The sequence below is a fragment of the Panthera uncia genome (genome assembly GCF_023721935.1).
Source record: "Panthera uncia isolate 11264 chromosome B2 unlocalized genomic scaffold, Puncia_PCG_1.0 HiC_scaffold_24, whole genome shotgun sequence".
Lineage (NCBI taxonomy): Eukaryota > Metazoa > Chordata > Mammalia > Carnivora > Felidae > Panthera > Panthera uncia.
The window spans coordinates 69700083-69771378 of record NW_026057580.1 but is presented as its reverse complement, the minus strand read 5'-3'; the positions used below and the strand labels follow the sequence as shown (position 1 = coordinate 69771378).

Sequence of the window (71296 nt, the reverse complement as noted above, 5' to 3'; positions counted from 1 at the left end):
TCTGTGGCAAACTTGATCAAATTCACAGCCTGTTAAACAGAACTCTGTAGATTTCAGAGAGCTGGGGACACTGGGGCAGCTTAGATTAGATCTCACTTCCCATCACTATGAGGAACATCTCCAAAGAATCGCCCCAAGGACTGGCCTTGGAATATGACCTTGCTCAGACAGAACCCACTCTGCACTGTGACAGGACCTTGTAAAGTACCATCATCCTCAATAAGGACACCGTGGGTATCAGAACCTTGATTCTGAGACAGACAGGGTCACCCTGTCCAGAGATGCAACTCGGGTTTCTTGAATCAGACTTTAAGCTACAAAAGATTCATTGACAGTGACTGAACCCACACTCTGCAGGAATGAGGTGTGGTTTTATTATTCTTGAGTTACACTTTTACATAACAAACTCTGAGAGATTGGCTATTGTTTTAGTTCTGAGGCAAGTCCTGGCTGGCTCAGGGCCTGGGGATACCAGCCTGTGTGACTGAGGGATTAACCTCTGGCCTTCTGGGACCTGGTCCCTCTTCTGCACATTCTGCCTGTCCTCATCCTGCATCATCTGGACAGTCACACCTGTCTCGGGACCCCCAGCACTAGGTCTCAGTCTTTGCCAATGTAACAGAAAAGAAAACCGAATGATACAAAACAAAACATAAATCACTGTATGTGTGTGTTTGAATTCTAGAGGTGTAGGATGGGCGGGGCGGAGCAGAAAGAAAACGGCCTCATTGTTTAGGAAAATGTGGGTTGGTTATAAAAGGTGAGGCTCCAAGCATAGTCTGGAAGGAGAGCTGAAGTGACCCAGGTAACGAAATGGCAGGAATTGGGGGATTTTCCCTAAGCACCAAGGGAGACTGTTGCCCCATCACCCAGAATATGTTGAAAGGGGGCAGAACAGGCCCCCAAAATGGCTAAGTTTAAGGCTTATGGAGGAAGGTAACTCCAAGTGAGAAATTCTCCAGGGCAGGCAAAGCTACGCATCCTGGGAGTAGCAGCACCAGGCCTGGGCCCTCCGCTTTAGAGCCTTGCTTTACAAATTGTGACCCACAAATAGCAGCATCGGCAGCGCCCTAAGAGCTTGTTAGAAATGCAGAATCCCAGGCCTCGCCATAGACTTACTGAACCAGAATCTGCCACTTGAAAGATTCCCAGGCAATTTACCTGTACACTAAATTTTGATAAGAGATGTTTTAGAGCATTGGTCTGCAACTTTGGCTGTACGTTGAAATTACCTAGAGAGCTTTTTTTTTTTTTTTATGTTTATTCATTTTCGAGGGAGAGAGAGCAGGGGTGGGCAGAAAGAGAGAGGGACAGAGGATCCGAAGCGGGCTCTGTGCTGACAGCAGCAGCGAGCCCGATGTGGGGCTTGAACTCACGAACCGCGAGATCATGACCTGAGCTGAAGTCTGATGCTCAACCGACTGAACCACCCAGGCGCCTCTCCGGGAAGACTTTTTAAAGTTTTGACAGCCTACCATGAGAGCTTGCAGGTGATTCTGACATGTAGCAAAATCCGAGAACCACTGCTGTAGAGGGTTCTGCTCTGGCCTTTTTCTGGCTGTTGCCCTGTGCTTGCACGAGGTATCCATGAACCATTGGTATACTGACAGACAGACTTTCCAGGAGAAAAGAAAAAACTGAGTTGTAGGGTTTGAAAGTTGACAGTTTGCCACTTTTTATTGTCTACGTATTCCTACCACACCACAGCCGATTTTTGAGGCTACTGGTGTGATAGCACTGAGGACAGAGTTAAGAAGAGATGAGTCAACTCTCAAGCACCTACCCCAACCAGCACACCTGCTTGGGGCCGACGGGTGTGTCCACACCAAGCCTCAACCCTACTTTGGGACCGTGGAACTCCCTGATCCCATGAGTCCTGTTCTCCAAGGGGGTGGTACAGAGTTTCAATATGCACCACGGTGGCCACACATGAGGCCCCTCGGAGGAGCCGGCATTAGGAAGAACATGGGAGAGGGGTAAGAGCAGGGCTCTTGCCCCATCCCTGGAGGTACAGGAGTGAGCCTGCAAACAGTCATGCCCCGTTATGAATTTGCAGCTCTTTCCTCAGCTCTGCTGTGGTATGGTGATCCTCTGTTACCACCAAACATCCCCAGTCCTTAAGGGCGGGTTTAACACACCGGTTTTGGCTTGGGTGTGCTTTGGGGAATCAGGGAGAGAGACAGCACTCTTGCACTGAGTGAAGGACAGGGAGAGAAGCCAGCGGCTGCTGGCAAGGACTGGAAGGGATCAGGAATTTAAGTGGCAATGAGCAGGAGAATATAACTCAACCCTGACTGCCCAGGAAGCCTTGGAAATGTTGGGGAGGCGTGGGACTTCCCACGGGATGTGGGAGATGGACTTACTTTTATTTGTTAAAGGAAGGATGAGCTCTCAAGTCTGGAGGACTTATGGCAAAGAGCCCAGAGCCTGGAGTTGGACCGCATGGATTAAAATCCCAGCCCCACCACCCACTAGCCTTGTGGATTTGGGCAAGTGGCCTCAGCTTCCTTCCGTTTCCTACTCCCTATTTGCCTCATGAACCGGGGGCTCCCTGGAGGGCAGAGAGTTGGCCAGATTTGGGGCAGGAACGGCTCAAGGAGGGCAAAGGGTCTGGTGGCAATAATACTGGGAGGCTAGAAGATGTGTGACACAATGGTCAGCAGCCCTCTCTGTGCAAGGAGTGTCTTGGGACGATGGCATTTTGAAAGGAGGGCACCCGGAACCCATGAAGGGAATCGATTAGTGAAAAGAGGTTGCAGACAAACATCACCTCTTTCCCAGGTGTTAGTAGCAACAGCCTTCTGCCTCTCACCCAAATTCTTCAGGTAATACTTCTTTTATTATTTATTTTTTAAAGATCGTGTTTTTAAGTAATTTCCACACCCAATGTGGGGCTCAGACTTCCAAACCCGAGATCAAGAGTTGCATGCTTTACCAGCTGAGCCAGCCAGGTGCCTCAGTAATACTTCTTTTAAAAGATTCAAAGTGTGAAGGCTTGAGAGCCACCAGTCGCTGGAAATTAAGCTTCTTCAAAGGGCCTAAGAGCTCTCCAGAATTGCTGACATTTCCACCACGTGTATGTGCATGTGTGTGTGTGTGTGTGTGTGTGTAACACACACAGAGAGAGTAAGAGAGCGAGAGAGAGCGAAAGGTGATCTTATGGATTGTCAGGGTCTCGTGGTTCTAGCTACCTTGTCAGTCTCAGGTGCCAGTTAGAGGCAAGATCCCCTTTGCTTGTCTGTTTCCAACTTAGAACTAGCCCCTATTCAGGGAGTCTCAGTGGGCAACTTCCTCCCATAGATTAGCTTACCTCCCCACAGAAGACATGCTCTCCATCCAGGGTCCTAGCCCTATTCAAGAGGCCCCAAGAGAGGAAGAGCTGATTCTGGTCCAAGGCCAATCTCAGTCCTCAAATCCTTTCTACGGTTGAACTCTTCTTGAGATTACTAATAATGGAAATGGCCACAGTTCTCAAAGAAACTCTGTCCCCCCACCTGAGGCTGTTGAGGGGGCTGGGAGTTGAGATACAATTTTAGTGGGAAAATCCCAATAAGGCAAATCAAAGTCAAAATCATAATATTTCATACCTAGAATATAGGTTCTGGTGTTATCAGGGACCCAGACTACTTCCATCTTGTTGCTCTACCATTCTTGGAGTGTTACTGTCAACCACACAGTCCCCAACAGCTTGCCCCCCCCCCCCCCACTAAATCCATGGTCTAGCCAATGATAAGGGGAAAGAAGAGGAAAGAAGTGTCACTCAAAGGGCATGACACTTCTCATACCTCATTGATCAGAACTTAGTCCACATGGCCATACCTACCTGCAGGGAAGGCTAGTAATGTAGGTTTTTTTCTGGGTAGCCATTTGCCCAACTAAAGATTCAACTAGAATCTGCGGCAGAAGAAGGGACTGGATATTGGGATTCACTCTCAGCCACTGCTACGAACATCAACAACCCAGTTGGGTTGGACCGAAATTGGGTCCATTTTCTTAAGAGAGTCTCCGAGAGAAGGGGGAGAACAAGTCAGCTTGCCCTTCCAGGAAAGCCAAGGTGAGCGTTAAAAGGGGACTTGCTTGTCAGGCATTGTCATCATCTTCAGGTAAGAGCGAGGTGCTCAGTGAGGAAAGACTCTTTCCACAGAGAACAGGAAAGTCCAACATGGGCCTGAGGCCCCGCCCCCCTACTATGAAGACACGGGGTTTCCTCTACCTCTAGACCCTATCTTGAAGAGAAAGAGGGAGAAATGCCAAAAGACTGAATACTTGCCGAAGAGAGACAGAACGGAGATTGAATTACTCTGACTGGAAGTATAAAGTTTTTCCCTGACTCTTTAGTGGAATGGGAGCTCATGAGAGCAGGCTAAATCACAGGACAAAAAGGTTGTAGGGTTTGGGTTTCTTTTGTGTTTTGGCTTAATCTAAAAATGAAATCAACCTCCCTCTCTCTCCCTCTCTGTCTCTCTCTGTCTCTCTCTCTCTCACACACACACACACACACACACACACAAAATTTCGTGACTTTATTATCTTGAAGATGCAGTTCTAAAAACATCTTTCTTATAGATGGTATCCCTACTCCTGTTTACGCTTACTTCCATATGCATCCTGCCAAGTAGGCAAAGCTGAAAGGGAAGACCTTTTAAATGAAAAGAATCCTTAGTTTTCTTCTCTGCCAGGAAGGCCTGAGCATCAAGGCAGCAAGCTTGGAGAGTGAAGATAATTCTGCTTTCAGGCGGCCTGAGAGGTGACATAGTCTGTCCCCAGAACAGAGCGGGGCAGACAAAACCCCTCACCAGGTATGTGGTTCGGCCTTTGGTTTTTCTTCAACTGGATCCTCACATGTGGTTGCATTCTCTGATCTGTAGTCAATTCTCTGACAGACAATACGCTCTTATTCAATTGTTAGCATAAAAGTACCTCTTACCACTACATGTGACTATTTATATTATGTGCTATGTTGTTTTTCCCCTTACGGTATTGACTGATAACTGATCCTAATGGAGTTATGCATTTATTTAATAGCTAATATTTATTATCACAATAGCAGCTGATATTTATTGAGCACAGTGCCAGACCCTCTACACAGATCATTTAATCTAATCTTCATGATAACCGCCCCCCCCCCCCCCACCCAGGGCTGCAGGGCAGCCTTGTGCCGTTTGTGCCTGGCTGGGGAGGCAGTGGGGCAAAAACCTACCCTGGTCCTCACTCACCAAGGTCTGTGCTGAGGGAGAGGTTTCATCCCCTTGGATGAGAAATGTGTTCTCCACACAAAGACAGCCACCAGAACTGCTATATTTGAAGCCTTGATCACCCATGAAAGAGTTGCCTTACTATTCCCATTACACAGATTAAGAAACCAAGGTACACAGAAGTCAAGAAACTTCCCTAAGGTCACACAACTGGCAGGCCATGGAGTGGGGACCCAGACCAGAAGCCTGAATCAGAGGCCAGGCTCTTAACCTGGATGCTATTGGTGTGAGGTCTTCTCCCTGGAAATTTCCAGTCAGGCCATGAGCACCCGGGAGACAGGCTTTTGCGTCCACATGATTTGTGTTAGGTTCGGTACAACACACTGTGTTCACGTGTGCATTGAGTGCATTCTGGACACAAAAGGAATGACTGCTCAGATTCTTCGGATGGAGATCTCCAGCTGCTTTACCTGGCTGCATTAGACCAGAATTTCACAATCTAACAAGAAGAGAAGAGGCATCGAGAACTGTCAGGGAAATGATGCCCCGAGAAAAATCAACCCTCTGTCTTCTCTTTTCAAGGCTGTGCACAATTCTGGTACCAAATAAGACTAGCGTCTGGAAGTCAGGCAAGCAAGTTTGCCCAAAGGGGAGGGTTTAACGTGAATCGTCTGCCTCCCTCCCTGGTATTCACGTCTCACATCTTTGTGGAGCCTTGAAAGATCAGTCTGTCCATAAGATATATCTCCCTTCTAACTTTGTGCCTAAAGTTTCCACCACTTAATGTGTTTCTTTGGGTTGTGGCTGCCCTGCCTGCCACCACCACACTCCAGATCCTCCCTGCTTGCTCCCTGATGCTTGAAATTCCTTTAATACGGAACAAAGGCTTTCATTTCATAGAGGGTGATGAGGCTTAAAATGCAAGCACCCCTCAGAGAGGTAGCACACTGATTTAAATTCACGCCATGTAACTTAGGTATAAGTGAGTGATCAGGTTTTTTCCCTGAGAGCACCTTTTGATGAGGGAAAGGCAGAAGAGAGAATAAGGACAGTTAGGCGGAGCCGAAAGGTAGTCCAGAGAAAGAAAAGGGCACAGAGGGGAGATGAGTCTGTACAGCGTCACCATTTGCCAGGAAGCTGCTTAATTTCTCTGCACCTTAATTTCCTCACCTGTAAAAGGAGGCTAATGAAACCCATTGCGCAGGACTGCTTGAGGGATTTTTACTTTATTTTATCTTATATTTTAGTGTGGTGAAATACGCAGAAGATAAAATTTGCCATTGTAGCCATTTTTAAGTGTGCAACGCAGTGACAGTTAGTACGTGCACATTTTTGTGTAGCCATCACCACCATCCGTCTCTAGAACTCTTTTCAGCTTGCAACACTGGAAGTCTGTACCCACTGAACGATGACTTCCCCATTCCCCCTCTGCCCGGCCCCTAACCACCACCTTTCTGATTTCTGTCCCTATGAATCCGACCGTTCTAGGTGGCTTATAGTAAGTGGAGTTGTATAGTATTTGTCCTTTTATGACTGGCTTATGTCAGTTAGCATAATGTCTTCCGGGTCCACCCATGTTGTAGCGCATGTCAGGATTTCTTTCCTTTTTAAGGTTGAATAGTAGTCCATTGTCTGGATATACCACACTTTGTTTATCCACTCGTCCACGGATGGACACTGTGTCGTTTCCACCTTTTGACTATTGTGACGAATGTTGTTAGGAACATGGATGCGCAAATATCTCTTCAGGACCCTGTTTTCAATTCTTTTGACACCCAGAAGAATGGCTAGATCACGTGGTAAGGGTATTTTTTAATTTTTTGAGGAACCACCCTACTGTTTTCCACAGTGGCTGCACCATTTTACATTCCCCCCAACCGTGCGTGAGGTTCCAATTTCTCCACATTCTCACCAACACTTCATTTCTTTCCTCTTCCTCCGGCCCCTCCCGCTCCTCCTCCTCCTCTTTCTTTTCCTTCTTCTTCTTGTAAACATCCTCATTATTACATGTAAACTTACACAAAGCTGCCCACGGACATGACCAACAGCCAGACAATTGAGTACATCAAGCTAGAGAATACTTGGAGAATAACATAGTTTATCATAGATGTTCTTGAAGGGGCACAGGGATCCCTCCCGCTCTTTCCCTGCCACACTGCTCCACAGAAACCCTCGCTGCCAAACTGCTGTGTCTTCACTTCCTCTCTTGGGCTCAAGCTACTTTCTCACCGTCCCTTTCCAAACATTCCTCTCTCATCTGACTTGCTCTGCTGCGTTCAGCCTCCATAGACAGCAGAATCTGGTCTCTATCTGCTTTTCTCTCTTTGAGAGCAGCTGTCTGGAATTCCGGTGAACACATTTCTCTGCTTCATTATACAGATAATGAAAATCACTTGGCACAATGTAGCTACTCAATAAATGGCAGCTAATCGGGACGCCTGGGTGGCTTAGCCGGTTAAACATCCGACTTCAGCTCAGGTCATGATCTCGAGGTTCGTGGGTTCGAGCCCCGCGTCGGGCTCTGTGCTGACAGCTCAAGAGCCTGGAGCCTGCTTCGGATTCTGGGTCTCCCTCGCTCTCTGCCCCTCCCCCGCTCACACTCTCTCTCTCTCTCTCAAACATGAAAAAAATTTAAAAATAAATAAATGGTAGCTAATCTTGTAGTACCTGCCTCATAGAAACATTGTGAATATGAAATGACTAGTTGCACCCCAAGTTCTTAGAACACTGCTCACACTTAATAAGCACTATTTGCAGTTACTATGGTGGTATTATTATCGCAGTGGTAGTAATGGGACCCCAGCGTGATAGGACTTAATCGTATTTTTAGCAAGAGAAGCTGCCAACAACCTTGGGTTCCAGTGGACCATGAGGAGAATCACCTCGGGGTAGAAAATCTTTGGCTTTGGAGTGCCTCCTTTTAAGGATACAACTGGAAGGTGAACAGGCACCCATCTTTCTGGGAAATGGTAGGACAGGACCTTTTGTAGCTTGACGAAGCTGCTGTCCCCAGTAGCCCCTGGTAGTGGAACGAGATGCTTAAATCTGCATCTTGGAAAGAAAGAAGCTTGAGAGCAAAACCCTTCCCTTGTGAGAGTCAGTGTGACCACGACCTCTTTGCCAGGTTCTGGATGGATCTGACAGAACACGAAACGGTTCCGGAGGGGAACTCAGCAAGAAGGAAGGAGCTCCGGACTGGTAGGGCAGTCTCAAGGAGCTCAGTTGGGGGGGGGGGGGTGGTGTGGAAGAGCTAGTGATGGATGGATTCTGGCATCTGCCTGGGTCTGGCAGTCCCTCTGGGCTAGAAGCAGCCCGCCAAAGCAGTGGAGAAGCAGCAGCCAGATGACTCTGCAGCTTTGTTTTGCTGGCCGGTTGGTTTGGAGCTGCCCTGTTTCTTCAGTTTTTGCTTCTGACAGGCACACGAGAACATGCTGAGAATCCTTCAGTTTGCATGCCTAGCACCTAGTGTGTGTCTGAATGAGGCAAGTGCTCACTAAAGGTTGGGGGAGCGGAATACGCAGGAGAACAGGACTAGACCCTGGGGGCCTGGGCGTTTCTGGGCGTTTCTGCTCCTGCTGCCATCGGTCTTAACAGCCATGCCACAGACTTGTCAGCCAGCAGAGTGTGAGTGCCAGGGACCCTCCGAACGAGGGCCGTTCTCAGGGAAATTCCTCGTGGCCGTCCTCAGGGAAATTCGCTCTGCCCTTCCAGCACTTGAAACCATACCATTTAAAAATGGAAAATCAAGGTTTGTCCAAGGAATGAATCTTTTCCTTTTCCCCTTCTTCTCGTGGATTAATACCGTAGAATCGAGGGGCGCCTGGGTGGCTCAGTCGGTTGAGCGTCCGACTTCAGCTCAGGTCACGATCTCGCGGTCCGTGAGTTCGAGCCCCACGTCGGGCTCTGGGCTGATGGCTCAGAGCCTGGAGCCTGCTTCCGATTCTGTGTCTCCCTCTCTCTCTGCCCCTCCCCCATTCATGCTCTGTCTCTCTCTGTCTCAAAAATAAATACACATTAAAAAAAAATTTTTTTTAAATACCGTAGAATGGAGAGTTTCTGAACATCAGATCCAAATGGCTTTGTTTTGTTTTGTTTACAGAGGAGGAGAGAGCCGGCCGACTTTCATCTAATTATGTGTGTTGCAAGAATACTGAGCAACGCTAGAAGCTGGCAAACACAAATCCTCCCCTCCTAGACATTTAACTGGAGGGTGAGAGCTGACCCGTATTTTGGCTCCTCTGCTTAGCACATATACAGCAGCCAGCGCCGTGGACACACGTGGCCTCACGTGACTGGCAATCTCAGCTCCACCCTTTTATTGTCTACACCCTTTTTCCTTCTTGAGTGCTGTCGAGAGTTGTGCGAAGGAAGCAAGTTACCTGTGTTCACCCAAGCATGTGGGAAGGACAGACCACAACACGGCAAGAAGGGGCAAGAAGCAGCATCCACCTGGAAGTGGGGGAGTTCCAGAATTCAACGTTTTTTATTTTTTATTTTTTATTTTTGGGACAGACAGAGACAGAGCATGAATGGGGGAGGGGCAGAGAGAGAGGGAGACACAGAATCGGAAACAGGCTCCAGGCTCCGAGCCATCAGCCCAGAGCCCGACGCGGGGCTCGAACTCACGGACCGCGAGATGGTGACCTGGCTGAAGTCGGACGCTTAACCGACTGCGCCACCCAGGCGCCCCGAGTTCCAGAATTCTTTGCCACAGACTAGCTGTGTGAACGTGGAGAAGTGACTCAGTGTCTCTGAGCCTCGGATTCCTCAAAGGTAAAGTGGGAATGACAGTCGATGCCTCTCTCAGGACTGTTGGAGGATTAAATGTGCTGATAGGCGGTGAATGGTGGGTTCTCAGTGAAGCGCCCCTCTCCTGTGATGGCAGCTAAAAGGGTGTCTGTGCTAGAGTGAGAACCCCAGTGGGGACTCCTGGGGGCCAGAAGTGCTCATTTTCCAGACTCCCTGACACCTCCCCTGCATCCACATTTCACTGTAACTGCCTCCAGCACATTTAGATGGGAGTTTCTCCCGTTCTAAACAGTTTACATTCCCATGCTTCTTTGCAGTAGGGGCCTCCGTGAAGGCTCCCGGGTAGGAACCATTAACCTATTCTGGCAAGTGGCTGACTTTCTGTTCAGGATAACTGGAGACGGGAGGAAGGCCCGGCTGACAGCAATTCAAAGCAGCACTACAGCACTTGGTTATCTTCCTACAGGGCCCTTAGGCCTCGTGGCTGGGGAAACAGTCGGTGCGAGCCATGGAAAAAAAGATTCTCCCTGTTCTTCCCGATGAGTTGTATTCCAAAGGTAGTACTTGACAGAAGCATCTTCCAGGCTTTTTCCCAATCCATGTAACGGACCTAAGAGAAATGAAAACTATTTTTCACCCCGCCCCCTTCTTTGCTCTCCTTCTTATTTCCTCCCCTTGGCATTCTTTTCTTCTCTGTCCTCCTCTCCTAACACAGATAGCTTTTTCAAAGTGTCCTGGTACCAGCTGCCGCACAGAGAATACTATTTTTCTCTAAACTAAAAAAAAAAAAAAAAAAAAAGATTATTATTATAGTAATTTTGAGGCAGAAAGTTCAAGGCTAAGGTAGCAAGTACAATTTTTTTTTTGAAAAATACATTTGTGGAAAAAAAGAATCAAACAGCCCATATATGTAAATAGTATATAAGTCCTCCGTTCTCACTCATTGCCCTCAATCTCATTCCCGGGGGGTGAAAACCACTCAACAGTTTGGATGCGTTCTTCCAGACATTTATGATTTATTCATCTGATGCATATAGAATGGTTGCTCACTATGTTCCAGGCAGGTGTCAGGGCCAACCAGCAGTGAACAAGCATGAATCTATATATGAATGCACACGTGTTTATCTGCCATATATATTGACAAAAATGAGATCATGTTAATAAATAATATAGTCACTTTTGCACGTTAGAATGTAGAAATATATACATACATATTTATTATTTTTCACAGCTGCATAGTATTCCATCACAAGGATATACCAAAATATATGCAACCTGTTATACGTTATTTTAAAAACAAGCCGTGTTTCCTTTGCTTGCAGAGTGTAGAGCAACCCACTTCGTGTGACCTACTTGAGCAGAACCTGGCAGTGTGGATGGGGATGCTCTGGGACCTGTCCCCTGCACAAGGGTGGAGAGATGGCTGGCAGCGGGTGCTGACCCTTGGGCCTCTTCAACGGGCAGGCAAGGCCAGCACCAGGAGCACAGTGTGCCTGCCCAGGCACCTGGCTGTGGTGCCCAGTCGGCCAGTGGAGGAACTGAGTTCACACCCACATCCCTCCGACTCCAGAGCTCTAGCGGCCACAGCTCCCATCATGTGCTTCCTTTGACAATAAATTCTCCAGTCTATGGATTAAACAAGGAGAAGGAAGGAGAGGAAATAAACTTGAGGTCATGAAAAACGCAGCCAAAGGAGGACAGTGCATGCATACTTGTGCTTGTGTGCATGCACGTGTGTGCACGCACGCACGCACGCACGCTCACATGGGGATGGGCAGTGAGTCCTGCCCTCACATGAGCAAGGGCAGCAAATGCTGACGTTTAAACAGAGATAGTAAGAAGCTCTTGACTCACACTCCACCCCGCTATCTGCCCCTAATCTCCTCTTTTGGAGCAGCTAATGAATAACCAATCTTAACACCCAAATCCAATCCCCTCTCCAGACACCTTGTCTAGGGCTAGGGCGCTGCAGTAGCCAGGGCTGTGCGGACATTCCTCCGCAGTTACTTAGCTGGGTGGTGGAAACAAAAATGCACCCCAATTGGTCAGCCAGTGGCCTTTTCTAGTGAATGAAGGAGGTTTCTGTTTTAAGAAATAAAGTGACTTCTCAGCTGTTGATTCACTGCCCACAGGGAGATTTTCTCGGCAGAGGCTTCCTAGCCTCCGTAGAAATTTGCATACAACTTCCACTTCCTGCTTCAGAGCTTGTTCGACCGCTTACCTGGGCCTGGAGAGGGAGGAGGGAGGCGGGAGCGACCCAAGGTGGAGTGTGAGAAGGAGAGAGCACGACCACCCCGTCGGCCGGTCTGTCTGTCCGTGGTGGTGCTAAGGTAAGTCGTTCAGAGCTGTCGCCTGCCTGGCCTTACTTTTTAGCTTCTGACCCATTTTCCAAAAGCAGTTTTCGCCTTCACTGAAATGTTCTGCCTTAATTTCCCCCCACCTTCCACTCCCCACCTTTCTAACCTGTTCGTGTAGAGACCGGCTGGGGCTGAGAAAATGACACGTAAGTATCTGGCTGCCAGAAAGTGCTGGTGGTTTAGTATTTCAGACAGGCGAGAGGAGATTAACTCTCTGAGGGGTGGAAAGCACACACACGGGTGTTTTCTCGGAGCTGTCTGGGAACCATTTGTTTGAGTACTTCGTGTCCCACAAGTTTCGGTTAAGAATCCAGCCTCACTTCTCCAAGGAGGGAGCCAGGGATGGCAAAAATTAAGTCATTGGCTTCCAGCCCCGGGACACGTCAGTGGCAAAGATGGAAGGAAAACTCCCAGTTTTCTCGATCCTTGTTTCATGCAGGGAAAAGATCAACCCCATATTCGTGGGCCAGGAAGTTCAGCTCAGCTCTGCGCTGGCTCCCGGCTGCCTTCCCAGCCCTCTCCCACAGCCCCCCGCCCCTCCGGAGCAACCCAGACGTTTGCTGGCACAGAAAACAAGGAGAGAAATGCTATTACTGATCTTAGAAGCTCATCAAGTTTCATGTGACTTTCAAGTTCAAGATGGTCTCTTAGAATAGGGCAATTTTAATGGGGGGCGGGGGGAGAGACCGAATAAATAATAAAAAAGGACAAGAAACTCCGTTTCAAGTCCTCACTCCATTCCTTGCTGGCTTTGTGGCTTAAGCAATCACTTTGGTTTCCCTAGGACTGGATTTCTTCATCAATAAAATGTGTGTGGGGGTGAACTAACATGATTTTGTCTAAATTCCCTTCTAACAAAATAAAGCTAGGAAAATGGGAGTCCCCAGAGGGCTAGCCGTAATGGGTGATCTTGGAAGACTTACTTTGTTTACTGACTATTCAAACATATGAATTTTACCTCCTGCTACTAGATGGTTAGTTCCTTGAGGAAAAGGACTTTGTTTCTTAATCCTTTTCTACCCCTTCGCACAAGTATACTATCAAACACCTCATAGGTGCTCAAGCTTTTATCACATAAGCTGCTTTGACTTGTTTCACTCACCTGTTCTGAAAGCACAAGGTAAAAGCCTCAGTCAGGGCCAAAGGCTGGGGGAAGCTGGGCAGCCACGTGGCTCTGCGGGAGGCTGCCGGGAATTTAGGCGTTTTTATTGGCTCTAGTTACATAAAACGGGGTTTCTTAAATTAGTTCATGTCCCATTTGGGTTGCTCAGGAAGAACTGTCCTATGCACTTGCCCACAGATTCATGGCAGGCCAGAGAACTGGCAGACCAGCCTGGCTCCAGAAGGTTGCATTACTGACTTAGCTGGAGCTGAAAACCACTCCTGGGCTAGACCAATAATCACTGCATGTGGGGCCTTTAATGGGAGGTGAAAGGAAGCTATGAAGTACATCCTAATAGCATGTAAGGGTGATGGCTATGATTGGACACATTAGATGGCAGACACAGGATCCTTAACCTTTTCCAAACCACTACTTTATTATTGTTGTTATTTCTTTGGGCAATTATTTTTTGTCACTACCGTTCCAACAGGCCCTGGCTGATGGGGATGGGCTGACTCAGTGCTTTCAGTATTGCTAAACTGTTTCTGTGGAAAGGCCCTGGTGTAGTCATTGTCACGTTCTTAGATGGCCCTCTCTATGCCCCCCGGGATGAGAGGGCAGGAATTTCAAGATGTTTCACCTGTGATGAATTACTGATTCTAATTTCGAAGGGTGAAGCACCATTATCTGAAATGAGGCTAACTGCTCTCAGCCGCCAGCCCTGCTTTTACCCAGAAAGACCACCTGTAGCCATTCTTAATCTGGTGTTACAGCTCCAAGTCATTTTATTTTTTAATTTTTTTTTTTAACGTTTATTTTTGAGACAGAGCATGAACAGGGGAGGGGCAGAGAGAGAGGGAGACACAGAATCGGAAGCAGGCTCCAGGCTCTGAGCCATCAGCCCAGAGCCCGACGTGGGGCTCGAACTCGCGGACCGCGAGATCGTGACCCGAGCTGAAGTCGGATGCTTAACCGACTGAGCCACCCAGGTGCCCCTCCAAGTCATTTTTTGATGGCAGTCATGAAACAGTGTGGTGCCTCTGCTCACTGTGTGTGGTGGGCTGACTAGGGAGTGCAGTCAGGGTACTGAACCAGCATGGATGCACCATCATCCTAACTCAGGGATACTGACTCTTGGAGGGTGCAAAGACAAAGTGTTGAAGCTTGTTTCTCTCAGGGTTAAGGAGTTAGTGACTTTCAAACGCTCTGAAAATACAAGGTAGTTTGATTTGCAGGCATTCTTTAACAGGCATTCAGAAAGATAGATTATGTGGGTAGTTTGTCTAAATGAAATCTGTTCTACCCTGCACAGAATCGAAATCTCAGAAATACCCTGAATCCAACCATTTTTCTGCAGCAGGAAGTTTTAGATTAGCCCATAAAAATATGTAACAATTGCAGGCAACTGTTTGGGGGGGGTGGGCAAGGGCACAGATGAGGCACATTAAACTTTATATTCCTTTCAGATCCAATGAAATGACCCCTGATGTTTGACCACATTTCCTTATCAAAACAATCCTGCCAGCCTTTCGTGAGAAAGCATCTGAGGATTGGAATCAAGAAGCTCTCCCCTTGGGCCTCTCCCGTTTCTTCTAAGTGCGTTGTCACCAAGATATTTTTAGTTCATGAAACCCCAGCTGTCCCTTCTCCCCCCGACATTCTTTGCGTCTCTTCACCAGCAGGCCTCTACTAGCCCACATGTACTTCGATGCCTGGCCGCTCGTGTTGCTCTGTGCGTGCGTGCATGCATGCATCTAGACCTTCCCGGAGGCCGCAAGTTGTATCCTGGCCGAGGAGGTGGGGGGGCCTTTCATGTACCGGCTGAACCGGAGAGTTGTGCCAGTTTGGGTTGGCTCCCTGACCAGGCAGCCGAGGTGGAGCGATTTGGGAGTGATGGAACTGACTGCCGCCCCCAGCCTGCGTGTCCCCATTCCTTCCACCCTGAACACCGAGGCTGGCTGGGATCTTGGCAGGTCCCTCAGCGATGAGGAAAACTTGGCTCTTTTCTGCCTCGTTGTTTTCCTGCCCTGGGGTCCCAGTGTTTTTCCTTCTTCCCCTCCCAGGGTCACTAGATCTCCCTGGCATCTCCGATCTGCCTTCCTCCTCTGTGCTGTCGTCCAGGCTCTTCCTGGCTCACCAGCTTACCTACAACACTCTCGCCTTTCACTGTATTCATTCCTTTTCTTCCCTTCCAACTGCCCTTTCTCAGATTCAGTAATACATAAAAATCACAAATAAGTCTCTCTCCTACACTAATAAAAGGCAAATTGTTTTAAATGTCCTTCAAGTTTTCCCCTCTTTCCTTGTGTCTCTCCTCTTCCATTCCCCTTTCTTATGTTCTATCCCTTCATCTTCCTCTCCTGATTTTTCCTTTCTGCCCCTTCGTCTTCACTCTAGGGCTTGGACTGAAATTAAGAATCACAGATATGTGCTGAGAGAAACCTTATCCGGAGCAAAACAAACAAAAACCTGGGCTGGTTTGAGGTTGCTCTCCAAATGTTTATCACCAACTAACAACATAGCCGGGTCAGTCCATTCCCACTAGTCCATGGTCTCCTTGCTCAGCGGCTCAGAACAGTTCCAGAGTGAACTTCAAATCAGGTCAGGTCATGCCGTGCTGCCTTGAGCCTGATGTGAGTTGTACCGTGCAGGGGATGAACAAGGGCCAGTAAATGTTCCCTTGTCTCCAGGGCTCACCACTGCTTCCAATCCTCTGGCAAACCAAATGGAAGAACTTCTCTGTCTGGGAAATTCTGCAAGTAAACTTGGAAGTATTTATTCACTGGAATTTGAACCGGAGCCAAACAGTTCACTCAAAACCGGCCTCCACTGAGCAAACTGACATTGTGAAAGTTTGCATGCATTTGGGCAGTAAACAAAGAGCATTAATGAGTTTAAAGATTTTTTTTTTAATAACATGGCTTTTAGACTTTTAATTTATAAAAAAAAAAAAAAATTACTCTCTGCAGAATGAAGTAAGACCTTGAGAATCTGTAATTGAAAGTATCGGATCCAAATTGGATCTGAGGATCTTTCTAGCTGTAAATGTATATATTTATTACGTCCACCTGAAATATTCATGGTGTGTGCCTCTAGGACTCTTCAAGACTATTGTTGACCCAAAGAATTCTTTAAAAAAAAAAAAAAAATCCACGTGGTTGGTGAACAGCAAGCCTTGATTATTTAGGAGCTGGTAATGTGGTTTATTAATTACTCAGGCTGCTCACTCCTGCCCTTCCTCTGTTTCTCGCTGTCTATTTGTCTTCTTCCAGGGACATAACACCTTCATTAAATCCCATCCGTCCTTGCCTCAGAGGCGTCCCCTGGAAGATATCCCCTCTCTAGATGCATCACCATTTATCATCACCCTTTGTTTGTGCTCTGTCAACCAGTTTTCAATTTATTTTGAATTCAGTTTATGATTAAAATTTAATGAGATCCAATCAAGTGCTTTTCTCAAATCAAGATGCCTCTGCAGTCCTCATCCATGTCCTCTATTGTACTGGAATGAAGGAAAGCCACCACAGGTTTCCCGCCCGGTAATCCTTTATAAAACACAGGTGGCCCGTATCCACGCCTCCTTAGCTTCAAGGTGAAGAGTCTGAAACATATTCATTCCAGAAGCTTCCAGGGGTTACTCAGCTGCTCCAATCCCCTCCCCCACCCTTCAAAGTCAGGGTTCTTAACCAAGAAACAGATTGTTAAGTGCACGGGTTCTGGTGCTGAACTGCTTGGATTTGAATCCTGTCTGTGCTGCTTGCTGGACATATGACCTTGGGAAAGTCACTTAACCTCCCTGTGTCTCAGTTTCCCCATCTGTAAAATGAGGTTGACAATCATACCTACCAAATAAGGTAGCTGTGAGGATGAAATAAGTTAATACATGTAAAGCACTTGGAACAATATTTGACACATAGTAAACATTCAACAAATATTAGCAGTTACTACTAATAAAAGGGAAGGTTTCTTTGTATTTTATCAGTGTAATCTGTATCAGCCATTGGTAAACTATAACCCTCAGGCCAAATGTGACCCATAGTCTGTTTTTGCTACAGCATACTGCTAAAAATGGCTTTTGTATTTTTAAAGTGTTGCTTAAAAACGAATTCTTTAAATAAGCAAGAGTATGAGACAGAGACCATCTGTGGTCCATAAAGCGTGAACTCTTTACTCTCTGGACTTTTACGGAAAAAGTTTGCTCCTGATCTATGTGGTTTAATGGAAAGATCTCGGAGATCTATAGGCTAGATTCAGCTGTGACTTTGGAAGAGCTACTTAATGTATCTCTATCCCTCTGTGAAATAGGAATGGGAAAGTTATAGGACATACCCTGTCTGGCCCAGCTCTTTTTAAGACAAGAGGCCATGCATATCGAATGTGCCATAAATATATATATATATATTGGTTAAGAAGATATGGTCTTCATTCATTAGGCTCATATAATAACGCTAGCATTCAGGTATAAAACCAGTGAACATAGTCTAGAAGAAAGTTCTAAAGCCAAATCAGTTGTAACAATAATAAAACAGGTTTTTTTGGGTTTTTTTAAAATGTTTATTTCTGAGACAGAAAGAGAGCATGAATCAGGGAGGGGCGGAGAGAAAGGGAGACACAGAATCAGAAGCAGGCTCCAGGCTCTGAGCTGTCAGCACAGAGCCCGACGCGGGGCTCGAACTCACAGACTGCGAGATCATGACCTGAGCTGAAGTCGGACGCTCAACTGCCTGAGCCACCCAGGCGCCCCAGGTGTTGTTTTTTGAGAGCTTAATATAGGCCGGGTTCTGCAGTCAGCATTTTATTTACATCTTCTTTTATCCTCACAACATCCCTGTAAGACAAATGTTCTTTCCCCCATTTTACATATTAGAAAAATGAGGCCCAGGGAAGTAAAGTAATTTTCTCAAGGTCTCACATCTAATCATGCAGCTGGCAAAGAAAGAATTAAAACGTGGGGAGTTTGAATGTAGAGCCTGTGCATTTAAATACTACATCCTAGAAATATGTGTTGGTTCAGAGTAAGTCCATCTGGAAAGCAGAAGCCACAGTTCACTGCGAACGTGGACATGAAGTCTCTTCACGTGTGCCCTGAGAGATTGTTTTGCACTCAGGCCAGGGCGGTATGTAATGGACATGCAGAAAGGAAGGTTGGGATGAGGGAAGGAAAAGAAGCTTTTTTATGAACTGTGAGATCAGAAAAATCGTGTTTTGAAGCCTTAATAGGCTCTGTTTCAAGAAACTAAGAATTTAAGGCAGGATGTGCTGGCGAAGAAAAAAGTTGCCGGGAACAGATACCAGCAAAGAGTTGGAGGCAGCTCCAGGGGATTGACTAAGAGCTGTGTGCAGGAAAAGGGAGGAGGGGGTGGGAAATTCTGTGAATGGGACACCAGGGAGCATTGTCACATGGGATGTTGGAACCGCTGCCATCTGGGTAAGAGCTTATCTGCAAAATCAGGCTACTCAAGGTAGAGTGGATATGCTAAGAGAAAGGTTTCAGGCCAGAGGAGGCAGAAAGGAAGCCAAAGACGAGACTTGGACAGAGAAAAACCGCCGGATTTGAAGAAAGTTGCGGTCAGAATCAAGGGCTAGAACCACGGCTCACTGTCCAAAGGGCAATGAGATCCAAGAGAAGGGAAGTTAGCGTCTTTTGGGTCAACTCAGTGAATCAGAACCAGACTCCCGTGCATGATTGCTTCAGCCTAGCTGTGTGTACTCCAGACTAGCCCTCTGTTCCTGGCTGGTGCCCACCCATTCCTGCCCCCGGGGGGGCAAATGTTTTCACCCTCAGCGGAATGGTCTTTTGTCTTTTCAGAGACACGCCTCCCCTTCCTTCACGTTGGTTCTTAATCTTTGTGAACAGCAGGACTACTCTGAAGCTCTCCCTTTTCTCCTATCTTTTAAGTAGATATATAAGGTATAAAATGCTCCGGAAAGCAAGCGTCCCTCCTGTTCCCGTTCCCCAGCCATCCAGTTCCCTTTCCAGAGGCGACCGTTGTTCCAAATTTCTGACGAGATGGCATGTGCCTACACAACCTCAGATCGTACAAAGGGTAGCATGCTCTGCACACTGTCCTCCTCTTTACTTTTCCTAACTTCACAAATAAATCTTGGACATCGTTCCACATCAGTCCCCAGAGCACTTCCTCTGTCTTTTTAAAAAAGACACAGAGCAGTCGTTGTTTGGCCGGACCACAGTTTTTAAAAATCAGAACCTTTCTGCACATGTGGGTTGTTTCTAGTCTTTGCTATTACAAACAAGGCTGCATCGCCTATCTTCAGAGCCTCTTCATTTCGCAGGGTACACCCGTATCGCTGTAGAGGAAATTCTTAGAAGTGAAATTACTAGGTCAAAGGGCATAAACGTTTAAAATTCTGATAGTTCCTGCCAAATGGCACAGATCACAGAGTACAAGTACAAGAGAATCTGCGTACCTGTGGGACTTAAACAAAGATACACGGGAGCCCTGACCTCACCTCAGAATCTCTAGGTGTGGGGCTTGAGCACCTGTGTTCTGAGCCTCAAAAAGAGATTCTGAGCCAGAAGACTCCCTTGAGTTGAGTTCTCTCACCCGCTAGCCTCTCCCTTTCCCCAGGAATTTGCCCCGAGGCCAGGTAGACTTGACCATTATCCTCCTGGCTGACCCGCTGACCGGTCCCAGCTTCCCCCAGGCTTGCTGAGTTGGACAGGATGTCCACGAGCATCTGTCCGGGGCATTGCCACTCAGGCCTGCAGGGTCCTGGCTGGCAGCTCTTCTGTCCCTCTGGGGAGTCAGAGCCTTCTCCTCTAGAACAGTGGTAGGACACAGAGGTTTTTCCATTTCACTCCAAGTGCCACCCCCTGTTGGGGACTGGAGCACAGGCCATGTAACCATGTGGATATCATGTGAGAAGCCCTGGAGTAAAACAGGGAAAGATGGAAATATTAGCCGTGGGAGATATTGAATGATTATTTTTAATGTGTAGCATGTTTACAATATTGACATTAAAGACCAAAAACGAAACTGCCATTTCCCACTAATCTGCCCATGACCCTCTGATGCGGCATTTGCGTGTAGTTGTTCTCAGTGACACCATTGTGTCTCAGGGTTTGTTTTGCCAGTTCTGGCAGGGATCTAGGGCTGGGAGGGACCCACGTGGTAGCTGGGAGGCGTGCCCACCCTCCACTGTTTCCGGGCAAAGCCTGATGATGCATGAACAGACCAGCTCCCTATCTGGAACAGAATACCAGATGTTCCCTTTACACTAGATGGTAGAAACACCTGTATTCTGCAAGCGAGGTTCACGGTCAACTCTGCCCACGGATGGGACCTCGTAGGCATGGCCCAGACTCACCTTGGGGCCTGACACTTAGTGAGCCCTTAATAAATATTTGAGAAGAAGCAAGGATGTAAGGGGAAGGGTCCCCAAGTGGGGTAACTTTAAGAACTGAGTACTTGGTCCACCCAATATTCCTTGCTACCCACCATGGTGCCTGATGTTCTCACTGTCAGTGATCCTTCCAGCCACACAGATCTGTACTCTTTCCAAAAACAGGCATCCATCACTTATTCAGTCCACAAATATTTATGTGCCAGGAACAGCTAGCTCTAGATGGTGAGAAGATAGCCATGAGCCCAACAGTCAAAAATCACATCCTCATGAAGTTTAAATTCTGGGGGAGGAGAGAAACAATAAACAAGGAATGTATTAGGTGTTTGCAGTTATAACACGCATTTTGTAGTATGTAAGATGTGATAACTACTGGAAAGGATGGTGAAGCAGGGAAGAGAGACAGGGAGTGAGAAGGGCAAGTAAACACTTGAGAAGGAGACCTGAAGGAGAAAGGAAGCAAGCCCTGCAGACATGTAGAGAAAGAGTGTTCAGAGAAGAAAGAACAGCAAGTGCAAAGGCCCTGAGATAGGGCTTTTGATTTCCTCTATTAGTTTTCTCTCTTGTTCTGGATCACAGGCAACATGAGGGCAGGAATAATGCTTTTTAAGGCTTTAGAAATACTTTTGATTACCATTCACTGTATACCCTTTTGTACTCTTGAACTTTGTATCACTTGTAAGTATTACTTGTTATTAAAAAAAGGGTTTCATTCAGCCCATGCCTCAGAAGGAGGTTATAGAGCACAGAGTTGGACACATAGTAGGTTCAGTAATCATTTGCTCTTTGAATATTTGATAGTGACACGTTTAAAACACCAAGGGTTGTTTTGCCTTTTATGGTTTACTAATCCCATAGCTTTCCCCAGAGGCCATTTATTGCCGGCTGATCCTTACTACCATCCAAGGGGTAGTTTTAGTTTAATTTCAGAGCAGTTTTATTTATTTATTTATTTTTTAAAATTTTTTTTTTCAACGTTTTTTATTTATTTTTGGGACAGAGAGAGACAGAGCATGAACGGGGGAGGGGCAGAGAGAGAGGGAGACACAGAATCGGAAACAGGCTCCAGGCTCCGAGCCATCAGCCCAGAGCCTGACGCGGGGCTCGAACTCACGGACCGCGAGATCGTGACCTGGCTGAAGTCGGACACTTAACCGACTGCGCCACCCAGGCGCCCCCAGAGCAGTTTTAATTGTAGAATTCCCACCATAAGATAGACCTCAGGTTTCCAGTTATGTGAGATGACCACGCTTGTCACTTTTTTTTATTAGCTTCTTCCAAGCCCCTGGAAGGTTTGGAATTTGCAATTTTTAGGGAAATACTTGTAAGGTAATCACATTTTTTTTTTTTTAATTTATTGTTTGGAGGAGTTGGGGAGGGACAGAGGGAAAGGTAAAGGCAGGAGAGAATCTCAAGCAGGCTCTATGCCCAGCGTGGAGCCAACACGGGGCTCGATCCCCCAACCCTGGAATCATGACCTGAGCTGAAATCAAGAATAGGATGCTTAACTGACTGAGCCATCTAGCCATACCCCCCCCTCCCCCCCGCCATTAAGGCATTCACATTTAAAAACCCAGGGAGAGGGGTGCCTGGGTGGCTCAGTCAGTTAAGTGTCTGACTTGGGCTCAGGTGATGATCTCGCAGTTCATGAGTTCGAACCCCACATCGGGCTCTATGCTGACAGCTCAGAGTCTGGAGCCTGCTTCAGATTCTGTGTTTCTCTCTCTGCCTTTCCCCCACTCATGATCTGTCTCTCTCTGTTTCCCTGTCTCTCACTCAAAAAATAAATAAACGTTAAAACAATTTTTTTCCAAACCCAGGGAGAATGTAAACTGTGGCACCGGAATCACGTAACAAGAAACCGTTGACAGAGTGCAGGCCTTTTGCTAGCTCCCTCACTCGGGGCACCTCCTTGCCCTTCCACTCAGCTGTGGGCCCACAGACGCTTGCAGGAGGTTACACAACACTCAGCCACCCCCTCAGAAAATACCTTTGTTTCCTGACCAGCCGAAGAGCATGTTGTATGGCATATCCAATTTCACAGCTGTAGAAAAAGCGTAAGAAAGAGAGAAAAACAATGGTGAGCACTCAAAAATAATAAATAGCTGAGATATTTGTGTTTGGGGTAGGTTCCTGTTCGTTTTTACAAGGTCTAATCGAGGTAGGTGATGAGGTCTCTTTTCTCCAGAGGCCAGAGGCCAGGGGCACGCACCGCCCAGCCGGCTGCCAGGAAGGGGGGTGGGGGGTCAGCCAGCTGGGAGAAGGGGAAATGAGGCAGGGAGGGAGAGAGGGCCGGCCAGGAATTAGACACTAAAAGAGTTTTCTTCCGGGCCAGAAAACAGCACAAAGGTTGTTTGCAGCACATGGGTACGTTCATTACCAAGTGAGGCTAAGGAGAAGTGTTGGAGTTCACCTGGCAGGGGGTGGGGAGGCAAATAGAAGTTTCTGTCTACAGGCACTGAAGATAAATTTGGTAGGAAATTGCCGGCCCCACCTCTGCTCAGAGGGGAGCACCTTAAAACGGGTGCTGTCAGGTTCCCATTGGGACGGATACAGGGCTCAAGAGAAGGGGAGTTCATATTCTTCAAAACTTGGCTTAGAGGGACAATTGACGTACATCACGATCTGGGGCACAGCACGCCCTCAGTAAATGTATATGGCTGAAATTCTACAGGAACCCCAAATAGGCATTTAAAAATCCACCAGCAGCAGCACCACCTGTATCCTCTGTATGATATTTGAGGTATACTGTGTACAAGGCCTTCACGGAACAGACCTCTGGGATGTTTTTTTTTTCGTGGTCTCCCTACCACTACACCTGCTCTGGAACTTTCTGCAGGCCGTCAGTCACTCCCGTACTCTTTCCCTGCCTGCCTCCTGCCTTCCGCTGGAGCTTGGGTGTCCTGGGACGTCATCTCAAGCAAACAAATGATAAGGGGAGGCTAATTTTCTCTTTTATTCTATCATGTTGATTACGGGTTCTATTTTTACAGGTAAAACCAATATTACTCGGACTGTAGGCTAAAGGCTAGTTTAGCAAGCCTTGCTAGTTCAGCCAGTTCATCACAAACCAGATGGCCATGGCTACCTTGACTGTAAGCATAGTGCCAGAGGGAATTAAGTCCAGAAAACAATCTATAGTTGTTAAGTGGGAAATGTCACTATGACCTTTTCTCCGTGCTTTTTAACTCACACTTTCTTTTTTTGTTGTTTTTTTTTAAATTTTTTTTTTTGATTAAAAATGAAGCAACATTTTTAAAGTTTATAAGGTGGACACTGTCTCCCCACTGCATCCTCAGAGGCATCCTCAAAGGCAGACCAATCAATGTCTTGTGTATCCTTCACACACACACACACACACACACACACACACACACACAGCAGCCCACATTATAATTTCCCTCCTCCATACTTAGCTGTTGATATTCATCTGTCTTCCCATTGTGCTGTCTACTGCATGACGGTCCCGTCACATTCTTTGAATCGCCTTCCATGTAAAAGTATCTTAATAAGCACTAGAGCCTTTGCCTAGAGGATGAGTGAACAACTTTATGTGACTGGGGCTTTGAAACACGTTGGTGTCACACTGCTATTAACTGAAACCACATCTCGAACGAGGTCTCTTAAGGCCATAAAGTAGGGGCTCCAAGAGATGATCTGTCTTCTAAGGCTGTGGCATGTTTTCTCTTGTTCCAGAAACTAGGATGAACCGAAGCATTCCTGTGGAGGTTGATGAATCAGAACCATACCCAAGTCACTTACTGAAACCAATCCCAGGCTGTTCCCGGGAAGAGGCATCCGAACCACCTGCTCCAAATCTAAGGAACATGGCACCCAATGGCTTGTCTGCACCCCAAACCCCTCACTGTTCCTCAGGAGACTTTTCTCAGGCTCATCCACCCCTGAAACTTTCCAATCACCTGCGGCCTGTGTCCCAGCATGTCACCTGCCTGCGCACTAAAATCCTGGAGGAGAGCGAAGACAGCTTCTGGAGGAGACACCCGGACCCAGGCAAAGATTTTCCCTCGGGTTCCTCTGCAGCCTGCCAGCACGAGCCTGAGTCTGTGGTTGGAGCCCTCCCCCTGGAGCATCAGTTTTCATTTATGGAAAAACGGAATCAATGGCTAGAATCTCAGCTTTCAGCAGCTTCTCCTGACACTGGCCATGACTCAGAGAAATCAGACCAAAGTTTACCTAATGCCTCAGCAGACTCCTCGGGCAGTAACCAAGAGACGGTGCAACAGCCCTGGCCCCACAGGAACCGAGCAGCTCCAGATCTGCCTACAATAGACACGGGGTATGATTCCCAGCCCCAGGATGTCCTGGGCATCAGGCAGCTGGAAAGGCCCCTGCCCCTCACCTCTGTGTGTTACCCCCAGGACCTCCCCAGACCTCTCAGGTCCAGGGAGTTCCCTCAGTTTGAACCTCGGAGGTACCCAGCGTGTGTACAGATGCTGCCTCCCAGCCCTCATGCTCAGTGGAACTGTCATTACCATTGTCCTGGAGGTCCCCATCACCAGGTGCCATGTAAGTGAACTTCACCTCCTGTGGACATTCCGGGCCGGGTAACTAAGTAAACAAGGCCTTGTGTCAATGCCTCACATCTCTAGACCAGCACAGATAGGTCAGAATGCAGGGAAGGCATTCTGCTTCCCAGAATAGGGGCTTTCCAGAAGAATGCTTCATCTTAGCCCAAAGCCTGTCCCACTTGGAACCTCCTTCTCTATAAAACTTTAAGGAGAAAATGGATCCTTCTGTCTCAGTTTAATTGAAACCTGCCTACAGGCAGGGAGATGACCCAAATGACTTCTAGAGTATATTTTTGTTGTCTTCATTCTTGGGCATCCGGGTTCTTCCCAGCTGCTTCTCCATCTTAGTTTTGGCAAAGAAAGAGGCCTTCAGTCAAAAATGCCGGAATGTTATTGAAACTCTGGATTCATGCCATCACATGAAGACTGAGTTGCTCTTATGATGCTGTTACTTAAACCCCATTGGAGACTTGAGCCACCCACCTCTACTCTAACCCTGGCCACCCCCAAGGACCGCAGTCCCCTGAAACCTGTCTAACTCCTTTATACCTCCAAGCATTTGCCCTTGCTCTTCTCTATCCAGGATGTTCGGCCCCTTCGTGCACATTTGACCCAGTTCTATACCTCTTTTTTCAAACAGCTTTACAGATCTAATCAACATACTGTAAAGTTCACCCTTTACCCACTTAGGTGTACAATTCAATGAATTGTAGTATATTCAGAGTTATACAACCATCACCTTGTAAGACTTAGCTCCAGGGTCCCTCTGGAAAACTCCCCAGATCAATCCTTTCTTCAGGCTCTCCGTTTCCTTGTGCTCTGCCTGTCAGAACACCTAATATCAGTATGCATCTACTCATGGACTCGTCTACCTCTCCCTCCAGCACAACAGCAAAGGTATATCTTTAATCCATAATTTTCCAGCGTTTAGCATAGTGGCCAGCATACGCTAGGCTCTGAGGAAATTATTTCTGAATGAGCGGATGAGTGAGTAATGTGTATCAGTGCAGTAAGTGTCTCTGGAAGTGATAAAGTCTTAGCCTGAGATAAAAGGTTCATTACAATTCTTGATGTTAAGTCTCCGTTAAGGCTACTGGGAAGTCACAGGGCTGTGAGATATATTTTTCCTAGCAAATAAACGTGGTACAAAAAGCAGTTCAAATGGTCAGACTCTTTGGTCTGATGCCTAGCTTTGAAATAAATTATAGAAATAATCAAAAATGCTGGGGCACCTGGGTAGCTCAGTTGGTTAAGTATCTGACTTCGGCTCAGGTCATGATCTTGTGGTGTGTGGGTTTGAGCCCCGTGTCAGGCTCTGCGCTGTGTGGAGCCCGCTTGAGATTCTCTCTCTCTGTCCCTCCCCCCACTCGTGCTCTCTCTCTCTCTCTCAAAATAAATAAACTTAAAAAAAAAAAATCAATCCTATAACCAATCACAACGTATGTATTTATACAAGCACACTTCGTATAAAGCCCCCTAAAGTGAATAGAGCAACACAGTAATTCATTAATTCATATTTTTTTTAAAAAAGGAGGGACAGAAACTGTTGCCCTGATGTACAAAAGCTTGCCTTCTGGAGGGGGAGTTAGGCAAGCCCATGAGTAGATGCCGTACTGACATTAGGTGTTCTGACAGGCAGAGCAGAAGCAAACAGCCTGACGAGGTGCTGATCTGGGGAGATTTCCAGAGGGACACTTGAGCTAAATCTTAAAGGAGCTTAGAAGACAGTTGGAAGAAAAAGTAGGAATAAATGTGAGGTTAAGAGTGATGCCAGGAGCTGTGGAAGCAGCAAGCTCGGGGAGAAAGAGGCTCTGAGGCCTAAAGCTGAGACCTTGAGTTTGGGAGGCTGGGAAGTCACTGACTGGGGTTGTAGACACCGAGGCCTGCTCTCTGGGCCCAGTAATAGGATGGGTGTGGTGGCCGAATTCCTTACATGTGAATCACTGAGGCCTGGACCTTGGCAGGGTCAGGGGTACATTTATTTCTCAATGATTTCCAGGATAAAAGGGAATAATTCTGGGAGGATAATACCATAAACTACTTTTTAACATTCTACTCTGTGCATTTAAAGATGATTTTTCTGATCAAAAAAAATCAGAATCAGAATTTTGCTCTCAAAATTGAAATATGCCTAAAAGTTCAATTCATACTTCTATCACCTAAATATAATTCCTTATTGGGGTTTTGACATATAAAATATATGTCAAATATATATCTCCTCCTCTCCCCCCCCCCCCCTTTTTCCCCCCCCCCCCCCCCCTCCCCCCCCCCCCCCCTCTTCCCCTCCCCCCCCTATCCACCTGTGTGGGTTTGGTGTGTGTGTGTGTGTGTGTGTGCTCTCTCTCTCTTTCTCAAAAAAAAAAAAAAATGCTGCATGTATTTTATCAGATGGATCTACCAAATTGTTTTTAAGCTATTCTCCATTGTTGGACATTGTTACTAGTTTCCAGTTTCTGATCCAATAAGCAACGGTAGGACAAACATCATGTATAGGAGTTTTTTTCTGCATTTCTGATGAATCCCTAAGATTAATGTGTAGAAGTGTGAATATTTAGTAAGGGCTTTGTGATACTAAGTCCCAGGCAGTTGCCTTTCCCCGCTAACAGGAGAAAGCCTGGTTATGACAGACAAAGAAAGCATTAACTCCTTATGATTCGAGGATCCCAGAAAGATCTTCCCACATGGAAATATTTTTTGCGCTGAAGTCTGAAATGACCCCACCATCAATCCAGTCTTTGGAGGTGAGTGCAAATTGCCCCCTCTGGGCAGACTCTTTTAAAATGCAAACATCTCTGACTGGGGAATCTTTTTGTCTCTAATACCTTCTGATGAGATTTCTCTCATCAACTGCCTTGCCCTGGCTCTGTATACCATTTCCTTCCACCGAAGCGGTGAGAAGGGGACCACTGGGGGTCCTGGGGGGAGGAGAGGTGATGAAAGGCAGAGGGGAGAACTTAGACAAGAGAAGGGAACAATTCAGAGAAGACATACAGTCAGTAAGCTTATGTAACGTTACTAAATTTAAGAAAAATGTATATATGCAAAATTTTTTAAGATACCATTTTCCTAATTAGATGTGCAAAAAGATAAAAACGTCAGACAACATCCAGTGTTAGTGGGGTTATGGGGCAATGAACACCCCCGTCTACTCTTGGCAGGAGTATAAATTGGTACAATCTTCTGGAAGGCAATCTCCCTATTTATCAAAATTTTAAATGTGCTTCCTTGGCCCCGCAGATGCACTTACAGGATCTATCCCAGGGAAACGCTAAACAAGCATATGAAAACACATGAACAGGGATGCTTAGTAAAGCACTGTTGTATTACAGTGAAAAGGAAAACAACTCAAATGCCGCTCAGTAAGGGGACAGATAAGTAATTTGAGATTTATTTATACAACGGACTACTAGACCTCTGTTACACAGAATAAAATACACATTCTGACTTTATATAAAAAAAAGATCAAGCAGAAAAGCAAGATGCAGTGTTTATCCCATATGTGTTATTTTTAAAAGCTATATATGTTTAAACACCGTACATTGAAAAGTCTGGAACAATTGCCCCACCTGTTATCAGTGATCATGGCTTGGGGTAGTCAGGGTGGGGCGGGGGAGTGCAGACAGGGAATTAAGAAGAGACAGACTGTCCTAACTTTATATACTTTTCTTAAATTTGTTATAGCAAGCAGGTATTATGTTTATAATTGAAAAATAAGTAAAAGTGAAAAAGAAGAAAGAAAACCCCCCAGGAAATGAAAGTATATAGCACACTAATTTACCATGCCTTTCTTTGCCCTGGCCCCGGCTCCCAAAAGCATCTAATCACAAGGAATAGGGTCAGGATTGGGCTGGCTTTGTCAGGGAAGACTTGTGCTTATGTTTTTCTTCAGAGCACTGCAAGCCCAGAATATTTATGAGGCCCCCGGCACCAATGGCTCCCATGAAGGTCGCTCTGAAGATTAAATGAGATAATATACTGAAGGCACTAGGAAAGTAAGCCCTCAACAACTAGCAGCTCTTCGTTATCATTGTTATTACTCACATGGATCCAGCAGCCCAGTCCTGGAGAGCGCCCCTCCCTTTCCACACTCCTCTCACCGGCACAGATTTTAAGTATTCAGAGCAGGTGTACAAATGCTTAGTTTCATGTCAGGACTATAACGGCACTTAATTGCCAACAAAACCACTTCAAAAGAGCTGTTCACCTAAGGGATGCTCGTGCAGTTGGAAACGTGGTTCTACTTGGCTTTAGAAGAGCATTACTTCCTCATCCCTTAATGAAAACATAAATAAATAATGATCACCATGCAAATGGCATACCCCAGCCTTTGCAAGTTAAAGCAGAAATGGTTACCGGTCACCCCTTTCATGTAAAAAAACCAAACAAACAAAAAACAAGTTCAAAGCAGAATAGGCTTAATGTCTTCTCCCCTACCCCCACCAGGCCTCCCAGAGAAGTTGGCCTCTTATTGTCTCAGGATCCCTCCACTGAAGGTCACCAGAATGGAGATCATGGTTGTGCAACCAAATAAAGCCCATGATGCAAATAACTTGGGGAAAAAAAAGAACGTATTAAATCTAAACAGCCTTTATTTTACTATAAAATTTCTTGCTTTCTCTACCAAGAATACCGAATAAAATAAAACTGTGGGCATAGGCCTACTATTGCTGACAGGAACCCGAAAAAGTGATTATTCGTATGCTAGAGTGCATACACAATTAAAAGTAAGGAAAGAATAACCCAGATGGAAGAAATGATAAAGGAGCTGCCTTTCAGGAACCGCAGCTGCTTACAGCTGTGGGTGTTCCCGTAACAGTTTATGTTGGCCATTTTGTTTCCTGGCCAAACTGATTGCATTATATCATCATGCTTTTTGACAACTTGAAAATCAGATTTTATTTCCTCTCTCAAACTCTTGCAATACCATTCTTAATAAGGAAGAAAAATGTTGAACGTCTTGACTGATCAGTGGAAAACCTCGTTTAGGATTTGGTTTACAAATTCCAAGTGGTAAAAGCCCTAGTGACATGAAAACCGTGTGCATCCAGGCCAAGAGGGTTTTCAGACTGACAAATAACATACAGTCCCGGGCACCCATTTATGAGTGTGCAAGGTTTATATTTTTGTTCTGTGATGAACACTGCCTCGGAACTGAGGAGTTACCCTGCTCACAAATCATCTGTCTGTCACATCATCCCCCATCTCCTGCAGAATAAATTCTTGTGATGGGATTTTCGGCACCGAGGACAAATCAGTGGGGGAGATATTTTGGGGCGGCAATTCTTAAGTCTACCAAGTAGGTGGCTGCCGACTTGCACGCCTCCCCTTCTCACATACTAACGAGTGTGGGTTTGTGTTTCAAAACAGACACCCACAGACACACAGATTTTCTCTCTCTATTCTGAGCTACTCAAAGAAACTGTATCCTGTTTTTCTCTGTTCGCTGCATGGCTAGCAGTAGAGGTTCAACAGATATTTGTTGAATGAATAAAAAGAAGTCTGTTCCCTGCCTCCTGAGGAAAGGAGTAATCCCTAATCATGAGTGGGGCCTTTGTGATATCAGGCTATGGAAAGGCCATCTTTAACGGTCCTATGGAAGAGAGGAGGGGAGGAAAGGAGGGGCGTCAATGGGACTTGGAAACAGAACTCGTCCCTTCATTTATCAATTTATTCCACAAATATTTGTCCATCCTATGCCAGGCACTGGGTGTGCAGTGATACAACAGATGTGATCCTGTCTTCATGGACCTCATAGTCTACTAGAGAGCCAGATAAGTAGAAATCAGCAAACAAAACAAAGTATAAGTGCTATGAAGGAAATAACTGGGTGTTAGGCATTAATAGGATGACAAGAGGAGACCTGTTTGAGAGGACACCTAGGAGCTGAAATCTGAAAGATGAGAAAGTGAAGGAAGCAAGGAAATGGGTGCAGTCAAGGCACCAAAAGCAAGCCAACGGGGCTGCAGCAAGGTGAGCTCTGCCAGAAGGGGAAGGATCCAAGGACCATGGTAGGGGAATCAGATTTTATTCTCAAACTTCTTTAAGAAAACAGAAAATTGAACTCTGTATTCCCAACTAAGGAACTTAGTACGGTACCTGGCAGGTAGTGAGTGTTCAAAAAGTGTTGGCCACGATTATATGGAGAATACCCAACTAAATGAGCAAGGCTCGGTCAGAATAGTGGAACAGAATGAATAAAACGTGAGCAATGAAGAGATATTCATTTACCTGATAAATGAATACTTTTCATCTAGCCACTTGTCCACACAACCAAATTTCACTTACAAAAGGGAAGGCTTGTTTTTGACTGACCCTCTAGTGTTCAATATTTCTTTGTTTTAAACAATCAAAGGACAGCAGAGAGGACTCTCCTTGTCAATTTTAAAAACAGGTAAGGTGGATCATTTTCATCTGGTCACGTAAACCGGTGCAAGTTTTTACCTCAGGTGGCCATTTCAGAAATGAAAGTTACAGCTAATCAAACCCTAGCCCACATGCCTTAGTGATTTTAATGACACGATTTGTTGCTATGAGACAAAAACATGTTGTGCGGGAAATAATCTGTTAGAAATCATATGACCTTGATTCAAAGGCTTTTGATTAACAGCACTAACATCCGCTCTCTGGAAAAGAAACAAACCCTATGATTAGAGCCTGGTAGTCCTTCTAAAGCAAATAAAACATTATTAGCGGCTTATTAACAGATATGGGAAGCAAAAATGGCTGCAAATATTAAAAACTTTCAAGGCCACTGGCAAAGTCTTTCTCCTTCCTACTTCCAGGAGAGACACTAGAAAAACACAATGGACTGCACATAAGTAGACAGTGTAGTGGCTTCTCTTTTTCTGTGTGTGAACTGTTGAATCTTCATTCATCCATTTTTTTTTTTTTGAGCATCCCCGTGTGCCAGCACTGTGCTTGGAGACCTGGTGGCCAACAGACTCAGTCTGTGTTTTCACAGAGCTTAAATGCTAGTAGGGAAGGCAGACAAAAAGTTGACAAGAGTCATGACTACTCAAACATATGATAAACACCATGAAGAAAATAAAATGGGGTGGGGGGGTAGGATAAGGAAACTGGGGGGGGGGGTGGGCCTCTTTGAAAAGGTGGTATCTGAGTGAGCCTGGAATGACAAGAAGCTGGTCTGTAAAGACATAGTGCAATAATATGCTAGGCAGAGAGGATGACTATCTCATGGTCCCGGAGATGGGGACAAGCTTGGGTGTTCAAGATAAAAGATGACCAGGGTAGCTGGGGCTTGGTGAGCTTGTGAGAGCATACTAGGGGCCAAGGTCAAGCCCAGGAATCCAACCACAAAGGAGGATTTTAAGCGCAAGGGGAGATCAGAGGGTTGCCGCTGCAGCTGCTTTTGTAAATGGTCCACTGATGCAAGACTCCTCTAGAAGCAGGGCTGGTCCCTGCCTGGTGATCTGATGGCAGCGGCCCTTTCTCCCCTTTCTAGCTCCAGAAAAGGAGCAGCAGTAGCAACCTGGCCATCTGGACCCCATTGAAACATCTGCCTGCTCCGAGAAGGCTGTAAAAGCAAAATCTGTGTGGTATATCGTGTCCTGTGGTCCTGTGTCCCCACTCTTGAAGGTACTCTCCAAGTCCTGGTCTCCTTTATCAGCCAGGGGGCTGGGATAGATCCAGCAACCTACTCTTTCATCCCTCCTCTTGCCCCTAAATAGCAAGACCAGGCCTGAGCAATTGCAGGGCAAGCATCAGGGTCAGGGCCAGGAGTCAACCTGGGTTGGAGAGGTGACAGGAAGGGCCTGGCTGGCATCCTGTGTCAAAGCAGACAATAGGTTGAACCCAGGGCACCTGACCATGCTTGAGAGACTGGCTTGCATGCGTTTCCAGGGTCACCCAGCCAAGTTTCCTGAGTCAGACAGTGGAGACCTGGAGGCGGTGAACATGCACATTATTTGTTTTCTGTCTCTATCTGAGGCTGTCGTTCCCTTGAATGCTCCCCTAAAAACGTCAATGGCTGCTGACCACCAAACTAAGAAGAAAATTCTCTGCTATATCCTCACCCCCCATTTTCTGGTTCCAACCTACCTTATCGGTGACTTTCTCACTTGCTGGCTTTATTTTGCTTTACATTTCTTCATGTATCCTACCTCACAGCAAGCAAGCTTTTATTATCACTATTATTATTAATTATTATTATTATTATTATTATCAGAAAAAGAATAAGGATCAAAAAATGTTTTGAAAAACAAGGTTCCTTCCTATTCTAACTAGCTGTGCCTGCCAGATCATCCAACCTCTTGGGCAGAGATGGCAGTGCTTAGATCACTAGGCAGTTACGGGATAGTTTATTTTGCTGTGTTATCCACTTGGACCTCTCCGATCCCTCTGTAGGCTAGACCCACCCTTAAGATGCACCCCCACACCTACTGCTTAGATTCCCCACTCTTTTTTTAAAATTTCTTTTAATTTATTTATTTTTGAGAGAGAGAGAGAGAGACAGAGAGTGCGCACGCAAATAGGGGAGGAACAGAGAGAAAGGGAGACATAGAATCTAAAGCGAGCTCCAGGCTCCAAGCTATCAGCACAGAGGCTGATGCGGGGCTCAAACTCATGAACCGCAAGATCATGACCTGAGCCGAAGCTGGACACTTAACCAACTGACCCACCCGGGCGCTCCATAGATTTCCCACTCTTGAGCCCCTCTGGGCTCAGAGTTCCCTCAGAGGCTTCCTCTCATCCTTACTGCTTTTTCCACATCCTTCCTCTGGCCTTGAATTCTCTTCCTTCACCTGGTCAGGCAGGATGCCCTCCTTCCCTTGGAACCCTGCTGCTCCTGGGGCTGGCTGGGACCAACTTTCTCTTGGGTTACACATGCACATAAGTCACCACCAGCCCTGGCTGTGTCCTGAGGTCTGCCCTTTTCTATAATTCTTTTTCCTAATGTTTATTTATTTTTGAGAGAGAGACAGAGACAGAGAAAGGGGGCGGGGGGTGGGGAGAGGATCTGAAGCGGGCTCCAGGCTCTGCACTGACAGCAGTGAGCCCGATGTGGGGCTCAAACCCATGAATCATGAGATCATGACCTGAGCCAAAGTCAGACACTCAACCGACTGAGCCACCAGGCCTGCCCTTATCTAACTGCCATGGTCCCAAGCACATGTAGGCTTCAAAAAGAGAAGAATAAAGGTCAGGAGGTATTGCCAACTGGTTAGCTACTTCCCAGAGGTATGAGCCAAGTTTTCATTCATTTACTTCTTCCTTAAGAGGGAATGGTATATGTGTGTGTGTGAGTGTGTGTGTGTTGTGTCCACTTGGGGGAATTCTCTATCTTTCAGGGAGGTCATTTCTCCTAGTCTTGTGTTCTGGAAATCTGGGAAATTGTGGTAGGAATGGTGGTGTGAGCCGATCCTCATGGTTAGATTATCCTAAATATCTTATTAAAATAGGGGCCTGGGGGGCGCCTGGGGGGCTCAGTCGGTTAAGCGGCCGACTTCAGCTCAGGTCACAATCTCGCGGTCCGTGAGTTCGAGCCCCGCGTCGGGCTCTGGGCTGATGGCTCAGAGCCTGGAGCCTGCTTCCGATTCTGTGTCTCCCTCTCTCTCTGCCCCTCCCCCATTCATGCTCTGTCTCTCTCTGTCTCAAAAATAAATTTAAAAAAAGTTAAAAAAAAAAATTTTTTTTAAATAAATAAATAAAATAGGGGCCTGGGTGGAGCTTCGTGCTTTCCAATTAGACCACCACACTCATAATTTCACAGATGTTTTTATTAAGGGAAAAAAAATGACTGACCAAAAACTATCAAATAAAAAATAGTACGGAAACATGGCGGACATTACAGAGGTGGTAGCTGACATCTGGAACCCTCAGTATTGAGACAAAAATTGGCAGTGAGCTTATACTTTCACACGAAGGAGTTAGAATCGTTCTGCCCTGTTCACTTTGCTGTCTTCACCTGCAGGCGGCCTCGACCACCCTCAAGCAGCCTACCATCAAGTGTTCCAGCCACGCGGGCAGCCCCTCCCGGGAGCCAGCGGGCGAGGCCCACACCCTGTGCAGAAGGTCATCCTGAACTACCCCAGCCCCTGGGACCAAGACGAGAGACCGGCACAAAGAGACCATTCCCCAGGGCTCCCAAGGTATCAGTATGACAGGGCCAACTTTCAGACATTTTTTTTTTAATTTTTATGTATTTATTTTGAGAGAGAGGGTGAGAAAGGGGCAGAGAGAGAGAGAGAGAGAGAGAGAGAGGGAGAGAGAATCCCAGGCAGGCTCTGGGTTGTCAGCACAGACCCTGAAGCGGGACTCGATCTCACAACCCTGGAATCATGACCTGAACCGAAATCAAGAGTCAGGGCCTCAACCAACTGAGCCACCCAGGCACCCCAGACATTGTTTAACGTGAAAAAGAAAAAGAATGACACCAGTGCAATCAAGATGTATCAAAACTCTCTGTTGGCTTGTTGCCCAGGTTAGTGACCAAGCCACACAGGGGAATAGACTCTTTGAGTCAGGAGGAGATGGAAGCTGGTTGACAAGAATCTCTTTCCAACACATAAAGCCGCTGGTAACTAGTCAACATTCTTTCGAAGGAATGGCCCTTAAAATGCCAAGTGACATCCCCTCCTTCTATGGTCAAATCACCTGGCCTTTTAGCCCAGAAATAGATTTTTCTTTTTACTACGACTGACTTCTACCAATAGGATATTTGGTTTTTTTACCCTAGTTTCTACACCTGTTTAAACCCAAGTCTTACTTGGAAATTTTAAATTCGATTAGCTCTGAAGAGAAATTTTTAAAAACAAAATTTGTTTTTGTTTTTTATATTAGCATCCACACATATGGAACACCATTATTAGGTCTTTCCTATACTTCTTCCAGAAAACTGCTTCTGGTATTTCTTGACTTCAGTTGTCTAAGTCTTAGTCATTTCTCTCTTTATTGTTCTCCTTTGACTCTTCTTCAAGTTTTCCTCTTCTCTCTCTTTGTTCTTTTTTAAGTTTATTTATTTTGAGAGACAGCACAAGCCAGGGAGGGACAGAGAAAAGGGAGAGAGAGAATCCTAAGCAGGGTTAGGATTCTGTGCTAATAGCACAGAGCCCAACGTAGGGCTTGATCTCACAAACTGTGAGACCATGACCTGAGCTGAAATCGAGAGTTGGACACTCAAACAACTGAGCCACCCAGGCACCCCTCTCTTAATTAACAGATCTAAAATAAGGAGGAAGAATTTGTAAAAATGGAGCTTCTTAATTTAAGACAAAATTGAAAAGAGTAGATGAAATGTTTGCTCTTGCTCAAGCACAATTTTTATAGACCATTCAGAGTAAAATTATATTCTCTTTTAAGAATGAGACACAAAGGTCATTGTAAAGCAGATTTTTCAGAAATGCAGAAGTTTGTAATTAGTTCAGCAACTTTATTAAAAGGAAAAAAGCCCACTCCATTTATAATGGCAGATAAGGTGTATGCCTGTACCTTTATTCAAAAGCCCATATGTTCTCAGATTTTCTTTCTAGACAGAGCCCTTATTATTCAAAAACAAAATTGCATGGAGTTTGAGGTGCCTGGCTGGCTCAGTCAGTGGAGCATTTGGCTCTTGATCTCAGGGTTGTTAGTTGGAAGCCTAGGTTGGGTGTAGAGATTACTTAAATACATGTATACATACATACATAACAAACTTTAAAACATTGCATGGAGTTTAAATAATGAAATTAACTAAAATGTGACTGTACAACCAGATAAGCATGCTTGCAGAAGAAATATCTGAAATTCCAAGAAAACAGACAAAATTTAAGCAACTTTATGACACATGTCCACTGGCATTGGATAGGAGAGGCAATAGTAATTTTTTTCTAAAAAAACATTGATTTTGAAATATTTTTAGATTTACAGAAGAATTGCAAAGCTAGTACTGAGTAATTGCTTTTGTAACATCAATTTGAGCCTGCTATGGTCTCCTTGGATTTATTTTATCATTTTAGGATAATGAAAAATAAATTCAGGTAATGAAGCTAATTCTTCTCTTACTGATAAATTTGAAAGGGAACCTTGACACAGAAACTTGCCTCTGTCATTCAATCCATGATATTGTTTTTATATGGAGGTTTTTTAATATGACCAAAGCTTTGTGGCACCTCTTTCTTTGGAGACCATGTCTGCCTTGCACATACTACTTATCTTCCCAATCAGTAGGCTAAGTGTCTGACTTCGGCTCAGGTCATGACCTCAGGGTTCATGAGTTCGGGCCCCGTGTCAGGCTCTGTGCAGACAGCTCAGAGCCTGGAGCCTGCTTTGGATTCTGTGTCTCCCTCTCTCTCTCTGTCCCTCCCCTGCTCAAGCTCTCTCTCTGTCTCTCTCTTTCTCTCAAAAATAAATAAACATTAAAAAAAATTTACAAAAATATTATCAAAGCTTTAACATGTCTTTATCAAATGAGCAATTGTCTTCTATAACAACCAAGCAGCTTTCGATATAAAGGGAATTCATGCAAAAAGGATGTGGAACTGGATCTTCATTAGATAAAAGCATATTTTATGGAGATTTTTTTCTATACATTAATAAAAATATAAAATAAAAATAAGTTCCTCAAACATTCACACTTTAGAAATATAGTAAGTATACTTGGGGCGCCTGGGTGGTTCAGTTGGTTGGGTGGCCGACTTCAGCTCGGGTTGTGGTCTCACGGCTCGTGGGTTCAAGCCCCGTGATGGTCTCTGTGCTGACAGCTCAGAGCCTGGATCCTGCTTTGGATTCTGTGTCTCCTTCTCACTCTGCTCCTCCCCCACTCACACTGTGTCTCTCTCTCAAAAATAAAATAAAACATTTAAAAAAAAAGGAAGGGGCGCCTGGGTGGCGCAGTCGGTTAAGCGTCCGACTTCAGCCAGGTCACGATCTCGCGGTCTGTGAGTTCGAGCCCCGCGTCAGGCTCTGGGCTGATGGCTCGGAGCCTGGAGCCTGTTTCCGATTCTGTGTCTCCCTCTCTCTCTGCCTCCCCCGTTCATGCTGTGTCTCTCTCTGTCCCAAAAATAAATAAAAAACGTTGAAAAAAAAATTTAAAAAAAAGGAAAAATATAGTATACTTGAGATTCTGTGTAATTTTATTTTAAATCCTGTTGCATAAGAATTTCAAACTTTGTAATACTCTTTTGGGTAAAAATATGAGCATATGCAACAATCTACAAAAACTGGGCATATACACATGGATTTTGTCATCAAAACCATTTTTAAAATTCAGAATATAAAGGGGCACCTGTGTGGCTCAGTCTGTTAAGCAGCCAACTCTTGATATTGGCTAAGGTCATGACCTCACAGTTCATGGGATCGAGCCCCATGTAGGGCTATATGCTGACATTGTGCAGCCTGCTTGCGATACTCTCTCTCCCCCGCTCGTGCTCTGTCTCTCAAAATAAATAAATAAACTTAAAAAATATTAGAATATAAAACAATCTCAAGCACACAACAAACAACAAACATCCACGTTCCCACTCCCTAGATTTTTTGAATGTGAACATACTGCCATACATAGTCCAGAGCCTTTTTAAAGAAATAAAACATTACAGATGCAGGTGTAGTCCCCCTATCGGTCAGGATTCAGTTATAGAAAATAGCTATTTTCAGCAGAAAGGATTTAATGCAGGGAATCGGGTGCTTACAGAATCGCTGGAGGTTGGAAGGGCAAGCTTCAGGCCAGGCTTCCAGGAATGACCCCAGAGCAGCACCAAAGAACAGGATGCCAAAAAAGCTGCTTCCTCCATCACAGTGGGAGAGGCAGAAGATCAGAAAGCCATCAGAGAACCCTCCATTCAAGGCCATGTTGCCATAGTACAGTCCAGGATCAGGAAGCCACCGGCGCTGCAATTATTGGGTCCATTCTGTGCCTGCTGGATCTGCACTGGCCAACAATGGATGCCTCTGCCCTCACCTTGACATGGGAGCTGGTAATGGGACACTGGGGTGCTTCCCCAGGAACTCAGCACCTGATGGTAGCACTTATCAACAGAAATCACAGAAGTGGCAGAAGCATATTTCCTTTGGCTTTCCAGATCTCACATGAGTGCATCTGTGTGTTCCTCTCAGTACAATGTTCATGGGAATACTGGTGACCAAAACAAAAATAATACTAATAATAACATGTAACAATGTGGTAGAAACTTCATTAAAAGCTCCTCAAAATCAGATTTTCATCCATATATTAACAACATAAATACTTAAACCTACACGGCCTTCTACCTTTTGATACATAATGAAATGTTCTCTATCATGAGTTAAAAATCCTGTCTTTTTATCTGAACGCCTATAACACCAACCTTGTATGTCAACCATTATACTACTTTCTTTCTTTGGAGACCATGTCTGCCTTGCACATACTACTTATCTTCCCAGTTAGACAGTCCTTGCATGGAGACATCGAATCTTCTCTCTGTTTCTTTTTCTTTTTTTTTTTTTTCCTGTTCATATTCTTTTATTTTTTTAATTTAATTTTTTTTTTAATTTACATCCAAATTAGTTAGCATATAGTGCAACAATGATTTCAGGAGTAGATTCCTTAATGCCCCTTACCCGTTTAGCTCATCCCCTCCCCCCTACAACCCCTCCAGTAACCCTCTGTTTGTTCTCCATATTTAAGAGTCTCTTCTGTTTTGTACCCCTCCCTGTTTTTATATTATTTTTATTTCCCTTCCCTTATGTTCATCTTTTTTGTGTCTTAAAGTCCTCATATGAGTGAAGTTATATGATATTTGTCTTTCTCTGACTGACTAATTTCACTTAGCATAATACCCTCCAGTTCCATCCACGTAGTTGTAAATGGCAAGATTTCATTCTTTTTGATTGCTGTTAATACTCCATTGTGTATGTATATATATACATGTATATATATACGTGTATATATATATAATATATATAGTATATTATATATATATAATATGTATATTGTATATATATATTATATATACACACATATACTATATATATATAATATATATGCATATACATACACATATATATACCACATCTTCTTTATCCATTCATCCATCGATGAACATTTGGGATTTTTCCATACTTTGGCTATGGTTGATAGCGCTGCTGTAAACATTGGGGTGCATATGTCCCTTTGAAACAGCACACCTGTATCCCTTGGATAAATACCTAGTAGTGCAATTGCTGGGTCATAGGGTAGTTCTATTTCTAATTTTTTGAGGAAGCTCCATCCTGTTATCCAGAGTGGCTGCACCAGTTTGCATTCCCACCAACAATGCAAAAGAGATCCTCTTTCTCTGCATCCTTGCCAGCATCTGTTGTTGCCTGAGTTGTTAATGTTAGCCATTCTGACAGGTGTGAGGTGGTATCTCATTGTGGTTTTGATTTTTATTTCCCTTATGATGAGTGATGTTGAGCATTTTTTCATGTGTTGGTTGGCCATCTGGATGTCTTCTTCAGAGAAGTGTCTATTCATGTCTTTTGCCCATTTCTTCACTGGATTATTTGTTTTTTGGGTGTTGAGTTTGATAAGTTCTTTGTAGATTTTAGATACTAACCCTTTATCTGATATGTCATTTGCAAATATCTTCTCCCATTCTGTCAGTTGCCTTTTAGTTTTGCTGATTGTTTCCTTCACTGTGCAGAAGCTTTTTATTTTGATGAGGTCCCAATAGTTCACTTTTGCTTTTGTTTCCCTTACCTCTGGAGACGTGTTGAGTAAGAAGTTGCTGTGGCCAAGATCAAAGAGGTTTTTGCCTGCTTTCTCCTTGAGGATTTTGATGGCTTCCTGTCTTACATTGAGGTCCTTCATCCATTTTGAGTTTATTTTTGTGTATGGTGTAAGAAAGTGGTCCATGTTCATTCTTCTGCATGTCGCTGTCCACTTTTCCCAGCACCACTTACTGAAGAGACTGTTTTTATTCCACTGGATATTCTTTCCTGCTTTGTCAAAGATTAGTTGGCCATATGTTTGTGGGTCCATTTCTGGGTTCTCTATTCTATTCCATTGATCTGAGTGTCTGTTCTTGTGCCGGTACCATACTGTCTTGATGGTTACAGCTTTGTAGTGAAGCTTGAAGTCCGGGATTGTGATGCCTCCTGCTTTGGCTTTCTTTTTCAGGATTGCTTTGGCTATTTGGGGTCTTTTCTGGTTCCATACAAATTTTAGGGTTGTTTGTTCTAGCTCTGTGAAGAATGCTGGTGTTATTTTGATAGGGATTGCATTGAATATGTAGATTGCTTTGGGTAGTATCAACATTTTAACAATATTTGTTCTTCCTACACAGGTCTTGCTCCCTCTTTCGACCCCTAGCACAGGTCCTTACAAATGGCAGCCCGCCGAATTACTTATTGACTGAAATTCAATGGAGCAACCCTCATCCCTCTGGCTCAGGAAAGAAATGGAGGGAGAGGAGAGAGATAGCTCACTGGTATATTCCCATAGTTCTTAAAGGCTTTCTGTCTTGCTAGGTTTGCCTTTGTAAAAAAATGAAAATTTTACCATAAATGTATTCTTTTCCAGGGACCAACTATATCATCAGCCACCTAATCGAGCGGGAGTTCCTGAGGAGTCCTTGGAGTGTCCTGCAGAGTTGAGACCACCAGCTCCCCAGGCTCCATCCCCAGCTGCTGTCCCCAGACCCCCTAGTAACCTTCCAGCCAGAGGAACTCTGAAAACAAGCAATTTGCCAGAAGAATTACGTAAGTTGTTTGCAATGTTGTTTTTCCTTCTTTTTTGTCAGGTCTTCTACTTAGAGAGTACTTGATTTTTCATCCCTGACCTTGGGTATTCCTCATACACAGAGTGAAATAAATTTCACTTCCTTACTTTTTGCTTTAAAAAGTAACCAGCATTTTATATGAATCGTTTTTAGTGATGCTGACACTACCAGCAAAACTCACAAAATGCTTACCATTAGATTTTCTTAAACATATACTCCAACAACAAATAACTCCAACGCTTCTCTCTTCTGAATGATGCTCTTGAGTGGACTTGTCCCTGGGTAAATTGATTGGATGTCCATGTGGTATTGGCCAGGGACCTAGTGTTTCACCATAAATTAGCAACAGCCATCAGGAACGAGGTCATTTCCTGTAGGAATGAGCAATCTTGTTTGGAAAAAGCGGTCTCACATTCTCCATACTGTTTTACAACCAATGCAAACCAAGCCTTTTATTTAAAGAAACATTCGACTAAGTGTCAGGTGATGATTCTCTTTCCAGATTTTGCAGCCAGAACCAGAAATGTTGAAATATCACCAAAATGTTCTCATATTAAGGTCAGTCAGGACAGTAAGTTCCAGAAATCTTATGAAAACAGCCACTACTTGTGAAATTGTTATATTCTGTTGTGCTTGCTAGAGAAGTTCAGGTAATTCTAATAAGCCCTTTAGAAACCTGGGTGCTTTTTTGAACCAAACTTGAAAATTAAGCCTTCTGCATTTGCTAACTCTTATCGGGGGAATCTGTGCTCATTAGTCATTTAGGGCTCTGGAAGATATCTATGGTAAGGATCCATTGTTGTTTATCATCCAAAAAAATTTTTTTAATCTTTTCAAAATCTTATACATTTTAATCTTGAGCACTTGTGGAGAATGGATGCTGTCCTGCATAGGATACAACCCTCATGTCAATCTATAGATCATATTTATCTTACCATAATCTATAAAGGAGTCTGGAAATTCTTACCTAGGAATTGGTTGAATATCAGGTGTTAAGAATACATTGAGGGCCATCGATATGTTGGGCTGCTTAAATGAGTCAGTATGAGCATTGTACACGCTTCTATTTGAGATCTTTGTTTCAAAAGTCCAGAGCCCAAGCATAGATGAATACATACAAACTCATATTTTCTCTCCAACTTTCCTTTCTTCTCCATCTCCTGCCCCAGGGACTTCCTGATATTGAGCTTGTCTCTTCCAGACTAAAAGCCAGCACACAGAGATTATTCATCTATCACATTAACATGCTACCCAGAAATTTCCCCAAGATTTTAGCCTGATAAAACATTGGCTTGCCATCCTGACTGGGTCAGGTCTGTGGGCACAATGCCATCTGTTGCTCCAGGCTGACCCAGGGAGGAGCCAGAGAATAAGTGACACTGGATGCCCAGAGGTGGAATCTGTCCTTCAAGCTGCTGAAGTTCCTACTAACATTCCCGATCCATGCTTTGGTGTACCCTCATTTCCTGGCGTTTCTCCCAGCAGTGAGTGGTAAGGGGAAGGAGGTGGTAGGGAACCACCTGCTCCCTCTCCCCCCACTTGCTTTTGTTGAGCAAGAGCTTGGGGAGCAGAGAGCATCATGAGATCAAAAGAGGACACTGCTGGGTGGCCCCTTAGCAAGGTTCAGCTTCTTGGCCTGCTGTGAGTGTATTCCTCAGGCACAGTGCCAAGTGTCTCTAAGAAACCAGGAGGTGGCCTGATCTTAAGGCCCCTCAGGTTCTGGGTGATAGATGTTGTTAATGCATCGTGTGGTTTTTCAGCAGACCTCCTTGGCTTGGCTCAGGCCGCCAGCACTGTTCTTCCCATGCACACTGGGCAGTCTGCAGCCCCTCGGACAGACCCCTGCCGCCCCTTGGGGCCTAGTGATGCACACAGCTGCAGGCATAAGCCCTCAGACCAACCCCAGATAAAGTTTCACTTTATAAGTCTAAAAAGACAAGAAACATTGCATACAATTTACAAGTGTTCAGAATAGAATGACTTGACTAGTTTCTAATAAATGTGAAAACTCTCTCTTAGGGAAAGTCTTTATCACCTATTCTATGGACACGGCCACGGAGGTGGTGAAATTCGTGAACTTTTTGTTGGTAAATGGCTTCCAAACTGCAGTAAGTATTTTCTCCAAAGAGAAGACTTGTGAGTACAATGAGGGGCAGCTGGGGGGGGGGGGGGCTCAGTCAGTTAAGCATCCAGCTTAGGCTCAGGACATGATCTCATGGTTCGTGAGTTCGAGCGTCGTGTCAGGCTCTGTGCAGACAGCTCAGAGCCTGGAGCCTGCTTCAGATTCTGTGTCTCCCTCTCTCTCTGCCCCTACCCCACTCATGCGTGTGCATGCGCTTGCGCTCTCTCAGAAATAAACTTAAAAAAATAATAAAGCAAGTACAATGAGAAGCAAAACAAAATAGCTGTTGACGTTTTAAACTATATTATCTGAGCTACGTGATTAGGAGCTAAACGCTTATAGATGTAGGTAATTATTTTCTAGATTTTAAACTCTCCAGAGTCTCCAGCAGTTACTTCTTGTGTGCTTTTGGAGTGACCCTGAGAACCTCTGAACAGCCGGAACGGTGGTAGTCAGCGCTGACCACAGACGCAGCTTGGCCCCCAACCCAAAGGAAATGCCAGGCTCTTAATGCACTTTCTACCTTTGCCCTTTTTTTCGTTTTCTTTTTTTTTCACCAAGCAAGCCTGCTTTGGTTGTGTTTCCTGTGATGCAGGAGGCCTCAGGCTTAACCAGGCCACCTGCTTATTGTACAAGGCCCTTCTGTTGGGCACTAGGCTGTAAGGTCTGAGGTCAAGGCCCACTGTGCACAGCTGCCTTCCACATCTTGATGCAGCAACAGCCCCTCTGGGCAGGGAACACATGGCCTGATTCTCAGCTGGTCTCGTCTAGTTCTAGGGGAGGTAGACAACCCAGCCCTGCAGTTCACTGTGACCTTGGCCCAAGAAATCTCAGGAAGCACACACTCCTCAAGTTTCCCTGCAGTGCCTTCCAACAGCACAGCTTAAAGTCATGTAAGTTCTTCTGTAGGATAAACAAAATACCACAGGAGGCGACTCAAAGGACTGGCTTTCCTAAAACACTGAGCTCACTTCTCTTCCTTCCCAGAGGCCCCCTTTGGGTATTGAGTGATAGTAAATTCTAGAGAGTGCTGAAAAATTAAGGAAAATATCTATGAATAGGAATGTGGAAGGATAAGAGAATACTTGGCAACTAAATGTCAATTTTAAACATTACTTAGCGTTATTTAACAGTTTTTATTGAATTTCTCTTTATTCTATAATTTTTTTTAATAGGAGCGTCTACAAGGTTAAAAATGGATACAATTTATACATTCCAACTTAAGTGACTGTATAGAAGCCAACATTTCAATTTCTCGTTTCTAGAGAAAGAAAGCACTGTGGCAACCAGGATGTAAAATCAAATTACAGGTCCTAAGGCCAACATTTGCAGAAAAGATCTTACTTTTGGTCATTTCCAAAAAAGCATACTGATTGCCCTTGGAGAAGAGGACAGGTTTTTATGAACTTAACAGTCAGGGACGCCTTAGATGGAATTTAAATCTGTCCTTAATTTGTATCACCATGAAGCCTTGTATTAGAATCACAGAGCCCCATCCTGGACAGCTAAGTTACTATATTGATACATCAAGAGTCCCTTATTGGAGAAAAACACTTAATGGGTAATTTAAGGAAAGTTTAATGAAAGGACGATTTTCTTTTTTTTTTTTTTAATTTTTTAAAAAATGTTTATTTATTTTTGAGACAGAGAGAGACACAGCATGAGCAGGGAAGGGGCAGAGAGAGAGAGAGACACAGAATGTGAAGCAGGCTCTAGGCTCTGAGCCGTCAGCCCAGAGCCCGACGCGGGGTTTGAACTCACGAACTGTGAGATCATGATCTGAGCCGAAGTCGGACGCTTAACCGACGGAGCCACCCAGGCACCCCAAAAGGACTATTTTCAAAGTTCTAGGTAAATTTTAAGAAATCCTCAGGAAGCAGAGCATATCCTGGGCCTACAGCAACAGCAGGAAGTTGCCACCACCCCTAAGTCTAAAGAGGCAAGGGAACAGTGGCTATGGCAACCTGAAGAGGGAGGCCGTATGGGTTGCTAGGGCTGCCATGAAGAACCACACGCTTGAGCAAAAGAAACTTATTTCCTCACAGTTCTGGAGTCTGGATGTCCAAGATAAAGGTGTCAGCAAGACTGGTTTCATTACGGGCCTCTTCCTTGGTTTGCAGGTGGCCGTCTTCTTCCTGTGTCTTCACCGGTCTTCCCTCTGTGTGTCCTAATCTCTTCTAAGGACACCAGTCCTATTAGATCAGAGCCCATCCACATGACCCCATTTTACCTTAATCACCTCTCTCAAGGCTCTATCTCCAAATATAGTCACATTGAGTCAGTGGAGGTTAAGACTTCAACATGTGAATTTTGGGGGAAACAATGTGGCCTTTAACAGTGGCTGTGTGGAAAAGTTGGCCTGACAGATGCTGTGGACTTTAGAGACCTGGAGAGACAAATGAGAGATATCAAGCACATTGTGCCTCCCAGAAAGTCCACCTCAGTAGCAGGGAATAATTTAGGTGCTCAGTTAACAATGAAGTACCATTCATTGAGTACTTACTTCAAGCCTGGCATTATGATATACCTTTTTCATAACCAATTGTTTTAATCCTCATAACCATCCTTGGAAGTAGGTTTAGTAACCACATATTACAAATAAGGATAATAAGACTTAGAGAGTTTCCATAATGTTTTAAAGTTATGCAAGCAGGAAGTGCAGAAGCCAACAGTAGAACCAAGAGTAGAGCCAAGCTGTCCGTTCCTTCTCAACCCCAACATTATATTGCTTCTGTCTCATATAATAGAAATGAATTCCTGATACAGTCACAGAGAGCTACAAGCTTTCTCGAGATTACCTCATGTGGTCATTGGCTATCAGACATTTTAAAGCAGGAATCATCCAGACCAAAAGGAAAGCCATTCTATTTTTAATGTGCCATCGGTAAAGAAACATATTCTGAACTTGTATTATATACTGTATGTGTTTGACAGTTTGGTGTTCTCGAGGCACTTTCTCGTTCCACAGGAAGATTAGAACTAGGTTGAAGAGATAAGGCAGACATAAATGAGTCATACAGTGAATGAAAGGATGTTATAATGACGTGTTAAGTGTCTAACACCACTGGTCACAGCGGGGCTGAGTCGGGTGAGGTGAGGAGGAGGAAGTCAGCAAGTGGGGAGGAGTCACAGAGCAGGGAGGCTTGGGCTATGCTATTGGGGTGCAGGGGAATAAAGTAGACAGGGCACATGAAACAAGAGGTAAGGCTGGGTCACGGATGGCATGGAGAGCTTACTGAACAGCTAGGACTTAAATGGCGGAGTGACATTTAGGACAACTGATCTGAGAACGGTGTGGCCGAACCAAATAATTCCTCCTCAAGGACACTCTCCCCGAGTCACCCATTCTTGTATATAATCCCTCTTCCAAACAAGAGCACCTTGTACACATGTACATTACTCTCTGGCTGCAGGGCAAAGCCTGAGCCCCAGAAAGGCCTTCTTATTTGGTCTTCTGAAAAAACAGAAAGTAACTGGTTTTTCTCTCCTTCAAATACTCCTTCAAAGACTTGATATTTAATATCTATCTTTTCAAGGCCCAGGAGGTTCTGCTTCTTGACTTTCATCATAAACCTTTTCCCACCATCTCAGTAATTGTTTTTGTGACTGTTCCTTGGATTTGCTCCAAGTTTCATACAATCCTTCTTAAACGTATAGATCGAAACTGGACATAATACCATAATAATGACCTGGCTAATGCAAGTAAAGCACCAGAACTATATCTCCGTACTTGCACACCACACATCCATTAAAATGCTCCAGAATCATATCGTGTTTGCCTTTCATATTACAGATATATATATATAGATATATATATATAGATATATTATAATTTTTTTTTTTTTGCTGGCTTATATGCAACTTGGTAGTCTACTATATCTCTCAGATTTTTAAAACATAATTATTGTGTAGCCAAAGATACATTTTGATGTGTACCATTATATCCTAATTACGGATATTAAATACTTAAATGCCTACTAATGTTGAAATAGGGAACACTTTAAGAAAATTGTATTTTGGCTTTTAGACTTATATGCTGCTCTCTGCAAAAAGTGCTCATAATTTTTTCAGTCTTAAATGCATATAGTCTCGTGTTTTCTCTTGCTCTGCATCTAGAGAAAGCTTCTCATTAAGAGCCACCTCCCATGTCTTTTTCTTGTAGATTGACATATTTGAGGATAGAATCCGAGGCATTGATATCATCAAGTGGATGGAACGCTACCTTAGAGATGTAAGTACATTCCAAAATTCTGAGCTCGTTGGCTGGTGAGAAAGACAATGTGCTTATGGGGCTATTTTATGAAAGGAGCAATTGGCAAAGCCACCAAGTCCAAAGCCGAGAAAGTCCCAACAAAGCCTCCCTTGTTGGCAGCCGCGCAAAGACCTGGAAAGGAAGGATGGGGTCACCCTTCTGGACATGCACAGGCAGGAAATAACGGTCAAACCAGACACAGGTGGTTGATAACAATCAGAGCAAACAATTTTTTGACCAGAATAGGAAAGGAGGAAATGAAGGCAGAGAGTGGGGAGGGAGTGACAGAATTCAATTTAATCTGAGGCCACCCCAAGTGTTTTGCAGGATTGGGCTCCAGAGCTTTCCCGGGAGGCTCCCTGTGCAGCAACCGTCCCCCCTCCCCAATCCAGGCGCCCACTCGGAGCCCTGTGATTTGTTTTCCACTGACAGAATCTATACTGACCACTGGGACACTTTGTGCTTTAACAAGATAGAAATTGATTGCTGCCAGTGTGTCTGTGTCGGCTGCTTCAGCTGCTTCTTTTGGAGAGAGCGGTGGGGGAGAGAGTCTCAGCAGGCTGGGGTTTTGTGGCTTTTCCTTTTGTCTGCAGCCTGATGTTTGCTTTGTGTTGAAGGGGCTGCTCCTCCTGGCTGTGCTGACTCGTAAGCGCTCGTGGCACGCAGGGCAGTCAAGAGTGCAGTAACTGACAGCTTACACCCAGCTGCCGGAGGGAGGGGGCTTTTCACTGGTGATGTTCCGGAGCCTTTTTGCCACGATGCATAGTCACTTAGCGATTCCGGCTTTCATTAGACGTTTATTAGTGATGGTTGTGGACAATGGTGGGCAAAACGGCCTCCATTTAGGAGAGCTCCTCACAGAGCCATTTGCTCTGCATTTCAAGGGAGCTGGGAGGGAGACAGAGGGGAGAAGGGGAGACAGGAGCCTGTTGGAGCGGAGGCCAGTGCCTTTCACCCTGGGCAGAGAATGAGCCAGGCCCTCCACTCTGGAGCATGTCACGACGCTTACAGTCCTGCTGGCCAGTTTCCAGCCTGCCTTTCCCAAATGGACCACACTTTACACTTCCATAAACATGCTTTCTCTCTCATTAACAGAAGACAGTGATGATAATTGTAGCAATCAGCCCCAAATACAAACAGGATGTGGAAGGTGCTGAATCACAGCTGGACGAGGATGAGCATGGCTTACATACTAAGTACATTCATCGAATGGTGAGTGGTGGGGGGACCGCAGCACCTCGCCGCCCCTCGGAGAGGGGCTCTTTCTTCTGTGAAGGCCTGTCCTTCACTAGAAACCAACTGAAGGCGGCATGATGATGGGTGAAGAAGCCCAGGCAGCAGCGGGGGGTGTTGGTTCTGGCTCTGTCTTAAGTGACCACATCTCTGGGACTCCGTTCCTATCAGGAGCAAGGGGAGATTCACATGTGCTCTGGAGCGTCCAAGGCTCTGGAAAACAGTGCTCTGCTGACTTGGTTGTTTACCAACAAATGTGAAGCCCCAAGAGGGCAGGGGACAGGGCTGTGCGGAGAGCGGGCTCCTGCATCTGTGTCCTATTCTGACCCCTGCCTCACCAGAGAGGCAGAGTAGCATAGTGAAAAGGACCCGTGCTGTTGTGTCAGATAGACCCGGTTCAAATTCTGCTTCCTCATGTATAGTTGTGTGACTGCGGGAGAAGCTTGAGCTTCTCTGCGCCTCCATGTCCCTAATCATAAAATGGGTCACTAATACTTACAGTGTTGTAAAGATCGAATGAAATCGTTCGTGACGAACATATCGATGCTCACATCAAGGGAAGGGACTGTTCTTAGCTCATGATAGATGAGCAACCCTCCATGGCCACACCTAAACTATGGGACTTGGTCAAACTGGAAAAATCTGTAGGAAGTTAGGCGTGCTCAGCATCTGGCAAAACATTCTGACCGAAAATACCACCCAGCTTTGGAATTGGCCGTTTTGTGAGCTAGCAATCTCCCTGCTTTCCAGGATTACAGAGATGCTGTGGAGATGGTCCCTGCTTGACTAGGGCGCTGGACTAGACTTGTGACTTTCAAAATGTCCTGCGGGTCAAAATGTCCCCGATGGACTCTCGCAGGTGCTGGGGGTCAGGGCGGCTCTGGGCCTCCCACCCCAACTTAGCCACAGCTGGTTTGCTTTTCTCAGGCTTGTTTACCAAGGATTTTGAGATTTGAAGAGGCTCAAAATCCACTGGACTAGAACTTGTAAGCTCCATTTCAACGGTAACATTCCACAGGCACCTGGAATGCGCAGAAAGGATCACTGACTAAGACAGGATGATGAGGCAAGACACCGAAGTGGCCCCGACAGAATAAGTAAGCAGCACAAGGCAGGACACAGGCAGGCAAGGGACATGCAGCTTTACCTCAGCGGAAGCTGACTTAAGACTAGGTCTGTCCTGGGATCAGGAGCACAGGAAAAAGGCAGAGTGGGCGGGGGTTCCCCATCTGTCTCCTCTTCTACCAAGTGCCGACCACTTGTGCGAATTCAGAACCAACCCAAGGCAAGGTGGTGAGGTCAGAGAGTAAGGCCAGGGAATCAGGAGCTAAGCCTCCCCCCCCCCGTTCATCCTCTCCCAGTCTGACAGCCCCCCGGGGGTTGGACAGGGCCCAGAAAAGGGTCACGGCTGGCTGCGGGTGCTGCCATCCCTTGGCTGTCTGCTGCATGTCTGGCTGGCCCCAAAGCACTCAATGTCCTGTCTGCATCTCTAGGAACCTGCCAGTCCTGGGAGCTGACAGCTGGTGTGTGGGAAGGGCTCCAGGTCCCTGCCAGTTCCTGAGGAAACCTGTCAAGGTCTGCTGGTGTGTGGCCACGCCAGGCAGTAAAACGCAGCTCAACCTCAGAGTTTGTCTGACTGTGCCCAGCCATGAACCAGATTGTCTCCAAACTCAGTGTCTGGGGACATGGATGTCTTGGGCCCTTCCTTATCACTGAAGGAGTTGAAGAGGCCTGACACAGAAGTGCCTTCCTGCCCAGCTGGCTGACCTCCAGGTCCCCTCCAGGCAGCAGAAACCTCTAGGACAGAGGGAGTGAAAAGGTACCCAGGAGTAACCGCATTATAGAGCCAGTGACTTCACAAAAAGCCAGTATCTGGAAATACGAGAGAAAACTATAATCCGCTGCTGCTGTCTGGCCCGCCGGCAGGCTGGGTAGCCTAGCAGACAAGCAAAATTTTAGAGACAGGGTCCTGGAAGTCAGAGGTGAAATCCATTTCTTTACTTTTAACTTCGAAACCCTGTGCCCTTCCTTTCACGTGTTTGTCCTGATGATTGGTGCTTCCAGTTGCACTGTACGTGGGTCATTTTAAAATACACTTTTGGTCCTCTGGATTTTAAAAGACAGCGGTTCTGAGAAAACACCGTGTGGGGCATTTGTGTGTGGTGTGTGTGTGTGTGAGTGCGCATGCGTGAGACTGTGTTTGTGGGTTTCTATGGTGACTTCAATAACCAACTGTCACCACTGTCACTTCTCTGTCCTGTTTGTATTCCCCTGCACAATGAAGATTTCTCAGTTTTAAAAATCAATTGGAAGATGAAATACTTGGGGACACATAATTCCTCATCTCCTTGTCATCAGATGACTGACTGAGAGCTTTGTGCTGGTCACAGGATTGGGAAGACTCCCAACTCCGCTCATCTTGAAAATTCTGGTTTTGATACAGTTCTTGGCAGCTGAGTCTTTTGGGGCCACAGCAGTGTCAGAGCAAACTGGAACCGTGTGGGGAACCTACGTGTTCTGTGGCAGGCAGAGCTCCTCACGGTTGACCCCCCCCCCTCCCCAGCCTCATCTCCCATCCCCTCCCTAGCCCATCCTGTGCTCTAGCCACAAAGCATTGTTGGCTGGCCCCAACCCCACTAAAATTCTTTCATACCTCCAAAGGTTTGCTCTTGCTGTTTCGTCTGCTGGGAGTGTCCTTCCCCTCTCCCCCACTTCCTCTGCCTGATCAAATTATTCTTGTCTTCCAGTATCTAAGTGACACGTCCCCTGTAACTCTTCAAATCACTGATGCAGAATGGATGGCCCCCATTTTGGCCTTCCACAGCAATTTGTTTAAACTTTTCACACTGCACCGTGGTTGGCAATTTACCCTTCTTCCTCCGCACCAATCTGCTGACTTTCGGAGGATAGGGATTGTATCCGTAGTGTTCCGGTAAACTGGTTCTCAAAAAAAAAAAAAAAAAAATCCTGATTTGTAGCATTTCCCCATTTCCATGGTATAAATACTCTCATTAGGGCCCATTTCAAGCTACCAGTGTAAAATCACTGAACAAGGAATTAGGAATGGATGCATACAACTGGCTTTTGTGAGCCAATACTAGCCAGCTCAGCACACCCTGGAGGGTATCCTAATCCTTGAAACCCAAGGTCGAGCACTGAGTGTGATGTTTAACAGGCCTTCAACAAATGATTCGTGTGTATGGCATGCATGTGTCATGGGGGGCACCTGAAAGGCGAAGTGTGTGGCACTCGAAATCAGAATAAAAACGCTGTGTGGGCCTTGCATGATTGTGGGTGCCATTAACTCCTCCTCCTCATTCCTGAAATCAAACTTTCACATTCCTTCTGTTCCAGATGCAGATTGAGTTCATAAAACAAGGAAGCATGAATTTCAGATTCATCCCTGTGCTCTTCCCAAACGCTAAGAAGGTAAACAAAGAAATAAGCACACAAACAAACCTTAACAATTCAAGCTTTGCTTTGTCTGCTATCTGGGATTTTAAGTGGAAAAGCTTGTGAACTCTTTATCAGTCGTTAGAGATAACAGTGTTACCAGAAAGATCCACAGGTCGTAGCACGCTCAGCTCAGCTCAGCTGCATGGATCAGGAAGGTTTTAAGACGTTATCTGAGTTATCTGATAGACCATCGCTGCCCTAATTGTTCAAACAGCCATTACACACAAAGAAGTAGTTTGTGTTTTAACTCATGAGAGAAAAAGAGGCTGTTCATCTGATACTTCTTATCTCTTGTACATAAAAGTCAAGATATGTACATTTTTTGCTGACTAGCCACAGAAGTCTTTTGGTGCACATAGCTCAGCTCTCAAACCTGTAGATGAAAGGAATTAAATCTACACAGTTGCCAAAGTGAGCTTTGCTGTGGTTCGTATGTGGGTTTTTGCCCCAGAAGAGCATGCCAGCAGGTTAGGGGAGGGAGGACAGAAACCATCTGAAGCCACGTTCCAGGCTTGGCAAAGGGAAGACAGAGGTGTGGTGGATGTCTTGAGAGTTGGAGCACAGCACCCTGAGCCCAGGCCCAGCTGCACCCTGGAGGATCCCTAAATGTCAGGACTGCCTTGAGACTCAGGTGCTGAAGGAGGGGGAGAGTCCAGCTGATACGAATGGGATGCCTCCAGTTACAAAGCTCACACCCTGTGCGATGGTATGCATTTCCATCCCTTGCCCAGGCTCTCAAAGCCCCGCTGCAGCATCTCCTGACTGGTCTCCCTAGCCATCGTCTGCACCGCCGTCAAAGAGGAACATCCCAAATGTAGATCTCCCCTGTCTCGCCCCAGCTTAGAAATCATGTGGTGGATTCCGACCAACCACGGGATCATATCCACCTTTCTTAGCGTGACAGATGAGGCCCCTGAGAAGAGGGCTGTGCCCACATGCTCGGTCTCCTCTCCCGACCGTGTGCACAGTGACTATGCTCGGGTCGTACTGGGCTATTTCAGCATGCCCTCACACCTGCCGTGTTTTTTCATGTTTCTGTGCCTGCGCACTTTCTGTTCCCCCTGCTTACAATGCCCTTCCCTGACTTGTCTGTGTAGTCAACTCTTGCCTATCCTTATATCACCCAATCTGTCTAGCCTCTCCTGACTTCTTGCCCCCTTTGCCAATACTCTTGAGCTCTCTCAGTCGTAGTGCCTTGAGTCAATGTGGTTGGGGTTGGATGCACTGTTGGGAATATGGTGATGGAAAAGGAGACCGACTTTTAGTTGGTTTTATTAATGTTTTTAAAACTTTGTCAGACAGTCCCTTGTGGCCTGTGCTCCCACCTCCTGCCCCCTTGGTACACTATTGCCTAGAAAATAGTTTCTTAACATCTTCATTTACATTCCAACATTAGACTGTGAACTCCTCAAGACAGTAACTGTGTCTTTTCCTTTGGGTGTCATCAACACCTAGCACCATGCCTGACATGTAGCACGTGCTGCTTCTGGGTGTATCTGGCAGTCCCCAAAGGGATCCCATCCCCTCAGAGAAAAGCCTACAAGGCCCCATGGGACACGGGCCCCCCTACTTCCAGACTTCCTCTCCTACTCTATTTCACTCACTCCTCTCTGGCCACACTGGCCTGTTGCTCCTTGAACAGGCCAGGCACGCCCCTGTCACAGGGCCTCTGCACTGTCTGGACCCAGACATCCACAAAGCTGGCCCCTTCTGCTCTTTTAGGTCTTTGCTCATTTTCTCTGTGAGACCTTTCCTATACACTCTGTTTAAAAAAAAATTTTTTTTTTTAATGTTTATTTATTTTTGACAGAGAGAGAGACAGGGCATAAGCAGGGGAGGGACAGAGAGGGAGGGAGACACAGAATCTGAAGCAGGCTCCAGGCTGTCAGCACAGAGCCTGATGCGGGGCTCAAACCCACAAACTGTGAGATCGTGCCCTAAGCCGAAGTCGGACGCTCAACCGACTGAGCCACCCAGGTGCCCCTCCTGCAAGCTCTGTTTAAAGCTGCAACCTTTCAGCCCTGCCCCAGCACTCTCTAGTCCCTTTCTCTGTTTCATTTTCCTCCGAGGCATGTATCACCACCAAACACACTATACGTTTTCCTGATTCGTCGTCTGTCTGTTCTGGCAGACAGAATGTCCACTCCATGAGGGCAGTCAGAAAGCACACCCTCACGATCCCCGGCTCACGCTTTGTGCTTTTTGCCTGCTAACAGATCTGCTGGGCTCCTGCTGCTGCAGGCCAGATCTGTGGCTGAAACGAATTAGATTAAGCCCCTAGCCTTGGCATTCTTCTGAAGCCACGAAGGAATTCCCATCACTCTGCGTGACCTCTGTCCTACCCCTTTTATGTGAGGGTGGTGAAAAGCACGTTGAAATGCAAAGGGCAGGTAGCCTGGGAGGCTGACAGAAAACGCCGCGCACATGTGGTTTCCATAATGAGATATTCAGCTTGTACGCGGAGCCAGGAGAGGCTCACATGCTAGCCCTTTCCAAAAGCAAAACAGCACAACTCCCAGGATAGTTCGGCAGGGAACGCCCATGCAGGGAAAGCCGTAGATGTTTGGGAACGGAGCCGGGGATCTGGAATCCAGGTTTTTCTCTAATGGCCTTTACTCCTGTCATTCTCTCTCCCATAGGAGCATGTGCCCACCTGGCTTCAGAACACTCACATCTACAGCTGGCCCAAGAATAAAAAAAACATCCTGCTGCGGCTGCTCAGAGAGGAAGAGTACATAGCCCCTCCCCGGGGGCCTCTGCCCACCCTTCAGGTGGTACCCTTGTGACCCCCACCATCCCCAGAGCCCCAGGGCCATGCTGTGTGTGTGTACTTACAAGCACTCTTCTAGCAGAGGCTGTTCGTTTGCAGGCCCTCTCAGAGGGCTCCCCGCAACCCCAGAAAACCTGTTCTGCAGAGCATTCTTCCTCCAGAGACCTCCTTTCAGACAGAGGCCATGTTGCTCTGCCTTCCCTACTGCTAACACCCACGGCATGTTGCTCCTAACTGTCTGATGTGTCCATTCTGGGCCTCTCACTGCTTAGCGAGTAGATCATATAAATGATGTTGCAATAAATGTGAACGGACCACAAACGCTCTCCCATCGCTTAGGGCTATTTTTATGAGTTAGCCAGATGTTCTTGTGTCCTCAGACCAACCTGATTCGTGTACAGATAATAAAATGTTTACTCTTTTGTAAGACTGTATTTTACTTATCTCAAAGGAGATAGATGTGTATTAATTCCTGATGAGATGGGCAGTTGCTTCCAGTGATGTTAGTAAAGCTGCTTAGATATAATATTAGATACATGTAACAGACTAGTCTGTATTAAAGGATTAGAACCAGATAGTTGAACAATCCCTTTTCACATAATCTTGAAAGCTTTATTGTTGCAGTAGAACTTTTTAACAAAACCACTTGTGCAACCACCGTGATATGTGTATATCTAAGAATATCCTCTATGGTCAGGAGTGGCCGTGGATGTAGAAGTTTGGCTGGAATGGTGGTTTGTGTTCTAGTCTTGCTTCTATCACTAACTAGCCATGTGACCTTAGGCAAGTCCTTTCACTTTTCTGAAACCCCGAGGACTCTGTTATAAACTGACATGGACAGGGGTGCCTGGGTGGCTCAAGCACTTAAGTGTCCCACTTTTAATCTCAGTTCAGGTCTTGATCTCAGGGTCATGAGTGCAAGCCCCTCGTTGGGCTCTGTGCTGGGATGAAGCCTACCCAAAACAAAATCACGTGGACAGATGTACCCTCTAACGGCCCTAAATGGTTGAAGGTCTGGGACCTAAGTTCTAAATACTCTTTTGAGGAATGACTGAGTTGTCATAATTATATCTCCCAGAGGATAAATTTACATTTTCTTAACAAGGACATTTTCTTCTTTTTAAAATCTCTTCTCTTTAAATCTCTCCAGTCCCTCACATGCATAATTTTAGAAACACGTACACTTTGCTCATCTGATTCCAAAAAACACACAAACATACCTGTATATGAAATATGTGTATAATCTACATAAACTATTGAGCAAGGTGGTATTACGTTAATTATGGCCTAAGTAGTAAGCTAATATGAAGGTTCTTGGGGGGGGGGGGGGGGGTGCTACTGCTTCCTGTTACCGATCTATCTAATCTCTTAAACAAGGCTCAATTGTGCTGTGAGATAGTTCAACCTTGGTATGTCGCCACAGAGAAAAGACAAATATGTACCAACTATAAATAAGCAAGTTTGCTAATGAATTGTAAAGAACACTAGTTTCATTTACGTTGTAACCTACAGGTCTTCTGGGTGGTAAGGTGAATGTCTTTGTGTTGAAAAAAAAAAAAAATAGGGAAAAGATAAAAGCTAGTATCCCTTAAGGAATCATTGTAAGACGAACACAAGCATCTTTAGCTCCGTAGCATTTGAGACCCGGTTGAACTCTCTCTTGTTTGATTAACTCAAAATGCCTAAGAAAACACCCCAAACACAAACTTCAAGTCTTTCTCTCTTTTTAAATCTTTTTTGGAGGTGACACGATCATTAAGGATTCACACCCTTGTAAATAAAATGACATCCGCAATTACTACCCTCAAATGTGTCTAGTTTGCAAGGTTTAATAATGGGACGTTGTTACCCCTCCTCCCTTCGGAGACCTGTCCTGAGCCCTCAGCCACTGTTCCTACCCGGGGTTATTCCCTGGTGTTCCACAAACATTCATTAAAGTGTTACAGCTGGTAGCACTGGTAGCAAAACAAACAAACAAAAAGTAAACATACACACACATACAACACCTGGCCAAGTGATGAAAGTTGGACCCTTGAAGTTTCTAAGAAATTTGATGACCACGGATATCAAAGGAATTTTAACGACTATTATAGAGCACTGGCACTAGGATTAACACTTGGTTTATTTAGATGTTATCCCTGTCCTCTGAGTTCATCTGCAGATATTTTGGGGGTGGAAGTGAGGTAGGGCTGACTCAGTAAAAATAACCCTTTAGCCTCAAGGCTTGATTCAGACCAAAACTGATTTTAGCAGTGAGGTGTGCACAATGCAAAGTCAGATTCTTAAGTCTAATATTTAGTGACTCACTTAAAATTTGAAATGTCGGGGCGCCTGGGTGGCGCAGTCGGTTAAGCGTCCGACTTCAGCCAGGTCACGATCTCGCGGTCCGTGAGTTCGAGCCCCGCGTCAGGCTCTGGGCTGATGGCTTGGAGCCTGTTTCTGATTCTGTGTCTCCCTCTCTCTCTGCCCCTCCCCCGTCATGCTCTGTCTCTCTCTGTCCCAAAAATAAATAAAAAATGTTGAAAAAAAAAAATTAAAAAAAAAAAATTTGAAATGTAATTTTTTAATTTCAGTGACCGGCTTCAAAATCTATGCCGAGTTCCTTTGACTTCTGTATTATTTAAGGGCATCTCAGTGCATGGCTACAATCTAAGTATTGGACTGGGTACTTCTCAGTTCAGTGCTCAGAAAAATTATTGTTGTTGATACTCTTTTTTTTTTTTTTTTTCCTATTAAAGAAATCACCTAAAGATTGGGTTTTTCTTATCTCAGCAAGGGAGGAAAGCCCTCGGCTCTGAGCACTCCAGACCTTGTTTCATGATGTTTTGCCAAGAGCATTTTTCTTAACCTCAGCCACTTCATTAGCCACCTCCACCCACTTTGCCAAACACCCCATTGTCACCATCACCTTTGCCAAAGGGATTGCAAAAGTCCTGTGATCATTGGGAAATGATCCAGAAAGAGTTTCTCAAAACACAGGATCTTTCTGTTTCTTCCTAATGAACCAAGAAGAATCAGTGAGACCCACCTCCTAGCGGCAAATGAAAAGAGGAGGAAGGTTAGACTGTGGGAAAATGGCACAAAGAAAAAAACGCCTCTCATCCTGAAGAATTAGGCACTACTTTTCAAGATAAGTGGCTCTATATGAGCCCACGAAATAAACTAAAACAAAAACCAGAAAGGAAGAAAGAAAGCACAGAAATAAATGTAATTCTTAAATCATTTATTTCTGGAACCATTTGGAATTTTCCGTCTGAAAAGGACCCGGGAAATCCAGCACCTCTGCAGTGTGGTTTCATGCATGAGAAAAGTGGGACCCACAGACACCTAAGCTTGTTTAAGTTCGCCCCGCGGCTAGAACCCAGATAGCCTGATTTCTAGTCTGCAGACCTTTGTTTGATAAACCTAGAAGGCTTTCTGGCTTTTGGTTGTAGATTTGTTCAACAAATGACCCAGGGTCTCCTGGAGGTAAACTGAGCCTCGTGAAAGAAGGACGCCTGAGGGAAGATGCATCTCTGTCCTCTGGTGGCTGGAGGATTAAATGATCATGTTGCAACTTGTTCTGTGGGAAATTCTTGGGGGAATTAATTATTGCTGTGATTATATGGAGTGTAACTTTTCTTGAAGTAGTGTGGCATATTTATTTTATACTAGTATTATATAAAACCAAAGCACAATTGAAAAGATCTTGGCACCTCCCTGAAGCTTCCAGATACAATCCGCTATTAGATCGATTTTGTTTCAGTTTTATCTGGCCAATCTCCAAGGCAAAAACAATGAAACGTGCTTTCATTTTGTAAATACGGTGGTATTCATCTTTCCCTCCTGCTTCTGATTCTATAAGAGTAGCGCTTGTTGGAATAATACATAGCTGTTTGGAAAATGCATTACCTTTCAGAAGAAACAAGGAGAAAGGTGTGGGTTATAACTCTCCTGTGGGTGGGGGGAGGCTTCAGTAAAGGTACGTTTTATCAGGAAGCACAGCAACAACACAAAAGAGCCTCGCCCAAAAGGCTAGCAATGGTCCTAGGACAGGAACATAGTTCCTAAGGTAGCATGTTCCTAACTTCGTGCTGATTTGTTCCATTTTCTTTTTTTCTTTAAAAATTTTTTTCTCTCTTTTTTTTTTAACGTTTATTTATTTTTGAGACAGAGACAGAGCATGAACGGGGGAGGGGCAGAGAGAGAGACACAGAATCGGAAGCAGGCTCCAGGCTCTGAGCCATCAGCCCAGAGCCTAACACGGGGCTTGAACTCACGGACCGTGAGATGGTGACCTGAGCTGAAGTCGGACGTTTAACCGACTGAGCCACCCAGGCGCCCCTCTTTAAAATTTTTTTTAATGTTTATTTAGTTTTGAGAGAGAGAGTGACAGAGTGCGAGGTGGGGGAGGGGCAGAGAGAGAGGGAGACACAGAATCTGAAACTGCTCCAAACTCTGAGCTGGTCAGCACAGAGCCCGATGGGGGCTCAAACCCACAGAAAGTGAGATCACGGCCTGAGCCAACGTCAGACGTTCAATTGACTGAGTCACCCAGGTGCCCCTGATTTGTTCCATTTTCTATCGGAAAAAGCTTTTGGATAGAATCACAGCGTACTTGGTGGGGGCTGGGAAGCTTTCACGGACCCTGGGCAGTCGTGTGCTGCACACTCGCCTATATGGACCACAGCCCCTCCACCTGTGACTGCATTTGCTCCCAAGTCGTCAGCCTCAAGCAGAACAGGTGGGACCTGTAAGAGCAGTACTCCGTGTAGCCGACTTCCGTATTTGACTTCTCAAGGAGCATATGAGCATGGGTCTAGGTCACACTTCCCAGGGCCTTTAGGAAGTGGTATTTGAGCCTTTGTTAAACAATAAGAGCATCTTGGACCAAAGTGTACCTGGGAGAAGTGTGCTGGGCCTCCCTGCTCTTTTCTAGAAACACTCACGGGGAAGGAATAATTGCAGCCCCCAGATCTCCCAGCACTTGTAACGAAAGCCACCAGGGCACACATTTCTTGTCCCTTGCCTGACCTCCCTCTGCTCCCTTCACCAGGAAGGCGCTGATGGTTGACGGCAGCTGGGGAAAGACGGGAGAGGGAGGGAGAAGGCGAGAGAGAGAACTCATGCCTGATGGATCCCATTAGGCTTAGTGTGCAAAGCAAGTTGAGATGAAGTAGCTGCTCTGGTATGTGTCCAAACTGCTGTTCTATTTTTAGTCTCTCCCGCGTGCTTCTTAGCCCTGCATTGTCCGCCTGGGCACCTGGATCGGCAGCAAAACATGGAACCGAGCCACTCATTTGTAAAACTGGAAGGAAGGAGGCCATTGATGCAGGGCTCGTTTATAGCTGACGGGGAAGGGGGACCTGGAATGTTAATGAGGACGGCTCTCTGAAGCATGCCTTCACGGTTAGCTAGGAGTTCAAAGGAGAAGGGAGCCTCAGTCCTGCTCCCAACAAATGTAAACCGTTGATAGAGGGAAGGAGAAATCAATTATGCTGTCGCGGGCTTCCATGGCATTGTGTTGGAGTTGTTAGAAAAGGTAGGACAAGGACCAGATCTCAAAAGGAAACAAAGCCACATGGCCTTGAAGTATAACGAGTTTGCCATGGCAACTGATGGAAATGAGCCTCCCGGGCACTGAGCAGGTGTGTTATCTTACAGAATAAACATACTTCTCTCACTCCCTGGTTTTTATAATAAAACCTGTGTTTGGATTACTTTCCCCTCCTCTTTGTTACCCGGAGAAGTTGGCTGTTGCTCAATCGGCCCAAGGCTCTGGTGAAGGGAAACGTAATCAGTGTTATCAAAAGGGCGGCTGTAAAAAAGCAGGCGCTCCGCTTGGCTGCGGGCCTCGTCCCTTGGCAGCCACTGGGCTGCAGGTACCTGCCTGGCCTTTGGCCCCTTGCAGGTGCCGGGCTCCTCGCAGAAAGCCACTGGTTGGCGCATTCATCCGGGAGGAACCGGGAGGCCTGGCCGGCAGTGGTCAAAACTGCATCCTTCCGAGGAGAGCAGAAAGGTGTTTAGGTGAGGCTGGGAGCTGACCGATTGTCAGCATCCTGTGTTATCTGGGATACGGGCCAAGGGTTCCTTGAGTTCAGGGATTAACCGACTCTATCTTCCAATCTGTACTTATCTACAAAGTTCAGTTACTCGGAAACTTGTGGAGAGTGGCTGTTTCCCTGAGCTTTAAATCCCTCTCAGATGGGTTCCGGGGTGGTAGATACTCATGTTCAAAACATGCACAAAATGCGGAGATTTTATAAAAATCCTCCCAAGTTAAACAGAGAAGTTTCGCTTGTTTGTTTTTTGTTTTTTTTTTAATTGTTACAAGGCCAAATGAATGGTAGGTGGGATGGTCCTGTTTTCATTTTTCTCACTTTGTGACTGAAAGAAAACTTCTCCTAGCTTCTCATGGATTTTGAAAACAGGATGCTCATTCACCAACAGGCTCCAACAACACAAGACAATGCTAGACCAGGTTGTGGCAAAACCACTGAACTGGGGAGAACTTGTACAGCGGGGGCCAGGCCACTCAGTGCAGACCTGTCAAGCGGGGCTTACTGTTCAGCAGCTCCAACCCTCTTTCCGCTTCTGTCCTGCTCTAGTTTTCCTCCGCAAAGAGGCCCAGCACCAACGCTCCTGCCCCCCTTGTCGAGTCCCAGTTCCCCAGATGAGGCCCTGGAGGCCCCTTCACACATCACCTTACCTTTGACCCTAATAAGTAAAAAATGAATGGCTGAAAAACTAATTTAAGCTCTGGTGTCAGTGGAGGAAAAAGTTGCATGCAGTAATTTTCCCAGGTGAAACAGCATCACAAAGTTCAGGTGCTAAGCCGTGCTGTGAGGTGACTTACGTCGGGTGGAAGGGTGGGCATTCCAAACTCGGTGGGCAGGGCCTTTCCACACCCAGGTTTTTAAATTCAAGATTCTAAACCAGGTCTTTGGATACCAGCACATAGCTGTTTGTTGAAAAGGCACGTGAAGCAGAAGTCCCTGACACCCTAGTGTGAGCAGAAAGGTTTGGGTTCCATCATGCTACTATCTCTATTGAGCTGGAAATTGAAAAGCTAATCCCCGAAAGTAACAGGGTGGGAACTAGGCAGCAGCTAGAGATCAGCAACCAATCTACAATTAGTTATTAAGTGCCTACTGTGTGCAAGGTACTATGCTTGCCATAAAGATGATACATGCCCTTGCCTTCAAATTATTTCAAATCTAGGGACGTGGATAAAATTATTTCAAACCTAGGATGGCACGAGCCACATGAAAAGACTGAATCAAAGCAGCAGGCAGTAGAGGCTAAGCAAGGGGCAGCTGCTCTCTTTTCCCCGACCCTCACTAGGACCCAGGACTGGGCCCACATTTATGCAGTTTCAAGGTCAGATCCTCCAAGGAGCAGATGACTGGACATTTCTCCTAATAAACAGAAGACTTGTTCACTCCTCCTCCCCACATACACCTTTGAGATGATAATATTCAAAATCCCTATGTATCACTCCAAGATTAGGAGACACAATGTAAGGAAGGGGCAGCTGAGTGGCTCGGTTAAGCATCCAACTCTCGAATTTCGCTCAGGTCGTGATCTCATGGTTCATGAGGTCGAGGCCTGCCTCGGGCTCTGCACTGAGAGTGGAGCCTGTTTGGGATTCTCTCTCCCTCTCTGCCCCTTCCCTGCTTGCTCTCTCTTTCTCTCTCTCTCTCCCTCAAAATAAATAAACATTAAAAAAAAAAAAGAGAGACACAATGTAAGAACAGGAAAGTATGGAAAAGCACTACAGAGTGTATATAATTAAACCACTACATGACAATGCAGCCTGCAGGGCATACATCAGCCCTCTCTAAAGACAGCTTAGATCCATCTGGCAAGAAGGGCCAGACCACACTGTGGCGAGAGGGACGGTGGGGATGTGCTTTTTACACTGCGCCCTCCAATGATCTGGGAAGGCAGAGACCTGGCTGGTGATGGGATCAACGGGGAGAGAGGAAGTGGGTTTCTATACCCTACTAAATAGGGAGTGGGTAATGTTTTGAGGTTGAGCCTGTCATATAAATCCACAAACAACTGAGTGAGAAGGCAGAAAATGATAATTTGCTGGAGTGGGCAAGGAAGCTCTCTTCATGAATGAATATCGGCATTGTCCAATTTTCCCAAGCAAAATATGCGGCAGAAAGCACTGACCAAATGGACTGTCTTAACAAGCTTAACAAGTGTCTTAACAAGTTTCTCACTTGCCCATGCAGAGTAGCTTTGTAATCAGAAAAACCTGAGTCCCTGTTCATTTGTAAGTTGTGTGACCTTAGGCAAGTTACTTTCAGAGTTTCAGCTACAGAAAGAAGAGGACAGAACCGACTCCTGGGAAGACTGTCAGGGTGAGTTAAGGGTGGGGGGTGGGGGGTGCGGGGGGGGGGCCTGGGTGGCTCTGTCGTTAAGCGTCTAACTTTGGCTCAGGTCATGATCTCATGGCTCGTGGGTTCAAGGACCTCATCGGGCTCTGTGCTGACAGCTCAGAGCCTGGAGCCTGCTTTGGATTCTGTGTTTTCCTCTCTCTCTCTGCCCCTCCCCTGCTCATACTCTGTCTCTCTCTCTCTTTCAAAAATAAATTTAAAAAAAATAAATATTAAAAAAATTTTTTAAAGATTAAGGTAAGATGGATTATATAAATCTTCTAGAGTAGTGCCTGGCAGGCAGTAAGTACTCAGTAAATGTTCCTTTCTTGCCCTTTGTGTCCTTTCTTTCTTGCTTTCTCCCTCATAACCAATGATTATTTATAGGGACTTTGAATATTTTCTTATTTCCAAAAAGTAAAACAGCAAATCCTAATGAAAAAAAAAAAATCTTTCATTTTAAAAATGAAGCCTTAGGAGAGGTCAACATATAAGCTTTTAAGCTAAAAACACTTCTATCTAGTTTTCCAGAGGAGCTAATCAGCTTAGTTTGTTTTCTTACTAAGGCCTGGACCACAGCGGACTCACACAACAATCACAGCATCTGGAGACAGCCTTCTTCCTTCTAGCAGGTTGCTAAGGAGCAAGCTTCTCAGCAGCACTGGCTAGGATGATTAAAGGTATAACATATCAAACCTGGCAATGATGTTTGACTTTAAAGGAAACTAACTTTAGAGATTCACAATGGGGCCTCAAAAATAGAATAATGGATTTGAAACTATTTTGAAAAGTAATTTTAAAGGCAGTATTGTGTTCATATTATCCCCATTATTAAAAGGGAAATTTTGAATTCAGGCTGGGAAAACTGCTATGCTCTCTGTGGCTTTGCTTTTTTCAAGAAATGAGGTATCATTGTCACCTGCAAAACAGCCCACTCCAAGCTATCTAGCCTGGAAGGAAAAGAGGGGAGGGTTGGTTAAGCAAACATTTAAACTGAAACATAGTTACCATATTGACTGGCTTTTCTCAAACCTTTTTTTTCCCCCAAAGAAAAAAGTTCTCTTGAAACTTTCCCCATGTTGGCTTAAGTAATTTTCATTGTATGGTTCCTTAAATATGTACCCATATATAATTAGGTATAAATGCTTTATCCTTGTAGCTCACGAAAAGCTACAAAAACACAAAATGAAAATGTTCTAGAGATCTGTTGTGCAACAATGTGAATATACTTAACATTACCAAACTATACGCTTCAAAATGGTCAAGATGGTGAATTTTATGTTATGTGGTTTTTACAATCTAAAAAAAACTATAAGAACAAACTAAACTTACAAATTAATTAAAAATGACATCACCAGATAAATTCAAATAAAAAAATAATTTAGTATGAAAATGGTAACAGTTTGCTGAAACTAAATAACCAATGTTAGGTTTAATTTATACATGTAATTAAAAAAGCATAAGGAGATGCTTTTATGCACTTTATCTTTCAATTGTTGACTTAAGTATTTGTGGAACGTGATGGACAGTCTTTGACTCACAATTGTTATCATTGTTACAATTTTTCCTCCCATCAGGTTACTCATTTTTTTAATGTTTACTTCTTTTTGAGAGAGAGAAAGCGTGAGCGGGGATGGGGCAGAGAGAGAGGGAGACACAGAATCCAAAGCAGGCTCCAGGCTCTGAGCTCTTAGCACAGAGCCCAAGGCAGGGCTCGAACCCACAAGCCTTGAGATCAAGACCTAAGCTGAAGTCCCACACTTAAGCAACTGAGTCACCCAGGCGCCCCTCAGGTTACTCATTTGAAACTATCAGCTGTTTATTTTAATTGGTCCAGCTGATTTTAAAATGTTTCTCTCCAAAATGTGGTATTGATAGATCATTTTTTTAAAAAAGCTAACAAAAAGTTCTTCGTGGAGAATGTTTGCAAGCTGGTATGTCATAAAAACACAGAATCAAACCAACACATCTGCTTATAATCTGAATTAAGTGACTGATTTGCCTAGTTTCTTTTGAATCCAACTCATGCTACCATGAGACCTGTAATGACTCAATTTTCTCTCCATTTTTCTCTTTGAACGACTGTAAAACTTCATTTATGCTGGTGCCACGAGGCCTTTGGCCTTCACTTTGCATGAACGCATCATCTGTGTGTTCAGTCGGCCCAGTTCTTTTCTCATTAGCCTGTGACAATTAAAGTAGCATGGTTATTTTCATGACAGAAAAGCAAAATTAATTTATTAAATACATCAAGAGACTACATTGCATCTTATCACTGAAAAAGAGCAACTTTAGCTTTCTTATTGGTAAGATAGCTCAGTGTGATTTTTATCAAATGGAAAGCAAGACAGTTTTTGTTATTTTGATGCCAGGAATGCCCATCTAAAGATCACCAACACATTAAAAGTTGAATAGTGCCTCATTAATGATCACGTGGTGCCAATTTTAAACACAAAGCACTAACACTGAGAGTATGTGGCTATAAAATAAACATCCCAGTTGAACCAAATAAGCTTATATTGTATTATATAAGTGTTTTTAGATTGTCGTTGAAATGAAAACATTATTTGATGGACCATCAATAATATATAGAGACTTCTGTAGTGTGAGGAAAAACTGATATATATAGAGAGATAAAAAAATCTTCAAAGATTTTTTTAATGTTTATTTAATTTTGAGAGAGAGAGGAAAAAAAGCTCGAGTGGGGGAGGGGGAGAGAGAGAGGGAGACAGAAGATCTGAAGCAGGCACCCAGACGCCCGCTGACAGCAGCAAGCCCCACATGGGGCTTGAACTCATGAACTGTGAGATCATGACCTGAGCCAAAGTCAGACGCTCAACCAAGCCACCCAGGCGCCCTCAAATCTTTAAGAAATTTAAATAACACCACCAAAGCCTGCTTCAGGTTCTGTGTCTCCCTCTCTCTCTGCCCCTTCCCTGCTCATGCTCTGTCTCTCTCAAAAATGAATAAACATTAAAAAAAAAAAATGTCTTAAAGAATTTAAAGAACACCAGAAAATTGGGGTGAGGAGGGCATCTACACGTGAGGGAGGCCTGGTGCAGGATGTTGGGCCCAAGCAAGACAAAAGAGGCATTCCTGCAGAGGGTGGCATGGCTCGGTCAGAACCAAAGCAGGCTGAGTGGAGGGCTCGGTGCAGGTTTTTGGATACCAGGTGGGATTGGGGCGGTAGCCCAGCATGGGGTTTCAGAGTCCACGTGGGTTTTGTACCTTACTTGCAACTTTTTCAAAAATTTGAAATTGTCTCAAAATTTAAAATTTAATGGCACGATGTCGAGTTTAAAAAAGGATAAATATGCACGTATAAAGTGCAACCAATTATGCAGAAATATCTTGCAAAGTAGTAAGAGTTCTCCTATTGGGCATTTATTATGTGTCAGATACTGTGGGAAGAAGTTTGTATGTTTTATCTCACTTAAATTTCATACCAACCTTACAAAGTATTACTAGTTTCATTTTATAGATGAGGAAATCTGAGGCTCGGAGAGGTTAAGTAACTTGTCCAGGCTCTTAACTAACCTGGTGTGCTGCTCAGAGAAAAGATTGGGAAAAACTTCCAAAAAGATTGTGTAGGGACTAAGGGCATGCTACCCCATGATGGGCCCCTTTGGCATGAAGATTATTCTGAGCTAGGCAGTTAAGACCCTACTGGCTCAAGAGAAACTTCTGCCCCTTCCTTAACTACATAGAAGAGCCTAAATTGGGGGTCTTTCCCAGAGTAAGGGTTATTAACAGAGATAAATTTTATCTGAGTGACCCATCTGGATAGCAGGGCAAACATCTAATTATAATCATCTAATTATCATCTAATTATAATCTGCTCCTATCACTCCGCGAAGTACATTCCTTTCCTCTGAAGTTCTAGACCCTTCTCCCCTTCTCCTTAGTTCAGAATGACATATATACCTCATCTTGCCTGTCTTTGGAATTTCCATGTCCATGTGGATTTCCTGTACGTACGCTATTAAATTTTATTTTCTCTTGTTAATCTGTCTCATGTCAATTTGATTCTTAGTCCAGCTAGAAGGACCCTGGAAGGCAACAGGAATTCTTGGTTCCTGACAATTGGAAAATGTTCAAAGCAGAAGTCTCTGGGTAGTGGGACTATGAATGACTTTTAGTTTTTCCCTTTGTCGTTTTCAGCATTTCGCAAAAAATCTACAATGGCCTGTTGCTTTTGTAATTAGAGACAAAGATAAAGCTTTCATTTAAAAAGTAAATCATTTGTTGTGGAGCAATGTTGTAAAAATGTGCTGATTATTCAAAACCATATTGAGCAACCCAAATTATTGATAGTGATGTTATCTTTTTAATAGTGGCATTATCAGTGACTTTCACTTTTAAGTTTTTGCTTCACTATAGTTTGTTTCTATAATTAATTAACTCATTCAACAAATACCGAGCATCTGCTATGATTTATTTTTATAAGAAAAACAATTTTTAATGTACTATATAGAAGTCCAAAGTTGTACATTTTTTTCAAAAATAGCAGAAAGGAAGGACATGTATGCCTAGAAAAAGACAGGGCACCAAAATATTAATAGCAGTTATGTTTTAGTGGAAATTTTATCTTTTAAAAATACTTTTCTGTGCTTTCCCAGTTTTCAACAATATGAGTTACTTATATATTCTATTCATGGCTGTGTCTTCAGTGCTTAGAACTTTAGCAGCACTGGCATGCACAGAGGAGTTCAGGAAGATTTGTTGAATGAATAAATGCTTTTGAGTACAAATATTCCAAAAGCATAGTTTTTAAAAATAACATTGACTTTTACTGATTCATTCCCTCATGGTGGTTGGCAGACCTTGCATTCAACCTCTGCTCTCTTCCACTGGAAAAGATGTTAAGAGGAGGCCCAGGGATGGTGGGGAGGAGGTCTAGTGCCATTTAGCAGGTGGTCGTGAGATGGAGAGCCATGTTACAGGAAGACAGCCTGAGCAGACAGAGGGACGCACTATTCAGAAAAACATCCCAATGTTGTTTTATTAAGATTCCTATTCAAACTATTTCTCGGAGGAGGTGACACTCTACTATACTAGTGTCCATTGAGGACAGACCTCGTATTGTAATAGGTGGGTTTCTTGATAGTGATATCCAAGGTTCACAGTGGAATGGAGGGGTGGGATAAGGTGGGAATGGCTCAGTCATAAGCTCCCTTTTTGCCTGTAATTATGAAGCTCATTTCTCTGATTTTACAAATGAACTTGGATCATAAACTTTAAGGGACAGCAGATACAAGGCCAATGTGGGGAAAGAAGTCCCTCAGCTAGTGCGTAACTCAAGCCGACTGCCCAGCATCCACATCTCCACTTTGGTGTCCAACTCTCAACTCATTTATGGAGGAGGTTACACATGATCGTGATATTGCCAAATTTGATGGTTCTAAAAAACCATACCAGGTAATCCTCATGTATATCCAGGGATTACTGGAAGAAACAAGCCTTTGAAGTCATCCTGGAATCTTCTCTTTCTCTTTGGCAAATTCCATTGGTTCTACCTTCAGACTATATCCAGAATCTGACCATCACCCAACCCCCCCCCCCCCACTCTTTATCTCACTTGGATCATTGTAAGAGCCTCTTAACTACTCCTTGCTTGGCCCCAAACAGCAGCCACAATAATCCTTTTTTTTTTCTTTTAATTTTTTTAAGTTTATTTTTGTGTGTGTGAGAGAGGGAGAGAGAGACAGAGTGTGAACACGGGAGGGGCAGAGAGCAAGGGAGACAGAATCTGAAGCAGGCTCCAGGCTCTGAGCTGTCAGCACAGATCCCGATGCGGGGCTTGAACTCACAGTGAAATCATGACCTGAGCCAAAGTCGGATACTTAACCGACTGAGCCACCCAGGTACCCCAACAAGAATCCTTTTGAAACCTAACTCAGACCATGTTTTTACACAAAAAATTGTAATGGCCATACCTAGTGTCCTACAACTCTATGACCTCTCTGACCTGATTTTCTACTGCTTTCCCCTTGCTCACTCCACACTAGCCACCTCAACTTGCAATTCCTCACACATGCCAGGCACGCTTTGCCCTTGCTGTATCCTCCGCAGGAAGTAGTCCCCACCCCCATCCAAATGGCCTTCTCTCCCTTAAGACCTCTCCTCAAATGTCACCTTATCAGAGAGACCTTTCCTGACCCTCTCTGTCAAGCAGAAACCACCTACCTGTACACCATCTCCTCTATCTTGTTTTTTATTTCATGGCAACTCTTATCATCTGGGACAGTTCTGCCCACAAAATGGGTCTGATTTTCCCAAACCTGTGGTATGATTACACTTCCTCACCTTTTGAAGTTGGACGCAGCCATGTGACTTGCTTTGTCCAGGGACATGTGAGAAGTGCCATGTGTCACTTTCAGGCATAAGCTTTAAGATCCAGTGTACAATTCACCACTCTATCTTCTCCCTCCCCCCTGGAGTCTAGCCATACTCCAGCGGATGGTTCTCCAGGCAGCCTGGGCTTCAGAGTAAAGGTGCACAGAGCCCCCAGCTGACATGCAACGAACATGCAGTATAAGGGAGAAACTGTTGTTTGAAGCCACTGATACATTGGGTTGATTATTGCCCCCAAATAGCTAGCGTATCCTGACAGACTCTCTGATATAGTACATATTTATTTGTTTACTGCCTTCCGCCTCCCCCTCGAGAATGTACGTTTATGATGGTAGGACTCTGTCTGTTTACTGTTGTATCTCCAGTGCCTGGCACAGTGCCTGGCACATGGTAGGTATTCAGTAAATAGGTGTCGTCTTACTGAATGAATCATAAATTGATCACACCAACTGAAATAGGAAGATTTAACAATGGCAGGTGAATCTGATCCCAGACGCATCCACAAAAACATTCATTGCACCTGCTCTGAATGTGAATGAAATTGCCGATTCGAGATCGGAAGTGTGTGTGGCTGCTTATCTCACCAGACACGGTTTGAAAGCACAAATCGCCTATGGGTACATGACATAGCTGGTCATGAAAGCCCATAAAGTAGTTAAAGTTACTACACAAATGGAGATCTGGCATACTGCTGAGGGGACTCAGTGACAACCATAAATAAAAAGCATTAGCAGTGTTTGTGTCGATGCTGAATACTAATGCGGTTTCCTTTC

The 71296-nt window shown here is 45.1% G+C and overlaps 1 protein-coding gene and 1 long non-coding RNA gene across 4 annotated transcripts; one reads left to right on the top strand and one right to left on the bottom strand.

The window, feature by feature from the left end:
- Positions 1 to 11475: 11475 nt before the first annotated feature.
- TRAF3IP2 (TRAF3 interacting protein 2) lies at positions 11476 to 56228 on the top strand. Of its 3 annotated transcripts, XM_049654187.1 has the most exons (9): positions 11476 to 12274; positions 24465 to 25295; positions 35229 to 35406; positions 41772 to 41950; positions 43990 to 44078; positions 48255 to 48323; positions 49440 to 49556; positions 52932 to 53006; positions 55673 to 56228. In XM_049654187.1, exons 2-9 carry the CDS (start codon positions 24473 to 24475, stop codon positions 55817 to 55819), a joined length of 1677 nt encoding a protein of 558 aa, XP_049510144.1. In that variant the 5' UTR covers positions 11476 to 12274; positions 24465 to 24472; the 3' UTR covers positions 55820 to 56228. The 3 variants fall into 3 exon arrangements, with proteins under 3 accessions (XP_049510144.1, XP_049510145.1, XP_049510146.1); XM_049654188.1 differs by lacking the exons at positions 11476 to 12274; positions 24465 to 25295; positions 35229 to 35406; positions 41772 to 41950 and adding an exon at positions 42019 to 43461; XM_049654189.1 differs by lacking the exons at positions 11476 to 12274; positions 24465 to 25295; positions 35229 to 35406; ... (1 more) ...; positions 43990 to 44078; positions 48255 to 48323 and adding an exon at positions 48365 to 48546.
- Positions 16451 to 23381, bottom strand: LOC125938812 (uncharacterized). Its single transcript, XR_007462825.1, has 3 exons — positions 22759 to 23381; positions 20864 to 21051; positions 16451 to 20293 (listed from the first exon to the last, which is right to left on the bottom strand). It is a non-coding gene; the product is annotated as an uncharacterized LOC125938812 (long non-coding RNA).
- Positions 56229 to 71296: the final 15068 nt, after the last annotated feature.

Bases quoted from the DNA above. Each gene is read 5' to 3' on its own strand.
- TRAF3IP2 (XM_049654187.1), top strand. From the start codon at position 24,473: ATGAACCGAAGCATTCCTGTGGAGGTTGATGAATCAGAACCATACCCA. The intron at 25,296-35,228 runs GTAAGTGAACTT...CTTCACCTGCAG, and splicing joins TCCCCATCACCAGGTGCCAT to GCGGCCTCGACCACCCTCAA. The intron at 48,324-49,439 runs GTAAGTACATTC...TCTCATTAACAG, and splicing joins TGGAACGCTACCTTAGAGAT to AAGACAGTGATGATAATTGT.